The 71,117-nt window shown below is 45.5% G+C and overlaps 1 protein-coding gene, 2 long non-coding RNA genes and 2 pseudogenes across 3 annotated transcripts; 2 read left to right on the top strand and 3 right to left on the bottom strand.

Moving 5' to 3' along the window:
* Positions 1–14,820: 14,820 nt before the first annotated feature.
* Positions 14,821–14,959, bottom strand: LOC123183815 (uncharacterized; annotated as a pseudogene).
* Positions 14,960–19,657: 4,698 nt separating this feature from the next.
* Positions 19,658–21,777, bottom strand: LOC123182537 (uncharacterized). Its single transcript, XR_006492199.1, has 3 exons — positions 21,434–21,777; positions 20,337–20,568; positions 19,658–20,216 (listed from the first exon to the last, which is right to left on the bottom strand). It is a non-coding gene; the product is annotated as an uncharacterized lncRNA (long non-coding RNA).
* Positions 21,778–32,813: 11,036 nt separating this feature from the next.
* On the bottom strand, positions 32,814–34,536 carry LOC123159914 (disease resistance protein RGA2-like; annotated as a pseudogene).
* Positions 34,537–38,750: 4,214 nt separating this feature from the next.
* Positions 38,751–40,413, top strand: LOC123182536 (uncharacterized). Its single transcript, XR_006492198.1, has 2 exons — positions 38,751–39,357; positions 39,938–40,413. It is a non-coding gene; the product is annotated as an uncharacterized lncRNA (long non-coding RNA).
* A 2,147-nt stretch (positions 40,414–42,560) lies between these two features.
* LOC123182535 (uncharacterized) lies at positions 42,561–46,567 on the top strand. The gene is made up of 3 exons (XM_044595143.1): positions 42,561–43,703; positions 44,202–44,279; positions 44,709–46,567. Exons 1-3 carry the CDS (start codon positions 42,612–42,614, stop codon positions 46,266–46,268), a joined length of 2,730 nt encoding a protein of 909 aa, XP_044451078.1. The 5' UTR covers positions 42,561–42,611; the 3' UTR covers positions 46,269–46,567.
* The last annotated feature ends 24,550 nt before the right edge of the window (positions 46,568–71,117 follow it).

The following is a 71,117-nucleotide window of genomic DNA, read 5'->3' as shown; positions in this document are numbered from 1 at the left end:
TCCTTGTACTCTACCTAGTTGTTTTTAGGGTATATACCCAGAAATTATGTGAGGATAATATGTATTTTTTGGTATCATTCATCAGTATCATCACATTTGATACATGTCTATCGTGGTATGTTGTATAGGTATTCATTTATATGAACATAGCATATCATTTGTCGAGGTATTTAGTTTACGTATTTGTATCCACTTATAAAATGGTAATGACATTTACGAGTATGTACCAATAAATTTCACGTCGAGGTATTCACACAAAAATGTTGAGATGCACTGTTATTTTAAAAAAACTTAAGTATCCACTTACAAATATATCGAACTACATATGTAGGTTTCTAATACATAGAATAAATTATAGGGTATATACGTGCATGCAAATTATTTGGAATAAATTATAGGGTATATATATCTGCATGTATCTAATACCTAGAATAAATCATAGGATATATACGTGCATGCAAATTATTTGGAATAAATTGTAGGGTATATAAAAATACCTTCAATGAATCGTAGGGTATGTACATTTGTAGGTATATGTTCCAATATGTAGAATAAATCATGCAGGAATCATCTACAATTAATGATCATGGAGGATACAAGTGCATGCACATAGAAAAGGAAAGCAAATTATTTGGAAGGGTAGTAGTGATTATTTCTAAGCAGGAAATGCATTAGCGGGTTGGACCCGAACAAGGTGCCCAGGCACCTAGGTGCCCCAAACATTTTACCTATATATATATACATCAGTGAGATCCATAGATTAGCTAGGTAAGTACAAAGATACGAATTTTCATGTAGCTCTGTGAGTTTGTGATGTTTTCCATATGTATTTCCTTAAGACAACAAAAGCATCCTACTTTTCAATCTAGAAGTTAGTTTATGAGTTGATCCAGTGCCAAACACAGTTCAGTTGAACATGTTTGTTACAACATTTTTACGAGATAAGCGTGAATTTTGAAGAATTAATTGCCGGGGTAGATCGAAATATTATAGTATGTCTTTTAAAAAACGTTTCTTGAAATTCAGAATAATTCTTTGAATGATCAATTTTTTGACAACCAAGATATTTTAAAAAAAATGTGAACATTGCTTCAGTTTGTGAATAAATTTGAAAAAGGGTACATTTTCTTGCATTTGTAAATAAATTTAAAAAAAATATGAGATGAGATGTGAACAAAATGTGGTCATAACCATTGGAGAATAAGATTTTTTTTCTCCCGTTGCAACGCACGGGCCCTTTTGCTAGTAATAATAAAGCACGGATTGACTTTGTCGGGTTCACCGTCACAATACGCTTCTTCCCGTGATTTTACTCTTTCAGTTTGAATTTAAAACATATTCTGAGGTGGTACTAAATTTTGTCTGTGCAATATTAATGGATGTTTCTTACGTTCGCTGGAGTTTCAAGGCTTTCTACAGGTACGTCCTTTCTCCTAGATGGGCCTCGGTGCACCACATGGCCCAACGAAACCGAGCTGGGCCTGGTGAAAAATAAACGGCAGTCTCCTCCCCTCACTTGATCGATCGCTCCCTCTGTTCTCACGCGCACCAGCCGCCGGGGCCGACCTGGTCTCATAAACACCGCCGCAGGCGTCTCTGACACGGACTCCATTGCCCGTTCTGAACTTATAAAAAGGCCTTGGGTCCCAAGTTTAGTGCGTCCAATCTCGCCGTTCCGCTCGACATTGCCGCACCGAAGCGTTCAATCTCATCCGCTGGCTGCTGGGTGCCCGCGCTGCTCCAAATATCCGGCGATCCATAGCTGCCCCTCCCGGACCTGGATCGGCTCCACACCGCCACCTGCGACCCATGGCTTCGATGAATGACAACCCACGGTTGCTCCTTCCTATCTCCGGCAACCCACTACTTCGTCCCTGCTTCGACGACCAACGAGCTTGACGACCACCCACGGATGCAATTCCCTTCTCTGCCGGTGCAGGAAGCGGCTCCTCCATCCTTCAGATCCAGCAAGATCCCAGCAATGCCAGGTGTAGAAACATTATAGCCATGAGATCACCAGAGCCGCCGTCTCTGAATTCTGTTCGGAGTCAATACAAAGGAGAAGATGTTTCAGTTTTTTCCTGATGAAGAGGCTAGCTACTTGCCCCAAAGTTTGGTCTAAACTGCTGATGCTAGCTACTTCATATTGAAGAGAGGTTTTGAAGCAGAAGGTCCCTTTGGATAGTGGATTTTTTTACTCGCAGAGGATCTGGTAGAGATTGGCTGTGGCCTATGGAGATGAGATTCTACGTGCATTAAGAACCTTTGAATTTCGTCAACCGTCATATATCCTTTTGTTTTTCTCTTTAGCCCTGAAAAAGATTGTGAATTGTCAGCTTAATATCCAGGAAAGTTGCATATCACTTGTTAACTTAGTGTCCATAAATGGTGCATATCACTTTGTCTTCAGTAAAAGACTCTTAGTATCTTAGTCCATTCATAATTACTGGATTCTTGCGTCTATGCATATATAAGTCTAAACGTGGTTTTATTAACTGGCATGTAAAACCGTCTTTGGCTATGCCACGTGGTCCTGTCTTGGGGTGGAGGGGTTGCATATTATTGCTGATCAAATTGGGTCTGGCAGGACATTGACGTGTCTTCTCTCTATAGTTCAAAGAAACAAGCTATGGGGATCCACAGGAACCCACGACTCATAAATTGACACCTACTGCAGAACTTTCATCTCAAGTATTTCTTGCTGATGTTGTTAGTGGTTTATGATAATTTTTGTGTCATTTAACTCGGGAATAACCTGTTGAGCTCATTTTTCTTAATACAGGTCCTTCAGAACTGCAACTCGATCTTTCAAAAAAAGAATTGCAATTCAATATCAATGTTGGTTTTCTTGTTGATGCATCAAAAGGGTTTATAATATCTAAGAGGTAAATTTGCTGAAATTTCCTTGCAGCTGCTCTGTACATGCATCCGTGAACAATGTGTTTTTGTTTTTCATTTCCATGCAGATTATTGTACTTGCAAAATTTATCTATTAAGATTACACATTTTTCTCGCTCAATATATTATTTGAGTTCTTCCATGCGTGAATTATTGCGTACCAGATCGGTAAATGTATTTTTCTTGGTTGTTAGTATTGTCTCCTAGGTCCTAGCCCCTTTTAGAGGTCTATTAAACATTCTTGTGTGTAGTTTGAATCTTCCTGTTGCATCCATAAATATACGTTCAGGCAGCAGTAGTTTGTTTGACCTTGAAGTTTGAGCAGTTTATGCCGCATTAACCCTTTCAAAAATCGTGCGAACGGTGAAAATGGCTCAGCCATTAAAAGGAACAAACATAGAGTTTCAGAAAGAATAATTATTGTTCTTGCATTCTCCATGAATAGGTATTTCCGCATAGCATAATAGGAATAGAACCAATATGTTCCTTGTCTTTTGTTATCTTCACTTGAAAGATCTTCACAATGGTCCTTTTGGGGCCCAGCCACAACTTATAGCAAATTATACAACACTATGATCATTAGCTTTAGGTTGTCCACCTATAATTTGTATGTCATGTGGTTTTTATGTCATTGTAAATTTAAAATGTATATTCAGGTTTTAGTGGTTACAATAATGTAATCAGTTTCTATCATAATTATTTTGGCAGGGAAGTTTCTATCATGAACATATTATATATTTCTTTGTGAGCGAGTTCGCATGCATTCGTAGTATAATTTTTTGTTCAGTCGGCCTTGCAATCAAGAAGGGTTTTTTTCAGTCCTGCACGTAGATACCTCAAGATTTTCTTTAAGACATTGTGGCCGCCGTCGGTGTTGTTGAGGTTTGTAAGAAGGCTACCAAAACTAATCATAAATTATTTTATAGGTTTGTGAGAAAATATTTATTTATTTTATATCCATTGCAGCGCCCAAAGTCTTATCTACATATTTAATCTACATGCAATTGATGTCATGTTTGATCAAAAAATTAAATTCTTGGATTAATGCTTATTCAATGCATTTTCATTTATTATTGAATATTTAACATTGCTTTAAATCAATTTATTGAGCTAGGTACATGAAAAAAAAATTCTCTCAGTTGCAATCGCATAGGCACAATATCAAATCATATAATATCCTGGCTCTCGGGCAAAAAAGAATCATGGCACTCGGACCGAAAACAATCATGACACTCAGGCATACAGGAGGAATCGTACCACATACGGTGTCGTACGGGTGGGAAGTTGTAGTACAATCAAAGTCGCTCACATACACTCACCCCTACGAACGCATGCACGTACACCCTACCCCTATGAGCACCTTCGAGAGACTGAGCCGACACGTCATCTTGAGATTGTGAAGTCGCCACAGACGCCTTCGTAGTCAACGGAAACGTCTACTCCCACTAAATGCACATCTCCAAAAGGTCTAAAATAAATCCAGAAAATGCGAGCACCAATGTCAAGTCTAGCACTTGAACTCTGGTGAGCTGCGGATACCACTGTCCTCCCATCCATCCAACCATAGATTGGTTCGTATATGTGTGTGTCTTGAGCCATGCTTATATTAGGCTATGGAGGTGTTATTGCTATTTACCGTTGCAACGCACGGGCATGTGTGCTAATTTTTTTATAATAATAAAGCACGGATTGACTTTGTCGGGTTCACCGTCGTAATACGCTTCTTTCCGTGAGTTTACGCTTTCAGTTTGAATTTAAAACATATACGCGAGGTGGTACTAATTCGTGGTTAAAACCGAATCTGATCGACGGTCCGTCGTTAGATTTTCGTCCGTACATCTCGCTCGTGGGCCGGCCCATTGATGATGCATCGCTCAAATCAGCCAAAAAACAATGTGGTGCAGTCGTATCAAACCCGCGCCTCCAGTTTTCGCAGGTAAGTAAGGTACCAGCTCGCCTATTCGCTCGTATTAATCAATAGTACCACATCGCTGCTTTACATGAAATTACACCAATTTATATATGTCCGCAAGTACACAAGGAACAAGCTTGGCAAGAAAGGAAATAAAAGAGATGTCTGAATAAGGATGGAATGTGTTGCGCTATAATAGGAATAAAGAGGGGACCTTGTGGCAAGGAGATCCAATTAATTCGGGAATAATGGTTGATTGTGTTGCCCGAATAAAAGATGGAATGTGTTGTTCTATATAAAAAAGAGAGGACGCCGGGGCAAGGTAGGAGATCCGATAAATATGGGATGTAAATAAATAAGGACATGCAGGGCAAGAAATAATGGTTGATTGTGTTGCCCGAATAAAAGATGGAATGTGTTGTTCTATATAAAAAAGAGAGGACGCCGGGGCAAGGTAGGAGATCCGATAAATATGGGATGGTAAATAAATAAGGACATGCAGGGCAAGAAATAGGCCTAAAGATGGGATGTTGGTATTCTATAAAAGAATGGCAAGAAAATCCGAGGTGATCCGATAAATGTCCAATAAAGAGGGATGTATAGTTTGACACTAAAAAAATGTTGTTTACGTTTTTTTTAAATCTTCACGTCTTTAATTAATATGCATGTTGAATTTTTTTCAAGAGTTGCAAGAAAAATATTTGCACATAAAAAATAAACGTGATAGAGGATGCATGAAGAATTTCATAGCGATGTTTCACGTCAGAGGGAAACAAGGACGAGCTCGGCGCGGCGGCGCGAGGATAAGCTTGAGGTCGTGGAGCAAAGCCAAGAGCTGGAAGGAATGATGTTCAACATGCCCTAAGTTGGTTACGCTTAACCACCCATGATGCATTTATGTCTCCGTAGTGTGCAAATGTATAATGTTTATTTTTATCGTTTTCTTTTACCCATGACAACACCCCATAACACGCACGTCATGAACAAATCTAAGAACAACTTTGTTTCGGCCGCAACTACATATTCTCAAATTCTAAACCACCATTTATAGACTATAAGAACATGTGACCTTTTTTCTCCCGTTGCAATGCACGTATTGACTTTGTCGGGTTCACCGTCACAATACGCTTCTTCTCGTGAATTTACGCTTTCAGTTTGAAGTTATTTTCTTCCGCTCCTTTTCGAGGTGGTACTAAAATTCCCGTCCACTTTTTCCTATCCCCGTATTGGGCTGCCGCAGCAGTACATGTGTTCCGGCCTCGGCCCGCTCTGTTGCAAAAGGATTCATGTTTTATTTTTACCTGGAGTGGGCTACCCAACGACAGTGCGTGCGATTGACTCGCCTATACAAAAGCCACATGTTCTCCTTTCAGTTAATAATCCCACATTGCTCTTTTACATCTAATCTCATAGGTTTATATATGCATGCCCTGGTGATCGAAACAAGCGGCCATGAAAATTGATAAGCAGAGATGAAGAGGATGATGCAAAAGAATTATCTCCACAAGAAAAGGGAAAGTAGGAAGGGCGAAGGAAGGAAGAACACAGCGGAGGACCGTCGTCGGCAATATGCCCAGGCTGATGCGAACAGATGGGGCGCCGGTTACGAGGGCGAGTTTGAGCGCGGAGGCAAGCTGGTCGGCCGCGAGCTGATACGGCAGAGGACCGAGGCGCAGCGATGGAGGTCTCGATGGGGCCGTCGCCGGCAGAGGACCCCGAGGCGCAGCGGGAACACGCTCGATGGCAACAGAAGGGGGCGGGGCTAGAGATTCACCAGCAGGTCGGACAGCAAGACCGGCGTCGCCTTTCTGAAGCAAGATTTGACATCAGAATGCCCCAAGCGAGGCGTACATGTGATGGGGCTGTGTACATGGCGGCCGCTCGACCTCCGATTTAATAATTAATGAATGATGGGTACAGGCCGGCGGAGAAGTTTACTCACGGGAAAGATAGAAAAGTTTTCTTATTGAGAATTGGCACGGGAAGATGTGTGCTGTGTGCATGCAGTTTTTGTACTATCTGTTTTAGACAAAGAGCATATATGTTGTCTACATGAAAAGTTTGTGTTCAGATGAATGGTTGGATGGTTAGATGGACAATGGTATTTCCAGCTCATTAGGGTTCAAATCCTGATACTCGCATTATTTTTAGATTTATTTTAGGATTTCCGGTGATGCGCTTTTAGTGGGAGAGACGTTCCCATTGAAAACGAGACACCTATGGTGACTTCGTAAATCTCAAGATGCTCATAGGGGTAGGTGTGCATATGTATGTTCATAGGGGTGAGTGTATACGCGCATGTATGAGCGCTCCGTCTGTATTGTGTTCAAAAATAGTGCAACAAGAAGCAATATGATCTTGTAAACCAAACAACTAACATTCTCCTAACAAAATTAAGATAGTAAAAACACACTCACTTTCGAATATAAAAAAATTATAGAAATAATCCCACTTGGATCCATCACAACTCTTTCAGCTAATATAAAAAAATTGAGGACACTGAGAATCATACCATCATGAACGGAGGTGGTGAACATGAAAATCGTCGGTGGCGGCGAACATGAAAAGTGGCAACATGTGAGTAGACGGATTTTATCCCAGTGCTACGCACGAGCACATTAAGTTAATCCATGCAAAGGTGTAAGTGGAACTTTTTTTTAAAAAAGACACATCATAGACACCGACGCTCACAAATACGTACATACACTCGGCCGTATAAAAGTACACACGCATATCATACCTCTATAAGCACCAAGAGATTAAACCGGTAGGTTTTGAAACTGATGAAGTCACAACAAGCACCTCACTATATACGAGAATGTCGGTTCCAACCGAACCAGTTGGATTGCATGAGGGAAGGGTCTCGCTTCAATTGCTTCAGGGTAGCAGTACATTTTTTTTTGCATCGAAGCGTAGTACATGGAGTTAAACATGTCTAGAACTGAACTTTAGTAGCAGGGACAACAACATTATCTGAAAATACTGTCTAGATGGTCATAGAATGCCAAACAGTAAGAGAAACTGTAAAGAAAAGTGAACCAAAAGGAAGGGGCAAATTGTTTTGTAATGTGAGAGGTCCGATTGAACTCTGTAGTGGTTATCTTATTTCTATTGATTATGTGCTAACTTTGCTTATGTATGTAAGTTACTCTGAAGCAACACCATAAACAAGGTACATTCATTTTGGTCATGAAAATAAGGTCTACCTATAGCATAATCTAATTTGTGTATCTTATTCCCTACATTCATATTTAGTTTGGTCCATAAGTTTTCAGAGATCTTCTATTTGAAACAACCAACCCGTTCTTCTTTCAAGAATGTAGAATTTGTACAAGTATACTTATTTTCAATATATGTTGAAGAATTTGGTACCAACAGAATTTTTCGCAACTAACAGGTGCACATTTGTCATGGTTGAATGTCTTTTATTATTGAAAACCTAATATTAGAAGTGTATACCGAGAGTCGTGGTTAGAAGTTGAATGCTAAGGGATGAAATAATTGATTTTGGGTCATAATAAATCAAATCAAATGTGATGATTTTTTTCTCCCGTTGCAACGCACGGGCTCTTTTGCTAGTTAATAATAAAGCACGGATTGACTTTGTCGGGTTCACCGTTACAATATGCTTTCTTTTTATATAATACGCTTTTACAATTTGTAGAGAGAGATATGCGAGGTGGTATTAATCCGCGGTCTGTTTTTGAAACGACTCGCTGCAACGTTAATTGGGCCTCGGCCTGGAGGAGAAACGCACGGGTTGGGTTGTGACCTTATATAAAAAGGAAAGACATGAGTCTCGACGCTTACAGCACCCACTGGGCTGACCTTATATTAATCTCTCCCTAATAATAAAGCACGGATTAATTTTGTCGGGTTCACCGTCACAATACGCTTCTTCCCGTAAGTTTACGCTTTCACTTTGAATTAAAAACATATACACGAGGTAGTACTAAAACCGCTTGAGATTTTTTAATATCCGATGTGATACTAATTCGCTGATCATCAATAGATTTTAAGGGTGACGCGTCTGGCTCGGCTGGGCCAAATTCGACCGCGTCCTGTTCGTAAAAGTGTGGATTTTTTGTCTATCATCGAACTGACGGAAGCCTCGGCAGCCAACAAAAGACTCCCGGCCCAAACCGTGTCCCTCTCCCAAGTGCCAACATGTCGCCCAATCATCCTCCGATTGCTGCCTCCGCGTGCGCTCCAGGCGATGCAGGCCGAGGCAGCCGTCGCCTCCTTCATGCTCCCCTCCGGCCCACGCCCGCTCCTCACTCCGGCGAGTACTCCTCAGCCCCCGTTCCCCCGCCACCTCGCCATCCAGGTTTCCGAGATCGAGGCGACCGTGGTGTCCCGTGCCGCCAAGTCCGAGTTGATCTCTGACCGGGAGTCGGAGACCTCCGTGCTCCGGGATAAGGTTGCCGCCCTCGAGGCCATGCTTAGCGGTTCTTCCTTGCCGAGCTGCCGGAAGCTTTGACGGATGCTGCAGTTGCTGCCACTGGCTGGTCACGTCTCCAACACCGCTACCGTGGCATATCCCGAGATTCCCGATGAATAGGACTTGGCGAAAGTCCTGGCCTGGGGTCGGTGACTCGCTGGTACTTGGCACAAGGTCGAGGGCCCGTGGCCGTGGAGCAGCAAGGGGGCTTCGGTGGACTTGAAGGTTTTGCTAGAAGGCACAGCACGCGGGCAGCCGAGGTCATGGTGATGGCCGGAGCAGCAGCAAGGTGGAGGGAAGCAGCTGACAAAGGTGGCAGGGGACTCATGGCAGAGGCTGGTCGCAGTGGAGGCCTCTAGCAGGAAGACTCAAGGCGAGCTCGGGCGTGGCAATAGAAAAAGGACCAGCGTCCATGGTGGACACAGGAGCAGGGAGGAAGGAGGAGGCTCGTCGGATTGAGGCCGGGGTCCACGGCAAGGTGCAGGCTACGGCGTGGGGCTCGACAGCTGCAGCCATGGTCGACAGCCATGGTCCAGGCTCGGGAGCAAGGGCAGCGACGACGCGTCTGGGCATGGCGCAGGCGAGGAGAGAAGGATGGAGAGGAGCCTTCAGTGTTCATCTGAATCATCTCGGCAGCAAAGCTCACATGGCGACGGAGGCGCACGTGGTGTTTGCATGTTGCTCATCCCATGGCCTCCCTCCAGGCATATGCTCTCGTGGCCACATGAGCCCCTGGGCGGCGTAAATACACGGCGTGCGTGCATGGAGTATGCACCAAGTACAAGTTTGATGGAGTAGCAGCTCCTTGACTAATCTTTGTCCAAAGTTTCAAAGCAATGATCGGTACGGCATATAAAATTTGAAGCACAATGCTAAAGTTTCAAATTTTCAATGATCAGTATGGTAGGCGGACAGGCTTTATGAGTGCAAGTGGGCTGGAAAAACACAAAACGGTGTGCTAAATATAGTCCCGTGGAGCAGATGAATATTTTGCATCCCATGGTTTGCCTCCTAGCTACATCATGTGCGACGCACCCATCCCCGCGTCGCCAACCCTAGGCGACACGGAGGGCGACCACGCCGCCGGCCCTAGGCCCCCTCCCCTTGCCTCCTCCGTCCTGCCGCCGCCCGAGGTCTCACCGACGAAGCCTGGCCTATGATGGCGGCGGCGGGGCCTTATCCCTCGTGCGGTGGTCGTGTTTTTTCCGGGCGGCGGCGGCACATCGTTCGACGCAGATCCGGCGGCAAGGAGCGGCGGGATCCCTAGGGCATGCGTGACGGCGGAGTCAGCGGAGGCGCAACCTCCCCGCGGCGGAGTCACCCCTGTGGCGGCGGCCAAGATTGCCAATCTGGTCTTGCCCAGATGGGCTTGGGCGGGCCGGCGGTTCCGGTGTGCATCTACAGGCGAGCACGGTGGGCCTGATGGCGCCGGCTGTAAGCACCGTGGTGGTGCCATGGCCGGTCAGGCAGCGGCGGCCTGGATCCCTTTCGTCCGGTCCCCGGCAGAGATGGCGGCAGTCCGTGCACGACATGCTTGAGGGAGGATCTTCGAACCGATCTGGGTGAAAACCTGCTCTCGGCTAGCTGTAAGGCCGGCGGTGGCGGCGCTGTCTGCGCCATTCCCTTCTTGAAGGCATCGCCATGGAGAAATTCAAGGCCACTCTATGCTACCTCTGGGGAAACTCTAGATCAGTAGATCAGATGATGGCGGTGCTATGGTGTCGTTTCCCTCTTGGGGGCGTCATTCGTGGAGGTGTACACGGACCGAGGGACCAGTGGAAGGCTTTTTGGTGGAGCGGTGCTTCAACTTACACATTGGTGGCAGGTGGCTGTGGCGGCCTCATACCCGGCAGGCGTCCTGGTTGAGAAGTGCGCCGGACTGGTGGGTGCCCCATACCTTGCAGGCGTCCTGGTTGGGACCTCAGGTCTTAGATGGTAGGTTTGGCTGCGAGGTCTGTTTTGGTATTAGGCCTAGACTATTAGCATCCCTTCATCAACTAAATAGAAGTAGCAACAAATGTTGCCTAGACGGTGGCTTTAGTCTGACTGTTGTATTACTTTGTAAGGTCTTGTGTGAATAATTAATAAAGTGGCTGCATGCATCGTCCAGATGCAGAGGCCGGGGGTCCTCCTCCATTTCTAAAAAAAAATGTGCGATGCGTGCTGCTTGCTATGGAGGGTCCCTAACATCTGCCACATGTGGTAATTTTAAAGCAGTTGATATTTTTCTACTTCATTCTTCCTACACTATTTTTTCCCATATAATCCTCTATTTTTGGTCATGATATGGTAGCATAAAATGAAGCTATTTCGATGTGCTCGGGTTAACATCTTGGTTGGTCATCACATAGACATGCATATTTAATAATTTAATTGATGACCTGAAAAATAAGTACAATTTACAATATATTTGGAGTGGTCTCTGATGTCCAATTTGATGTGTTAATGTTTTAATAGGATATTGCAAACAGATAATGCTTTATAGGGAACATATTTGGAGTTGATATTGCTAATCAACAAAGAAAGTGCAGCTTGTGATAGTGGTATGTGTGCACAGCAATTTTGCATTAAAATAAAGATATGGAAAGGTAGAAGCATGCGAATTGGAAGCTACAACTCAACAATGCATTATGAAAGATAAACTCTCAAATACCACACAAACCCTTAAATCTATATCTTATACCCGTTGCAACGCACGGGCCTTTTTGCTAGTAGATATAGATATAGATATAGATATATATAGATATAGATAGATATAGATATAGATATAGATAGACAGATAGATATAGATAGATAGATTGTAGTAGTTTCATATCATGTTTAGCAGTTGCTTTCATATCATAGTAGTTGTTAATTAACCTGTTAACTGCTTTGTTGTTGTCTTGCCTTAATGATTTTGGTTGTTGTGAGCTTGCAAGTACATTCAATGTACTGACCTGGCGTGTCATGCCAGATTGCAGGTGATGCCGTGATTGATTGATTGCTTGTCGAGATTACCGTTCGTGCGAGCTAGATCGTGTCCCAGCCAGAGTCCCTATGGAGTGGAGTTCACCACCTTCGTCGTTGTTCCGCTGCTAGAAGTATTCCGCTGCTACGAGTTGTTCCGCTGCTAGCATAGAGCAAGTGTAGTATCGCAGGCATAGTGTCGCCGTGCTAATGTGCTTCTTTGCAACATCAGACCCTTGTATTATTATCCTTTGTAATAAGAGCTAATTTGTTCTATGTCAAGCAGCGCCGTATTCTATAGACTTCTCCTGGCTAGAATACGGGGCTTCCAGTTCCTCTGAGCCGGGGTGCCACACCGTGTACTCGGGCGATCAAAATTTGCGGCCACAGACGATCCCGCCGCTGCAGAGGATCCTTCTCCTCGTACCGCCGCCAACCGTGCGGCCAAAGGACGACCTCCCTCGACTGCCGCGTGATCAGGCGTGGGATCCTCTGCGACAGGGCCGGCTGGCGTACATGCAACACACGCCCTGGGGACCACGTGCCAGTGTCATCATCACACGGGGAACTGGACGCGGGCGCGGCGGGGCACCGGGCCCGGACCCGCCCGACCGCTCGATGGGGTTACGCCGCGTGTCGCACGCTGACGGGCCACCCGCGGACCCAGTGGTGGATGGAGTCGGTGGATCCTCCTGGGGCTCTGCGCGCGTGACATCCGCGCCAGAGCCTGCGCCACCTACGCCAGATCGCCGTCGGATCTCTCGGGATCAGTGCCTGCAGCGGGATCATCATCGTGTCTTGTGCCAGACTCCTTTGGCATTATATGTTGCATAAAATCATGCTGCCCAACTGCATTTTCTGCTGCAATTTTCTTAATCCGTTCAGCACCATTATCAGGATCAGGATTAGTAGTACTATTAACCAAATGATCAACAACTTTTTCGCCCCCTTGATCAGTAGGATTCAGGAGCTCCGGATGTAACAAAATAATTTCAGCACGTAGCCTAGCACCTGCATTTGGATGCAGTTCAGAGAAGGAAAAGCTGGTTTCGTCAAACACCACGTCCGGTGGAGATGTCCAAGCACTTGTAGCCTTTGTGAAGGTTGCTATATCCAAGAAATGCACACTGTTTGGAACGAAGTTGAAGTTTATGTGTATTTATGGTCGTAGGTTGGGCCAAAACAAGAGCATCCAAAGATACGAAGTGATGAGTAGTTTGGGGTTTCAACAAAGAGTCTGGTGAGAGGTGTTTCAAAATGTATGACTTTGCTTGGCATCCTGTTGATTAGATAGGTTGCAGCTATGAGAGCTTCATCCGAAAATTTTAAGGGCATAGAAGCTTGAGCAAGTAGGGACAGACCAACTTCAACTATGTGTCTGTGTTTTCGTTCGGCCGAGCCATTTTGCTGGTGGGCATGAGGGTATGAGATGTGGTGAGACATGCCAATTTTGGTGAAGAAAGATTTCAACTTTATGTACTCTCCTCCCCAATCAGTTTTAAGGGCGAGGATCTTTCGATCAAACTGTCTTTCGACAAGTTTTTGGAAGTCATAATTTTTTTGAAAAACTTCAGACTTGTGTTTTATGAGGTAGATTCATGTAAACTTGCTGAAGTCATCTATGAAACTAACGTAGTATTTTTTTTTTGTCCTACGATTTCAATAGCAGGACCCCAAACATCAGAGAAAATAAGTTCCAAAGCAAATTTTGATTCACTCGCAGATTGAGGGTAAGGTAACTGGTGACTTTTGCCTTTTTGGCAGGCGTCACATACAAGTTTATTATCATCACTACTAGCACACGGGAGTTTATTTTCACTAATGATCTTCCTAACAAGAGTGGAAGATGGATGACCAAAACGTCGATGCCACCAATCCAAAGATGGTTTGGTGACACTTAACACTTGCTTCTTGACGTTTGTCCCGACGTGCTTGACAGGGTAGAGACCCCTCCTACCCTTGCCTCGAAGAAGAACCCTCCTCGTTTCCAGATCCTCTACAAGAAAAAAGTGAGGGTGAATTTCAACAAAAGTATTATTATCAAGGGCAAGTTTGCTTGCTGAGATTAGATTTTTTGTAGCCTCCGGGACATGAAGAACATAGTTTAGATATAGATCACGATCTGGGGTTGAAATAGTTGCATGACCAATATGATTAATAGTCATACCTGATCCATTGGCCGTGTGAATCTGCTCATTGCCCGTGTACCTCTCCCGCACGGTGAGCTTCTCTAGATCACCGGTGATATGGTCAGTGGCACCACTGTCCATGTCCTAGTTGGTGTCTACCCCATACTGTGGTGCGGTCATGTTTGCAGAGCGCTCTTCTCCTCCTTGATAAGAGGAGCCGTAGCGTTTCCAGCACTTCCAGGCTGGATGGCCGAGCTTGCCGCAGATCTGGCACGTCAGCTTGGTGGTGGGATTGTTGTTGTAGTTCACACCGCCGCCGCTGCTGCCTCCATGGTTGGGATGCCTGGAGGAGTTGCCGCGGCAGCGATCACCGCCACCGCCTTGCTTGCCACGGCCGCGGTCACCACCGCCGCCGCCATTTTTGTTGTTGAAGCGCCCACGCTCGACTGCTTTTGCAGACGACTGGGAGGACCCACCACGAAGATTCATGCGGGTTTCGAAGCTCAGGAGCTGCAAGTACATCTCCGGAACCTTGACTAGCTCGACCCGAGAGCACATGGCCGAGATCACGGGATCAAACTCCTCGTCGAGTCCAGCCAGGATGTGGGACACGACATCTTCTTCATCCACCTTCTTCCTGAAGCAACGAGTTCATCACAAAGAGTTCTGACCTTACCAACATATTCAGTGATCGTGGAGTTGCCCTTCTGAAGATTGGCGAGGGCGATCCTGACGTTGAAGGTCTGTGCACGGGTCTGCGACGTGAGCATCCCCTGCACGGTGTTTCATAGCTCCGCTGCGGTGTGGCAGGTAGCCACTTGGACAGCCATCTCACGCGGTAGCGTGGTCAACAGATACGAGAAGACTTGCTGATCGCGCGCATACCACACGCCAAACTCCGAGTTGGGAGCCTGGGACTTGGTCTTGCCGTTGTCGCCGGTGACTTCAATGGTCATGGGTGGCACCGGTTGCTCGACGTCGAGGAACGCCGCCATCTGTCCTCCCCTACACGGTGTTTCAATCGAGGAACGTCGTTTAACAGGTTCTCGTATTCTATGTGAGATGAAGGAGCTGAATGTTCTCTTCCCGGGATTGAAGCTCGGGTGTTCTGGTCGCTAAACGAATTTGGCGGCACATCGGCTTGCAAAGGAAGCTTTATCTTTAGATGTTTCTGTTTTGAATTTTGATGTAATCCCTGGCTGGCTGGCTGATATTGTACAGACAGACATGCTTTGTCCTACTGAATAAAGTGCCTGAACGCGATTAGCTTAAAGAAAAGAAGTATGAGTCTCATCCGTAGCAACTAGTGTGGCACTGTACGTTGTGCAAGGGCATATTGCCGCACGACACCAACCGGCACACAGCTAGCACATGTATCCAAGTGCAGAAAGAAGAGCATATGTTGCGTGTACACTTGTGGTTGATCTTCGACTCGAATTCCCCGTGCATCATATTCCTATTGCTGATGAATCGCCCTTATAGTCCGGTGCCACTTTAAGTTATATCACCATTGATCTCGCAGCCAACCATCGAGTTCTCCATACATATTCTTACATTAACACTCTACGATTCCATGTAGTGTTGATTTACATGGACAAAAGCTAGCTAGTAATTTGTAGATGAACCATCGGCCCTCGACCACACAAGCATATATATAGAGATATATGGCTCAACCACTCAAGACTTTGGACTTTAATCAATCAGCTATTGTGGTATTTATTGTCTGAAAATTATTATTTTATATGACGCATCCAAATATCTTGTCGTCGCCTCCCTTCATAAAATTCTCCCGTACCCGCACTTGAGGGGCCAATGTCCAAGTGTGTCACCATTGATCTGATCCTTATACCTGCACCGATGGGGCACTAGGCCCCACTGCCAAAGTGTCGAAGGTGTCTTCTTGGGGAGCAGGAGTGTGATTCTCTTCTAGGGCAGTGGTGGCAACCCAGTTGTCTCGAGAGGCGGCGGGGCAGGGCTTTCCTCTAGCACAGGTGGTTGTAGCGGTGGCTCCCTCTACCGTGTGAGGCTCTATGTGGCGATGCAACAATGAGGCTTTAAATCGATACCGCAGGCATGCAACGATGTGCCCACAAGTGAATCCAGATTAGTCGATCTTGGTGTTTACTCATGGCATCGACCTCTCCCATTCATCAACGAGTGAAGGTTTGAGGACTATTTGATCAGGACCTGCCAGTCAATGCACGATCAAGAGGAGTTCCGGTGGTAGCCTGTGGTGACTATCTAGGAGGACGGCAGGACGCCATGGTGGTTTCAAATGAAGTAATGGGTAGCTCAGCTCTTCGGAGGTACCCTCAAAATTATGGCCCAAACAGCCTCGAGATTCATATATGTTTCGCTTCTTCCCAAGGCCCTCGACAATCATCTTGATTGACGGTTTTGAGTTTTTACCATTGTTGGCAAATTGTTCATGATTTGGTCCCTCTGTTGTGTCGAACACTATTCATCATCGGCACTCTTGCTTGGATATATTTTGCACTGAAGTTATTTTGAGTCCGCAAACAATAATTTCTTCCCTCGAGAGGTTTAAGTTAATGGACAGTCCCACAATTCAAACATCTTACACACGAAAAATACTTTTCATAAATGCATGCCTTCCAAAAAAAGGCTTGTATTCAACATTTTCTAACTTTGACTACAGATATGTACCCTAAAAAAAGACTACAGATATGTACAAAATGAAATTTTCAATTTTTTCACAATATAAAATTCCAAGATGAAAGATAAAGGTTAAAGATACATATGGGAGACTCTGTCAATATCTAAATTCTATTCAACTATGAACTGGGGAGTACTAGAGATTCCAACTCTACAGAATCCCTGTAAAAATCATTCTAATCAGAAGGCCTTACAAAGCAACTGCTGGACGCTTCCTCCCAGACAGGGGAGGACTCTGTTTTGCCAAACCTGGAGCACCATTTCTATTTGGAACGAAATGAACAAATGAGGTGAAAGGAGGCAACCTTGATTCCCAGGAAACCACATTGAAATCCCCTTGCGGTCGGACTCCAGGATCCATCACAAGATCTCCAAGCCTCACCCTTGGCAGCGATGCCCTCTCCGCTGTAACCTCAGTGCGGCTGCTGCCACTGGTGCAGGAAGGCACGATGCGGAGCGGAGAAGCAGCCGGATGCAAGACGAAGTCCGTAACGTCTATCTGATGGCGTCTCTCGACGAGCAACCTCGGGTGTTCCCCAAACATGGAGACGTTCCTCTCAGCAAATCTCCTCAGCCTGCTCAGCATGCCGAACCAGAAATGGACGTTCAGATTCCTCCTCATCACATCCGCAAATATGTTTGTGCCGACGAGCGAACATTCCGTCCGGAACTCCTCGGCCAATTCGTCTGCAATCCGTGCCAGCTGCGGGTGATGCGCCGGGTTTGCGCTCCCGAATGCGAGTGTCTTGAAGAGGTAGCTGAACTCCTCGTATGACAGGGTGTCGAGGAAGATCGGCCGCACTGTCCCGAATCGCTCTGTACTTCTAAGCCGGCTGATGATGATCACTTTGCTTCCACTGTCCATGCTTGCCAATGTTGAGCAGAACTCGGCCCAATCCTTCTCGTCGACGTCTGCGACAAGCTCAACAACGACCAGTATCTTCCCTCGCAAGAAGCTCCGATCACGGTCTGCGATTCGGCAGAAGGAGTCTCCATTCAAGTGCAGAATCGAAGAGAAGTATGAGCTGATCCTCTCGTCCTTGCATACATGGGCCACTAGAGTCCTCTTCCCGACCGCAGGACCACCGATGATCGGGAGAACAGCCGGCGTACCACCAGGCGAGCTTGAACTGTGCTGCAGCATGAAGTTCAGGAGCTTTTGCTTCTCGGTGTGGCGTCCGAACATGATGGTGTCATTGTAAAGATATGCATCGTATGGTCGACGCAGCATACAGTCGCATCCACCCAAAAGAACCACAAACTCCGTCAAGCCAGCGACGACGTCCTCCAAGCTCTCAACCACACTTTGCAGGTCGGCAAAGTACATGGCCTTGTTCTTCCTAGCACTGCCATGAACCGTGCAAAGACGTTTGCGGGGAGATGAGCTGCTAACCTCCATGGGACTAGTCTCTGTCTCTTCAAGGGACATGTACCCAAAGGCCCCTAGCGCCCAGTAGCCTCGGTACATGCCGTCCGCGAGCATGGTGAGCTGCGCCAGCATCCCAGAGTTGGTGATGTACCGCCCGTCCGCCTCCTCGACAACCGTGCGGGCTCTCAGGAGCAGCTGCTGCAGCCTCTTCAGCTGCTTCTCTCCCGACTGTGTGCAGCGGCTCGAGCGGTACTTGTCGGCGAGGTAGGAGACGAATCGGCTCACAAATTCACCTGCTACTGCAGATATGGCGAGCTCCATCTTGAGTTCCTGCAAGCGAAGAGTGCTAACTAACCAGGAATCCAACAGAGCAGAGGGCAGGAGGCTGGTGGAAATTGCAGACTGCTGGTGTTTGCTGTCCCGGACGTCAATATCCGGACGTTGCAAAGAGTGATTTTGTATTGCCAACAGGAAAGGGACACGTGCTGAAACTTATCTATCACCAGTTGCGTTGTGAACCACTCCACCTCCAGCCTCCAGCCTGTGAAAGAATGTCCTGGAAGGGCAGCTCAGCTGTTCTTTTCATGCACCGTGGAAAGATGATGGTGACTTGGGAGTCATTTGCTTTGCTCAGCAACTTTCCTTGACCATGCTCTTCTCTTTTCAGGAAGGCTTCTTGTGGCAAAATTGCGAGCTAATCAGGATATGTGCTAACCAAATCAGGCAGCAACTACCAGCTTCTAGACGTACTACTATGTAACAAGAGAGAACCAACGTGAGCATTCAAAATTAGTGGCAGCAGTCTTAGGAGACCAGGGACAGCACAACACGCTGACCTGATTGGTGCGGGCTCGCTCACACCCGAGGACCCTCACGGCCATTTCGTCGAACATCATCCGGGCACCAGCGCGGCGCCGCGTACACCCCGTCATGCCGCCTTCGTGGAGACGGAGTGAGTGACGCACAATCGTCGGGGAAGAGGAGAGAGTTGCCATGGCGAAGCTTTGAGCGAGAGCTCGACCTGCGGCGCGCTGCATCATGAGAATCGCCGTGAGGCGATGTTCTTCCTGGATAGAGGTGCGGCGCGAGGAGAGTCACTTGTAGCAAACTAGTGGTTGGGCCCACCGTTGCGGGCCTCTTGAGAGGAAGTTGGGGTGGTGCCAGGTAGGGACACGCCCCTTCTACTTTCTTGTCTGTATCACCGGTGTTACCATAAGAGCGAACACCCTATTAAACTGGGGTGTAAGAAGGGCACACTCTAGTAGTTACCATAGTAGGGTGTTATCTCTGAAATATTGAAGATGAAAGGATAGCAAATAAAGAATGATCAAGTAAAGGAGAACTCAACATGATCTACAGATTATAAATCTCTAGCATACCATCATGACGCCTTCCGATTGAAGTAATCTGCGGCATGTACAGCTGGGTTGGCAGAGAACTTCTACAACCAACGCTTGAGACCGACCAGCACAGACACACACGCCAGGTTGGCGGAGAACTTCTACAGCCAGAGAACTTCTACAACCAACGCTTGAGACCGACCAGCACAGACACACACGCCAGGTTGGCGGAGAACTTCTACAGCCAGAGAACTTCTACAACCAACGCTTGAGACCGACCAGCACAGACACACACGCCAGGTTGGCGGAGAACTTCTACAGCCAACGCTTGAGACTGACGGAGTGCGGGCTAGTGGTGCGCCTACATAATTCGCGCCACCTGGTGTCTAGCACACAAGTCTTCAGGGCATCTTCGGGCGAAAGAAGGGACAACACATGCCGGAGGAGGTTGTTAGTGAGGTCACCGAGGCGGTCCTTGCCACCCTCTGCGGCCATCACAAGCTTTCTGTCGAACATGTAACGGGTGTTGCAGGAGCAAGCCAAAAAAATCAGTAGAAGCACGAGAAAGCACAAAGTCGATCAAGGTGATAGGGTCTCAAGAAAATGGAAGAGAATGCAGCATCACCTGAGCAGGAAGCTCTCGCCGCCGGCAGCAGCGGGAACGAACAGGGAGAGCAAGACGCCTCCTCCCATTCCTCCGGTATTTAAACCACAAGGGAGAGCAGACGATGCGGTGCCGTCCCTTGATTACCCTGTGTGCCATTATTGTCGTGATCATCTCTTTGAAATCATACTATGCTCCGCTAATAATTGCCGTGATCGAGAAAATTCCTATGAGACGTGATATGGCTTCTTCCCTACATGCACAACGCATTAGTTATTTTTCTCCAATAATTTGTTATTGGCATCATCATCAGGTCATCGGAGCCATGCACCCGCATAGCCATTGCCTGTCTCTTTGGCGAATTTATACAAAATTCATACAATCGGAAAGCTATTGCTAGAACCTAAGCAATACAAACTGAATTTACATAAATTCACGGCAGCACAATTTATGATGTCCTAAAAATGTACTCATATCTTGCACAGACAACTAACATAGAAAATTTATATATTTTCAATCACTTTGATCATATTTTGCATATACTGCAATCAATTATAGAGAAAACTTGATAACGTTGTTGCCGGGCTTGAAGGAAATCACTTGAGTATTCGCTTGGGGAAAATTGTTCACATATGAATTAAGACTAATTAAGAGAGATGAACCTACATCCTTTTAATACATCTAATGCTTAACAATGCCAAAACATTTTTTAAAATTGCATTTCAGTTTGTTCAGAATTATGGGCACGACTGCCCGGCTATTTTTGGTATTCTGGGCTAATCTCAGCAAGCGCAGGGAAATCCTAGAAGCTCTGTTTGGCTAAATACAACACCTAGTTCTTGCTGCAACTAACATTGAAAGATGAGAGGGAGAGCACGAAGCAGTAGTCGATACCAGCCAGCTCCGCAACGGTGCATCCTGCACCATATATATAGTGGCATGGCGAGCACTGGAACAGGAAGTATGCTATTTGATCACTTGAAACAAGTTGTATGGAAAAATTGCAAACATAAATCATGAATTCCAGTCAGACTTGGGACAGGCATTTAGAACTCATCACCATAAGTCACGGGCTGCGTATAGAAGGCGATGGAAAGGAACACAAAACGCGGGCATACTCGACGATGTCAATGACGATGCACAGGCTCTGGTCCTCCTCCATCCCGCCCATCTTCTCCTCGGCCGCGTCGTCTCCCCTGCTCCCCCGTCGCACATCCACTGCTCATCAAAGTGATGGCACAGCCGTGGCCAACGCTCGCGAAGGAAGACGGATGGGGTCCACACACGGACACCGATGATGGTGGAGAGTGGGGACCAGATCCGTCGTGGCGGCGTCCTTCGATTGGTCCTCGTGAGCACGGCAACGACAGAGCGGGTGCACGGTGACGACTAGCCCTGCTCTTCTCACTGGATCCGCGCGCAAGCGTCCGCGGTCGGGGCATGGCCCGACGGCGACGCAGAGCACGGGAGGGGGGGGGGGGGGGGGGGGGGCTGAGGCTCTGCAAGAGAGCGAGAGCGAGGTGGAGGAAGACGTGCCTTGCCTTCACAGAGAAGGAAACGAACTTGTATTTTTTTTTTCGTTCTGTCTTTTTTTCTCCTCGACTCAATTGGCCACGGCAAACAGTAACCATGTGCCAACGTGGACACCACCCGCACCTTGTGCATAGCTATGTGTTCAATGACGGTATAACGGAGTGAATATTAGTTGCAGCTGCCAAAATTGGGGGCGACTATATTTAGTCACACGACTGAAATATTTAGCCGGTTCAGTCATTTTCTTTTCTTTTCGATCGGATTAGCATCCAACCGTGGGACCAAACTCCAGTTTAATAAACTATACCTAATTTTAGTAAACTATAAACCATAAACAAAACAAGAACTAGAATAAAATAATAAAATAAATAAATAAATAAAGGCATAAACCTTTTTGCAAAACTCCATATTTCAACCCTAAACTACCCGGTCCTTTAATTTGCAACCCTGAACTTTGAAACCTCATTTTGGTTGTTCCTCAGTCAACCGGTTTTGACCACGGTCAATGCTGACCGAGCATGCCACCTCAGCAGCCAAATCCACCCAGTATAGGGCTTTGAGGACTAAAAAAAGGGGGTCATTGTTTCTCTCACTCAGCCTGACCCCGACCCCCTTCTCCTCCCTTGACTGGAGTCGCCGCTGTCGTGATTGCCCCCACCACCACACCTGACACCAGCCGGCTCACCCCTTCCCAATGCGGCGTCCTTCCATTGTGCTGCCATGGGTGGCTCGGCCAAGCCCGCCCCCTCTCCCTTGCAATTCTTGCCGCCATGGGCACCGTGGTCAAAAGGTGAGGTGGCAGTGCCTAAGTCAGCAGTCAAAACCGCTCGATCGAGTAAAAACTGCGAGGAGGGTTGATCTCTAAACTGTGTGGCTAGTTCGAGTATAGGTTGATCGGTTTTGAAATTCAAAGTTAAAAATTAAACAGGGTGATTTGTTCAGGATTGTAATGTGGACTTTTCTCAAGCAATAACCACCTAAGATCTAGAGGACGCTTCCACAACAGAGTAGGTGCAGTGTTGGAGGCTGTCACGAGGGCACCACTAACCAGGATGCAGACAACACAAAGGACACACCCAGGCAAGGGCCTAGTTTTTATTTTGCGGGTTAGGGGTCTAGGTACTTGATGAGGCACCAGCCCCAGGTGTCCATGCCTCTTTTAGAGCAAGTCTAACAAGATACGGTTTGCAGACTGTAAGGATTAAACTATTATATTTATGCTGAGTTGGATGAGAGAAAAGAGGAGAGAGAAGGAAAATTGTTTGTAGATTAGCAGCCGGTAGTAGCACGGGTTTCAAGAAACATTATGAGACATGTTGGCTACCTACTATACATGTGATATTTCTTTGTAACTAGCTACTATACATGTTGGCATGTTGGCTATTAGGTTGACTATAGGTGACGTGGCAAATTCAAATAGCTTGTTGTTGGGTATAGTATTAACAATGCTCTCATGGACGCACACGACACCTTAGCACCAACAAGGTGCATGCATAGATGTTGAGGGGCACCCCTGACAACCGTGCCGCCGAAGTTCGATGGAAGGTCGTCGACATGGCGAGGCGATATTTGCGAGGGCACTACTATGTGTAGCAGTCGCGAGCCGCGAAGGCCACCAAGTGTTGGGGGGGACATGATGAGAAAGTGGGGCACGAATCTAGTAGACATCAAGCACTGGCGGGGACAACCGTTGAGCCACACAATGGAAGGAATGTGTTTGTGGCAAGTGAACTACGAACGGCTAGGGTCGGGGATGGAGAGAGAAAGGAGGAGAGATGGAGAGAGAGAGAGTATGCGTGTGGTGGGCACGCCCCACCGTTGCTGCCCCTTGTGGACCGGCCTTCTCTAGCGACGACAATAGGATTTGGTGGCCGTGCGGGAACTTTTTTAGGCGGCGATGGTGCCTCTGCAATTGCCCGAGAGGCGGCTAGGATTTTCACTAAGTTGTGCAAATTCGATAACGATTCAGTTTCAAAGAATTTAACGCAATTATATACTCCATCTAATGAATATGCATCCATTACTTATCCTAACAGACAGATATAGATTTTTAGTTTGAAAATAATAAGTGAAAGCTCGACAATGACATAACTAGTAGAATGTAAAATGGCGAACCGGGCGTGGCTCAAATGAGTGTGGTGAAACTGTACCTGAATGAGTATTGTGTTAATGAAACCCTCCACCCCATATTAATTATCGTTTAAACGAATGTATCTATGTCTATATCAGTTTTAGCAACAATTAATGCTCGACGAAACGACTAGAATGTAGTAAAATGTGGCAATAATTTTGTTTAAATGCTCGACAAGACGACTAGAATGTAAAATGTGGCAATAATTTTGTTTAAATGACAGAGAAAAAGGTTAAAAAAACTGTCACAAGGTCACGACAAGTGGTAAAAAGAGGAATTTACTAAAAAAAAATAGAACTGAAGAAAGTAAGACATTAGTTTACGCATCGATCTGCAGAGAAATTGATAAAACACTTGATGACAAGAATATGTTAGACATGAGTTCACTTTTTTTTTTTTTGACGGATAGACATGAGTTCACTTTCTCTGCCGACCCTTCACGAAAGTAAGACTCCTAGCGAAGATCGAAGATCGTCCAACAGGGCGAACGCCGGTGCGGAGAAGGAGCAGATCATCGGCGTCGCGGCGAGAGAGCGTACTACAAGATTGAGGCGTCCGGACCGGTACACCTTCATTCTATCTTCATCAAGGCAGGATGCTGGGCGGAAGGTGGCGCCGCTCTGGTCTGGTGCTCGGATGGTGTTCGATGAAATGACCCTGAGGCCAGAGCCGACGCTGTGAGCCTGCTGGCCTGCAGCGCCACCGAGGTCCGCGTACGGTACGGTTCCCTAAGAATGCTGCAGCTAATTTTGTGTTCTTGCATTGGTTCTCTCTGCTGATTAGATACGGCTAGAAACTGGCAAGTAGCAACGTACGACATACAACTTCTGTTGCCTGACTTGGTTAGTACATATGCTCTCACTTGGTTAGTTGGTAATTAGTGGCATTTGGTTGGCTGAACTAACCATTTTCTGATGGACTTCTATGCACTGGCATTTTCATTTCTTATACCCATTTTATTCAGGCCATATATTGGCGTAACAAGCCTTCCTGAAGAGAGACCAACGCGTTCTGATGGTCTAGACAAATTAAAAATTCCATATTTTCATTTCTTACGCTCGCATCCGCCCAAAAGAAGGAGAAACTCCACCATGTTAGTAACACCAGCCTCAAAGTCTTGCAGTGCCCTTTCTAGTTCCAGGTTGAAAACCTTGTGTGCTGCACTAGCAAGGATTGTGCGAGAACGTTTGTTAGGAGTGAAAACAGATAGTGTGGACGAGTCACATAGCAATTCCTTATGTTTCCTGTACTTGATTGTGTCAAGCACATGGTCACCCTGGTACATGGCTGCCGCCAGCATCTTCAGCTGTATGGGCATACAAGACTTGGTGATGTACCGGGAGTCTGCCTCCTCATGACCATGCCAACTCTCGGCAAGAGCTGTTGCAGCCTCTCTGTCTTCTCCTCCAAGAACGCGTGATCTGCGTACTTGTCATCAGGAAAGAGATGAGTCGGTTAGCGAGACCACCCGCGATAGCCGATATGGCAAGGTCGATCTTGAGATGCAGTGGCATTGATATACTCTGTATGCCACTGATATTCGAGACAATAAACTCCCCTGGTTAGCTACGATGTCTCACGTTCACAGAACCTCTTTTGTAGTGACAGGTGAGCGGATATTTTTCCTGTTGTGTGAACAAAGGATCATAGTTAAAAGAACGACTATGACATGCGAAGATTTTTTTTCCCTGTCCTGTATTAGAAGAACGAGTATGACAGGAACCAGATATTCTTCTTGCTGTGTGAACAGGGGAACCTGTATTGAAACTTTAAAAGTTTGCTGGACAAGGAGTTCCCCAGTTCGTCTCTACTACAGAGTACAGAGACTTGTGGAGCAAAGCGAAGACTCAAATTAATTCACCACGATTTTTCCGTGGCGCATGAAAAGATCAGATGAGGCGCCCTTCTAGGAGTCAGGATTAGTCTCTATCCCTGTGTAATTGTATGCACAATCTATAGGTGGAGTAATTCACACCACAACTGGCGTGCCCTTTCCCTGTCGGCAATGAAAAGTCACTCCGTGTGCAACATCCGGCCATTGACGTGCAGGGCAGCACATAACCAGCACTTTGCAATGTCCACCGCCTCCTGCCCTCTCTTGGACTCCCTAGCTATTAGCACCCTTTCGATCTGAGGAACTGAAGATGGAGCTTGCCATGTCTGCAGTAGCAGGTGAACTCGTGAGCCGATTCGTCTCCTTCGTCGCAGACAGGTACCTCCACTCTAGCCGCTCGGCACAGTCGGAAGAGAAGCAGGTGAAGAAGCTGCAGCGGCTACTCCTGCGAGCCTGCACGGTCGTCCAGGAGGCAGATGGGCGATACATCACCAACCCCGGGATGCTGGCGCAGCTCAGCATGCTCACGGACGCCATGTACCGAGGCTACTGGGCACTAGGGGCCTTCGGCTACATGTCACTCGAAGAGACAGAGACTACTCCCATGGAGGAGGGGGGAGTTCGCAACTCATCTCCTCCCAAATGTCTCCGCACGGTTCATGGCAGCGCTAAGAAGAACAAGTCGATGTACCTTGTCGACTTGCAAGGTGAGGTGGAGAGCTTGGAGGATGTCATCGCCAGCATGGTGGAGTTTGTTGTTCTCTTGGGCGGATGCGATCGTATGCTGCGTAGGCCTTACGACTCGTACCTTTACAGCGACAACATCATGTTCGGCCGCTACGCCGAGAAGCAGAAGCTCCTGAACTTTGTGCTGCAGCACCACGGCTCTCCTGGCGGCTCTCCGGCTGTTCTCCCGGTCATCGGTGGTCCAGTGGTCGGGAAGAGGACCCTGGTCGCCCATGTATGCAAGGATGAGAGGGTCAGCTCACACTTCTCTTCGATTCTGCACCTGAATGGAGATTCCTTCTGTAGAATCGCAGACCATGGTGGTATCATGTCAGGAAAGATACTGGCGGTTGTCGAGCTTGTTGCAGACGTTGACGAGGAGGATTGGGCTAAATTCCGTTCAACTGTAGCAACAAGCATGGACGATGGAAGCAAGGTGATCATTATCAGCCGGCTTAAAAGTTCGGAGCGACTTGGAACCGTTGAGCCAATCTTCCTCAACAGCCTATCGTGCGAGGAGTTCAGCTACCTCTTCAAGACACTCACGTTTGGGAGCGCGGACCCAGCGCAGCACCCGCGTCTAGCACGGATAGCAGACGAATTTTCCAGAGAGTTGCGGTCGGAGTGGTCGCTCGTCGCCACGAATATCTTGGCGGACGTGATGAGGAGGAACCTGAGCGTCCATTTCTGGCTCTGTGTGCTGAGCAGGCTGAGAAGGCTAGTCGAGAGGAACTTCTCCATGTTCGGGGAGCACCCGAAGGACCTTCTCCAGAGACGCCACCTGGTAGATGTGACCGACTTCATCTTGCATCCTGCTGCTCCTCCGCTCCGCATCGTGCCTTCCCGTGCTCGTGGCAGTAGTCGCACTGAGGATGCGGCGGAGAGGGAAGCACTGCCAAGGGTGAGGCTTGGGGATCTGGTGATGAATCCCGGGGTTCGGCCACAAGGGGATTTTATTGTGGTTTCATGGGAATCAAGGATGCCGCCTTACACTTCATTTGTTCATTTCGTTCCAAATGGAGATGGTGCTCCACCTGTGGTGGAACAGAGTACTCTTTTGTCTGGGAAGAAGCGTCCAACATTGTATTTGTAAGGCCTTTTGATTTCTACATAGATTTTGTAGAGTTGGAAGCTCTAGTACTCCCTCAGTTCATAAATGCATAGTAAAATTTAGATATTGATAAGGGCATTTGGTTGGATGAGGCAAACCTTTGCAGATGGAGTTTTCTGCCCTTGTATTTCCATTTGTTATAACCGAAGTTCGCAAGAGGCACGGTCCTGGGGATGGTCTGTGCGTCTTATGTGGTCTTGCGGAAGCTAGAGATCACATTTTTTTTTCTCGTGTATACCGGCTCGGTTCATTTGGAGTTGTATACGGGCTCTTTATGGTCGCACAAGGGTACCGGCATAGTTTCCTCAATTCCGCACCCTCACGAGTAGGCTGTCTGGAACTACACGCCACATCGCTTGGATCACCTTTGCCATGTTAGCGTGGGCTCTTTGGCATGTGCATAACAAAGCCCTTATTGAAGGGCACTTTATCCAGCAAACAGAAGACTGTGTACCCAAGACCCATCAGCCCTTGAAGATGTCATCCACCGCCTGTGCCATCATGCTGGTACTCTTCAAGCTGTGCAAGCTGGAGCCGGTAGTTGAGGCGCGTCCGGCTCAAATCTGTGCCGGGCAGCGAGTGTTATTTCTTTGGTCTCTGTTCGGCTTTTGAGCCTTAAGCCCCATGTTGGGGCTTGTATCATGTGCATGTGTTCATGTGGCTGTTGAGCCGGATCCTTTTTATTTCTTCTCTCTTGAACTTGCAAAACCTAAATGAGTTCAGTTTGCTAAAGCCGAGCATATGCCTCTTTTTCTACAAGAATACATTTTCTATGGTACAAGGAAAGATCAACGTGGAATTGGAGGGATCGTTAGAGCGTCTTCAAAAGAAAGTCAAATGTATTGATTCATTCTATTTTGGAAAAACTTCTGTTTGAATTAATTAATTTATTTGATTTTATTATGTTTCTGTTTTGCTTTACAGAAAATTAGGTTGGGTTTGAGCAAGCAGGAGTTTGTTTCCACCGTTGGATGCTAATCCGATGGAGAAGGAAAAAAAGTGTCTGAACCGGCTTACAGTCGTCCGAGGCATAGTCGCCTCGCCCCTAATTTTCGCAGCTGCAAGTAATCTCCAGCGGCTCTGTTTTGTCTCTGTGCCACGCCATCATTGCTACACCTCTCTGTCAGGAAGAACATCGCCACACCGCGATTCTCACTATACAGTGCGTCACAGGTCAAGCCCTCGCTAAAATTTCGTCATTGCTACTCTCTCCTGTCCTCTGACGTTTGTCACTTATTCCGTCTCTCCACGAGGCCACCATGCTGGGCAGAAGGTTGCGCCGCACTGGTGCCCGGAAATTGTTCGATGAAATGGCTGTGAGGCCAACACGGGTACCGAGCCTGGGTGTTGTTCGACGAAATGGCCGCGAGGCCAAGACTGGTTCTCGGAACAGCTAGCTGACGATGTGATCAAGCCTAGCCAGCCTCCCGCGCCAATCAGGTCAGGTCAGCATTGCTGTTCCCCGTCTTGGAAAAATGCTGCAAGAAATTTCAATGCTTGCGTTGGTTCTCCCTTTTGATTTTTCCGTTGGTTCCCGCGCCAATCAGGAACCTGTTCTATAGTGACAGGTGAGCGGATATTTTCCTGCTGTGTGGACAAATTTTCTAGTCAACCTTCTGAGCCTACGGCTGCTGCTCCATCACAGTTAAAAGAACGACTATGGCATGGGAGGAAACTTTCTAGTCAACCTTCTGAGCTTTCAGCCAGCTGGATGCAATCCGTCAAGGTCCTGTCCAAACTGCGGTCTGCCTTTTGAAGGTAATATATTCAATTGTTGCCATCTTTATTTCCAGCTTGCTTAGTTCCTTTTGAAGGCGCGTCGAGAAATAATAGAGTAATCTCCACTTCCTTTTATTTCTGAACTTTGCTATACACACAACGTCCTCTGCGCGATTTATGCACGATACTGTTAATCAAGCCGTTGGTGTCATCAAGCTCTCTGCAGGACATCGTTCGATTGCGCATCGTGCATAAATCGTCCATGCACCAGTCGTGCGCAAAGTAGTTCCGTTTATTTCCAGCTTACTTAGTTTCTTGCCCTTTCTTACCACTAGCTATTAGCAAAGGCAATACAAAATTTGTTGCCTGACTTTAGTTTGCTGGTAATTAAGGGCATTTGGTTGACTGAGGCAACCTTTGGGGATATGGACTTTTGTGCCCTTGTATTTTCATTTCTTACACCTATTTTATTTAATCCAAATTACCATAACGAGCCTTCCTGAAGAGAGAAGAACATGGCTTGCACAAGTATGACTCTCCTCACTATGCTCATCAATCACAAAAGTTTGCTGGACAAGGATTTCCCCAGTTCATCAACACTACAGACTTGCTGAGCAAATGAAAACTCGAATTCACCATCATCTTTCCGGGGCGCATGAAAGGTGCCCTTCCAGGAGTCAGGACTAGTCTATATCCACGTGGAATCGTATCCACAAGTTATGGGTGGACTAATTCACACCACAAATGGCAATGAAAAGTCTCTCTATGTGTCCTAAAAAAATGTCTCTCTATAGGTGCAACACCCCCAGCCATTGATGTGCAGGGCAATTTATACCCAGGAGTCTGCAATTTCCACCTGCTTCCTGCCCTCTCTTGCCCCCCCCCCCCCCCCCCCCCTCTCCTTGTTAATTAGCAACTTTCATTGGAGGATTTGAAGATGGAGCTTGCCATATCCGCAGCAGCAGGTGAACTCATGAGCCGATTCATCTCCTTCCTTGCCAACAAGTACCACTCGAGCCATGAATACTCGGAAGAGAAGGAGCTGAAGAGGCTGCAGCAGCTGCTCCTGAGAGCTCGCACGGTCATCGAGGAGGCAGACGGGCGGTACATCACCAACTCTGCGATGCTGGTGCAGCTCAGTATGCTTGCGGACGCCATGTACCGAGGCTACTGGGCACTAGGTGCATCCAGGTACATCTCACTTGAAGATTCCATGGAGGAGGGGGAGGTTCGCAATCCATCTGCTCCCAAACGTTTTCGCATGGTTCTTTGCAGTGCTAGAAAGAACAAGGCCACATACCCCGTCGACTTGCAGGGCGCGTTGGAGAGCTTGGAGGATGTAGTCGCTGGCATGACGGAGTTTGTTGTTCTTTTGGGTGGATGCGACCGTATGCTGCGTCGACCATACGATGCGTATCTATACAATGACAACATCATGTTTGGACGACACGCTGAGAAGCAAAAGCTCCTGAACTTCATGTTGCAGCACGGCTCTTCCGGTGGTGTTCCGGCTGTTCTCCCGATCATCGGTGGTCCACTGGTCGGGAAGAGGACTCTGCTCGCCCATGTATGCAAGGACGAGAGAGTCCGCTCACACTTCTCTTCGATTCTGCAGCTGAATGGAGATTCCTTTTGTAGAATTGCAGACCATGGTGGTCTTATGTCAGGGAAGATACTGGTGGTTGTCGAGCTTGTCTCAGATGTCAAGGAGGAGGATTGGGCCAAGTTCTGCTCATTCGTGGTGAGCATGGACAGTGGAAGCAAGGTGATCATCATCAGCTGGCTTAAAAGTACAGAGCAACTTGGAACAGTGGAGCCAATCTTCCTCAACACCCTGTCATACGAGGAGTTCAGCTATCTCTTCAAGACACTCGCATTCGGGAGCGCGAACCCGGCGCAGCACCCACGGTTAGCGCGGATAGCAGACGAGCTGGCCAGGGAATTCCAATCCGAATGGTCAATCGGCACTGCAAATCCGTTTGCGGACATCATGAGGAGGAACCTCAGCGTCCATTTCTGGCTCTGCATCTTGAGCGGGCTGAGAAGGGTAGTCGAGAGGAACTTATCCCTGTTTGGGGAGCACCCGAAGCTCCTCGCCCGGAGACGCCAGCAGATAGACGTTACTGACTTGGTCTTGCATCCCATGGATTCTCCACTCCGGGTCGTGTATTCCTGTACCAGTGGCAGCAGCCGCACTGAAGTTACGGCGGAAAGGGAATTGCTACCGAGTGTGAGGTTTGGGGATCTGGTGATGGATCCTGGATTTAGACCACAAGGGGATTTCAATGTGGTTTCTTGGGAATCAAGGTTGCTGCCTTACACCTCGTTTGTTCATTTTGTTCCAAATGGAAATGGTGCTCCAGGTGTGGCGGAACAGAGTACTCCCCTGTCTGGGAGGAAGCGTAGAGCAGTGCCTTTGTAAGGCCTTTTGATTCGGACAATTTCTACGGGGATTTTGTAGAGTTGGAATCTCAAGTATTCGCTCAGTTTATAAAGAGATAATTCAAATATTGACATGGTCTCCAATACATATCTTTTGATCATGGAATGTTATATTTTTAATTTTTTGAAAGTTTTAATGATGCCATTTTCATTCAATCAATATAAATAATTTTGGATATATATTTGCAGTGGAAGTTAGAAAATATTGAATGCGAGCCTTCTTGGAAGTCATGTATTTTGTGTGTGTGTGTCTGTGTGTGTGTGCGCGCGCGCGCGTGTGTGTGTACGATGTTTGGTTTATAGGATATTATCTCATAGGAATTTTATCCAAAGAACCATTTGTATTGCATTTCATACAAACTTTTTCATTAAAGTAAACCTCTTGGAAAAAAAATACCTTTTTTGGTGCACTCGGTTTTTCATTAACCATCTTTATTGTGTGTCACTTCCTCTGTCTTCAATAAGGCAGGGTGCGGGGGAAGTCAGCGCCGCTCTGGTGCCCGGATGGTGTTCCATGTATGACCATGAAGCCACCAACACCTTGTCTGAAGAGCTGACGATGTGAGATTGCTGGTCTGCCACGCCACCAAGGTCAGCGCACGGTTCCCCATCTTATTAGACTTGCGAGTAATTTAAGGTTCTTGCATTGGTTCTCACTTGTTAGATACGACTAGAAACTGGCAAGTAGCAACGCCATACAAAGTTTGTTGCCTGATTTGGTTAGCACATGTGCTCTCTCACTTGGTTAGTTGGTGGGTATTTAGTTGGCTGAACTAACCTTTTTCAGATGGACTTCTATGCACTAGTATTTTGATCTCTTATACCAATTTTATGTTGGCCATATTGCCATAACAATTAACAACCCTTCCTCAAGAGACATTAACACGGTCTGATGGTCTAGACAAATTAAAATTATGACCCGCCTTCAATTGGCATGCTTCACTGGATGCACAACTCCTAAGGTCTCACAAAATACTACTCAAATACATCATTACATAAAAGTTAGGCAAATAAACCCGGACGCTTCTTCCCTGACAAGGGTGTTACAGTTTTATCATTGCGGCAGCTTGGAACAGAGTGCACCAAGTGAATAAATTATGTGTAAGGCGGTAGCCTTGATTCCCATGAAATTAGCCTAAAATCTCCTTTGGGTAAGACAAGGTGACCTGCTGCTGATATTAAGTCCCCAAACATAATCCTAGGTAGACCATCTTCCGGCGCATTAGCCATACCGATAGCACAGTCTACAACGCGCGATGGAGCTGCAGGAGACAAAATGTTGCCGCCGATTAGGTGCACTGGGTGACCTTGATTCAGAAGCATCTGTGGATGGGCGCCAAAACAAGAAATGTTCGCCTTGACCATATCTCTGACCGCGTTCAACCTGTACATCCAGAAACGGGCACCTAGATTTTTCCTCAGTGCATCTGCAAGCACATTTGCTAAGATGAGTGACCCTCCCAACACCATGACAAACTCTTCGACCATCGCGACTAATCGCGGATAATCTGTTGGGTTCGCACTTCCGAATGCGAGTGTCTTGAACAGGTACCTGAACTCTTCTAATGCCAAACATTTCAGGGATATAGGTTTAACTGTTCCAAACTTCTCTAGCTCTGCGGATCGACCTAAGATCATCACCTTGCTTCCCCTGTCCATGTTCATAACAAAATGATAGAATATTGTCCAGTCATCTTCATCTATATATGAAACAAACTCAATAACTACCAATATCCTCCCTGACAATCTTTCATGGTCTGTCATTCTGAAAAGGTGATCTCCATTCAGGTGCAAAATCACAGAAAAGTGAGAACGCACCCTCTCATCGTCGCATACATGGGCGACAAGAGTTTTCTTCCCAACTCCAGCACCACCAATGATTGGAAGCACGGCCGGAGCTGTGTTTTGATTTTCGGCCGAAAAAAGTGGATTTCGGCCGAATTTCGGCCATCTCGGCCTGGGGCGAAAAGTGTATTTAGACCGAAATTGTTCAAATTTAGCAAATTTTGGTCAAATTTAAGTCAAATTGCAGTCAAAATTTGGCCAAATTTCAGCCGAAATTTTTGAAAATGGCCGAAATTCGGCCATCTCGGCCTAGGGCGAAAAAAAGCTCAAACCGAAAATCAAAACACAGGGCCGGAGAACCAGGGGTGTTGTGGTGCAGCAAGAACCTGATGATCTGCTGCTTCTCGACATGGCGACCAAACATGAAGTTATCGATGTAAAGATATGCATCATAGGGTCTACGGGAGATGCGCTCGCATCCCCCCAAAAGCACGACAAACTCCGCCATGTTAGCAACACTAGCCTCTAGGTTCTGCAGCGCGCTTTGCAACTCTGGTTCGAGAACCCTGTTTGTTGCACGATTACCGAATGTGCGAGAACGTTTGCAAGGAGTGGAGACAGATAAGGCGAATGCGTCACATACCAATTCCTCTGCAACATCCTTCTGTTTCCCATACTTGATGGTGTCGAGTGCATGGTGGCCTTGGTACATGGCTGCCGCCAGGGTCTTCAGCTGTATGAGCATACAAGAGTTGGTGATGTACCGCGAGTCTGCCTCCTCAACAACCATGCCAACTCTCAGCAAGAGCTGTTGCAGCCTCTCCACCTTGTCCTCCAAGCACGCGTGATCTGCGTACTTGTTCATCAGGAAAGAGATGAAATGGTTCGAGAGATCACCTGCGACAGCGGCTATGACAAGATCCATCTTGAGATGTGCTAAGGTAGGTGGTGTATGAGAGCACGGTATAAGTCATTGATATACTCTGTATGTATATATATGCGACCCGATATTCCGGTCAATAAAAACTCCCTTGGTCAGGTACTATGTCTGCGTTCACAGTTGATGTCCTGGAACCTGTTTTATTTATATATAGTGACAGGTGAGCGGCTATTTTCCTGCTGTTGCGAGGCTGGTGAGATGGACAGAATTTCTAGTCAACCTTCTGAGCCTACGGCTGCTGCTCCATCACAGGAAAAAGAAAGACTATGGCATGGGAGCAAACTTCTGAGCTTTCAGCAAGCTAGATGCAATTCATCAAGGTCTTGTCCAAACTGCGGTCTGCCTTTTGAAGGTAATACATTCAAGTCGCTATTTTTATTTCCAACTTACTTAGTTTCTTTTGAAGGCGCGTTTGAGAAAAAAAAAAGAGTAATCTTCACTTCCTTTCATTTCCAACTTACTTAGTTTCTTGCCCTTTCCTACCGCTAGTAGTCTAGTAGTACTCTACTACTATTAGTAAAGACAATGATTTTTTTCCCTGACTTAGTTAGCTGGTAATTAAGGGCATTTGGTTGGCTGAGGCAACCCTTTCTGATGGACTTTTGTGCCCTTGTATCGCATTTCTTACACCTATTTTATGTAGGCCATATTGCCAAAACAACCCTTTCTGAAGTATGACTGTATGACCCTCCTCACCATGCTCATCGATGGCAGCTGTTGCATCAGAAAAGTTTGCTGGACAAGGAATTCCCCGGTTCGTCCATACTACAGACTGGCTCTTCCAGGAGTCAGGACTCAGGACTAGTCTATATCCACGTGAAACACCCCAAGTTATGAGTGGATTAATTCACACCACAAATGGCAATGAAAAGTCTCTATGTGCAACACCTCAGCAATTGGCGTGCAGGGCAATTCATACCCAGGACCAGGAGTCTGCAATTTCCACCTGTTTCCTGCCATCTCTTGGACAGCGAGAGCTATGTCTCGCTTATAGCGAGACAATAGCTGCTCTTGCCTGAAGGAATTTTGCTCTTGTGAATGAATCGGACCAAACCATTTTCATCTCCTCCCTCGCACTATCGCTGCTCGTTGGATTTGTCAATACTCACTCGCTCGTTCGGTATGTTATTTATTTATTTTTATTTTCTTTTTCATTACTTTTTTGGGAGATTTACATCTTTGACTGGACGGAAAATGTACGGAAGGGCATTTCTATAAGCGCATCTAACGGAAGAAGGGTAAAGTTGAGCACTATTTTTATTTAGGGGTAAAGATGAGGTCGGGACAAAGTTAGGGGGAAAAATGGAATTGGCCCTACTTTTTTTGGTATTCTGTTTTTTATTGTTTTTAATTTTTTTTTACATGGTTCTTACCAGTTTTCTTTGCTTCTCCATGGATTTCTTTGTTATTCATCGATTTTCTTTATATATTTCCTTGTTTTCACCAGGTTTTTCTTTTCTCCAGTTTTTTTCTTTATCATTCTCCTCGGTTTTTCTTGTTTATATGATTCCTTTTTCACTTTTGCACTGGTTTTTTTTCTGTGTTTTCCTGTTTTCTTTTTTGTTTTTCTTTGTTTCCTCGTGAATTTTCACGGTTTTCTTCGGGTTTCCGTTTTTCTACGTTTCTGAGGTGTTTCTTTTAGTTTCTTTGGTTTTCACCGCTTTTTCTTCAGTTTTCTTTATTTCGTTTTTCATCGGTTTTTTTTGTTTTCTCTCAGTATTTACTGTTTTTCTATACAGACTTTTGGTATATATCTAATACCATTTTCTAATACTAGTCATTTCAAAAATAAAGGATCAGAAAAATTGAATACATGGTCAACATTTTTTCTATACAGATTCAACATTTTTCCAATGCTAGATTAACATTTTCATAATACATGGTCAACATTTTTTATACACATTTTTAATATTTTTCAAATACAATATTACAAAATTTAGAATACATGGTCAACATTTTTTCTATGTATATTTAAACATTTTCAAATGCTTGATTTTAATTTTTTTAATACAAGATTAATAATGTTTAATACATAGTCTACATTTTTTCTCTACATATTTAACATTTTCAGATAAAAATAATATTCTTTTAATATACATGGGTAACATATTTTCTATACACGTTTAACTTTTCTTAAATGCTTGATTAATATTTTTCAAATAGTTTCTTTTTTTTCAAATGCTTGATTAACATTTTGAAATAAATGATCAAATTTTTTCACACGAAAAGAGAAAAAAAAATACATAGCGCGCCTGGGCCAGCCCATTTAAGGGAAGACGTATCTGGTGCAACGGAGGTTCTTGTGCTACCGGGCTCCAATGTCAAAAACTTAGGCAAAAACTTTCCAAAACTTCTGAAAATAAATGAGTACACAAACACAATATGTCATAGAATTTTAGCTAAAAACTCAGCTCGTGCCTCGAGACACAAAAAGCAAAAATCATGACATTTCGAAAAGTGGAACTCAATACAAATTTTCTAGAAAGTGGAACACATTTTGAAACTTTGGAAAAATTTAAAAAAGATTTCAAATTGTGACTTTTTTGAAAACACAAAAAATTTGAAACTCTAAACTTTTTTGGAAACGCGACCATTTTTTTAAATTTTTTGACCTATTTTGAAAATATGGATAAATAAGTATGTTGACATCTTTTGAACTTAGCTATTTTGAAGAAAAAAGAAACAGAAATAAAAAGAAAAAACAATTCATGAATCTTCTACAAGGTACCCAAACCTGTAAAATTCGGCCTGGACCCATCTATAAGGTGTGACGCCCCGTTACGTCCGACAGGGTCAGGCGTAACGGAAGCCGTCACTTCAGAGTTGCGCCAGGATCAGTTAAGGAGAACAGTATCATGTACAAGACGGTGCAGCTGCCATGAGTAGGCAAGCTTTTATTACATTGACACCTCAAGTGTCGACTAAGCCTAAGCGACCATGACGATAGATCGTCATCCACTTCTAGTTACGTGCCTTCTAAACCAACCATGGAGGGCATCTACTCTTCATAGCCTTGATTGTCGACTTCCTCATAAACATACTCCACTTCAGAATAACCGAAGTCATTAAGATGACCAGATTCATCATAAGTACCATTCTCTATCACCTCAGAGTTCTCATAACTCTCTTGTTCTGAAAAACAACATAAGTGCAGCTGAGTACGTATAAAATACGTACTCCGCAAGTCGCCGGGAAAAGTGGATGCAAGAGTCTTTAAAGAGGAATAACTTTACCGGCCACGGCTACAACCACCGAGCCATTAGCTCAAAATACTTTGTAGGTAAAAATATTTTCCCTTAACCCATTTTGTTGAAAACCAAATTTTATTTATAAAATCTACTGGCGACAGAGCGACGTGGGATCTTACATCCTGTGTCAGAGGAAAACCCACACGACGCACTTCCAAACCCGGAAGCTGGGAGTGATATCACATTTACTCTGATCAGAGGTGTACTGCTTTACCCATAGCATCACTTGGTCCAAGTCGTCCATGCGCTACCCGTGCACACGACTAGACCAAGGAACCAGAACCTTTAACCAGCCCGTACACTACCTCTGCTTTTCCACCTTGCCTTACTAAAGGCCCGCGGGTCGAGACCCCTGACCGGCGGTCCCGCCCTAGGGTGACTGTACCTACCCGGCTACAGCCACCTTCTCACCCATGCAGAGGCAGCTACTTGGCATGGGTAGTTGGTTCAGCCCGTCCCATTCCAGGTCTATGGTCAGTACGGTTTGCGCCGCTTTTGAAGTAAGCGCCAGTTGGTTGTGTCCTAATGTGATACCCTATGTAGAGGAGCCCGCCATCCAAGCCGACCCTCCCTGGGTTGCTTTCACCAACATGAGCTCCCCTACCCACCAAATATTTATTTATATTGTAACCCTACCCGGGTCACAACTACTTAATACAGATGCTTCACCTGATCTGGTCCAATTGCCAAATCAGTGGATCCACCTGATCCAAATTTCATTTTATTTATGAAAAATATTTATTTTAAAATCTTATGCAAAATTTTGGAAATGACCCATAGCCCGGAAAACATTTATCAAGACATGGTCAAGGAGATGACGACTTGCCGGATAGTGCTTCGACCAACTCGGAACCACCGGGCGTGGCTCCTACGGATCCGAGATCGGCTCCTGATAATTATTTCACAACCATGTTTATATTTCCTAATTTAAAATCTAAAGATCCAGCAACACGGCCATGTTGGGCAAGCCATAATTAATTAACTAGGTTGTGATACGTCCTAGTGTTTCATTGAGAGATAAAATGCATCAAACCATCCAAATCAGAGTAGCATGCACGTATGCCATCCAGTCTAGAGAGTAAAAAAAATGATAAGTAAAAAGGAAACAGTAGCCTGCACTACTAGTACTTTACTCGTTGAACCCAGCTCGTTCCTCTCCTCGTCTTCTCTGCTATCCCAAGAACAGAACCAGCCACCCACCTCTCTCTCTCTCCCCAAGAACAGAGCATGGCCGCCGCCGCCTCGATCTGCCCCGTCCGGGCATCTCCGGCGACACGGTGGACACCTACAGATTCTCCTCGTCTCCCTCTACCATTTCCCCCTATTTATTTTATCCGCCGGCGCCAAAAACGTCGCCACCACTCAATCCTAGCGCCGCCTGATTCAGGTCCGGTGGGCTTGCCACCGGCTGCAGCGGCAACGACGTCTCCATGCCTACATCCTCCCCCAGCGCAGCCACACACACGAGGCGTGCAGCCACGGGCGTCGGGCGTGTGCGGCTTCACCGGCGCTGCTCGGTCGCATGGCTCTGCTGCTAACGGTGTGGACTAGCCACATCCTACTGCTACTACTGGTAAGTACTAATTCTGATTCCTTCTCCATAAGTGTTCCAAATTTCACATCGAGTGCCTGCTAGATGTCAACGTGGGTGCGCATATAGTGTTCATTTTATCTCAGGCCCTACTATTGCCCACTCAGCCATATTGCCTTCTTTCTCTTTGTTTATCTCAAGGCCATGAGATTAATCAAGATTTAATCTATGGCGTGGTCATGGTATTGCTACTGATTAGATCTAAATGCTGTTCCTAACTAGTGCTACTCATCCTTGAACACCATATAGAAGCAAATAGTGGCAGTGAAACTCCAAAATTAATTACTTGTGAGTAGATTATAAACATCAATCACTCAATTTTTGCTACAGATTGGCAGGGATTAATAATTAGAACAAGGTAGTATACACAGGAAGATTGATCTTTTGGATACACACATACATGTCTTAGCAAGTTACTAGTACTTAGGATTTGATTCTTGGCATGTTAGATCTAGTACAAGCCATAGATGTCATTCACAGAAACTTTTACAAGCTTTTGCAATTGATCTAATTAGTTTTGATTAACTTGGGTGTTTACGCAAACATTTTGTTCTTTTTACAGCAAGATAAATAGATCAAGGTGAATAGATGCTCATGGACTGATTCAAACCGAGGTGAAGATAGACAAGAAGTCAAGCAAGAAGGGCTAACACAACAAGGTACTTGATTAGTACCTGATGGCGCATGCGACCCAAAGGGCTTCACCGCAGTGAAGGACAGCAGTGTGGCAGAAGGTGAAAAGGCAAGTGGTGGTGGTACTCCAGTGTATGTGTGTGTGTGAGGTGGAATGGACCACAGTGAAAGGAATGGCTCCTATTTATAGTGGGGTTAGTAGCTATATCGGTTTGGAGAGGCATTACATCTGGCATGCATGCGTGGTTAGGCTTGCATGCATGCCTCCACTTGTGTCTCTTGTAGGCTGTACTAGGGACAAGTGTAATTTGCTTGACTGGCCATTAGTTGGCATTTACTTTATGTGGAAAAAAATGAGACCAAGATCTGATTATAAATTTGTAGAATACATGGAGGTTTGGAAAATATTTTGTTGTGCATGGTCAAATGCTATTTGCTATAATAAAAATTAAATGTCAGGTGTTTCTATTATTTTAATTAATGTTTGGGCAACGCCGTTGAAATTATTGTTATCTAATTTTGACGGTTCTTACATAAGGTTCCCAAAGTCGATACGGTTAAGATAAGCTGGCACATGCTTACTCGTATCGATCGGGTCGCACAACATACATATAACTATTATTTTAAAATTTTAACATAACTAATAACTAACTATGGGAAAATCCTATGTGACGCTCTCTACGTCGTAATGTCGACCGCATGCACAGGACAAACCTCCCAACACGAGAAATGGGCCGGCCCACTACACCACAACAAGGCAAAAGCGGTTTTTTCTTTTACTGTTTTCTTGGGTTTTCATTTTCCCGTTTCTGTTCCTTTTTATTTTATTTTTATTTTCCATTTTTTTTTCTTCAAGATTTTTTTGTTTTAAAAAACTATTGACATTTTTTTAATTTTCAAACAAATATTCTCGCTTAAAAAATCAAAATGTCAGAAAAGTTTGTTTTTTCAAAAGTTGTTGATAACTTCAACAAACTTTTGTCTTCTACAAAAGTTGTTCATGTTTTCAAAGATTTCACGAAAACAAAAAAGGTGTTCATCCTTTTCAAAAATTGTTCAGAATTTCCAAAAATTGTTTGCATTATCAAAAAGATCATGAATAAAAAAATGTTTGGGAATTTAGTATTGTGGCTACAGCTCCCGCTTTGCCTGCTATATTGCGGCTACACCTTTCGCTTCAGGAATTTTTCTATGGCAGCATCCTCCCTCGCTCGCAACATTGGCCGTTGCTAATTCCAGCTTCTGGGCTTGCCCACCGCCGCAAGTCCCGAGTAACATCTATGCCCTGTGTCGGTCGCATCTTTTGGGCTCTTCAGTCACAACATCGTCCACCGCCAGTCACATCTTACTGGCTCGCCCCTAGCCGCCACTTCCAGGGTTGTTGGTTGTATCACAGCCAATCACATCTTCTTGGCTCACCCCTAACTACATCTTCCAGTGTCGCCGTTCGCAGCCATCCTAGGCACAGATTGCAGTTAGCCCATGCGTCGGTCGCAACTTCCACCATAAAGTCGTTGAACGCCACGACGACGAAGCATACACCCAGGTCGCAACACCACATCCGACTGGTTCCAGCATGTGGTGGCTGCAGTCGCAGCATCATAGCCGTCTGGTTCCAGCATTCGGCAATCGTAGTTGGAACACGCGGTTCCCCCCATTGCAACCCCCCGTCAACACCGTACTAACGTTCCCCATCACTGCCGTTGTAGCTCATGTGTGCCGGAGGGGGGAAATGAGGGGTTGATTGTTGTCGTATTTGCCGCCTGCGGTGGCTCGTCCCCTAGTTGCAGGCCGCAGTGCCTCGCTACCCCAGAGGTGGCTTGCCCTAGCAGTAGGGCCTCATCACGCCGCTCATCGCCATGCAGCAACATTCAACAATGAAGAAGACGAGATGCGACAAAGATCAAGGAAAAGGAGCGACAGATAAAATGAGTGGAGGAGACAGGCCGCGAAGGAATAATGTAGGAGAGGGTCGAGCGTGCATGAACCCCACAAGGGGAAACTGCGCGTGGGCTACATAGATGCATGTCGCACAGCGCATAGACCGGCGTGATGCCAGGCGGTCGGCCCGTTACAAACATTTACTCCCTCTGGTCCTTTTACTGAGCATATAAGATTTACCTCAAGTCAAACTTAGTAAAATTTGACCAACTTTAAAAAAAACATGAACAATCATAATATGAAACCAATATCATTATATGCGTAATGAATTCAAATTTCACATCGTATAACTTTAATATTTGTAGATGTTTATATTTTTTAATTTAAATATGGTCAGACAAATTTTAAAAGGACAGAAGGGGTACCTCCGAGAACCCGAGCGCTGAGATTCGTGCCGGGCGGAGGACCTGCCGATGTGCGTCTCCTGAGCCCTGATTCGCGGACGGAGACACCCTCCCCAGCCCTGCCCACCGCGCGAGAACACCACAGAGCAGAGCAAGCAGCCGTTCCCCACCCTCCTCCCCTCCCCGCACCCCGCGCCGCGCAGCCAGCCGCCGCGGCCTAAAACCCTAAACCCCCCGACCGCCAGAGATAAAATCAACCACCCATGGCGCCGCCTCTCCGAAACCCCACCCCCACCCCCACCCCCACCCCCACCACACATGGCGCGGCATCCTAGGCCCCCGTCTCCCTCCCCCTCCCCGCCGCCCGCGCCCCCCTCCGACCCGGCCGCCGCCGCCGCCTTCGACCCCGTCGAGGAGTGGCTCCTCGACGACTTCGATTTCGACCAGGCCATGGCGAGCGAGCTGGCCAAGAGCTTCGGCCTCGGCGAGGCGGCCGCTGGTCCGGGTGGGATTGATTTTGCGTCCGGCAGCGGCGGGTTGGGCTTGGACCAAATCGTCAAGTTGGGGGAGGGGGAGGTCGCGGCGGAGGAGAAGGGCGGGCCGCCCGGCCTGCTCGACGCTCCTCGCGGCGTCCTGTTGGAGGTCAAGAAGGAGGCCGTGATGCTGCTGGGAGGTGGATTGGGCGGGGAGCTTGGCCCGGGCCAGGCTCCTGTGTTGGGGATTGGCGATTTCGTTGCAGAAGGGGATAGTTTGGAGGCAGCGATTGATGCCGATATGTGTACCATAGCTGCTGGTGATGCTGATGCTAGTACCGTAGCTGCCGTTCATGCTGCGGTTAGCACCGTTGCTCCTGTTGATGCTGAGATGAGTGCAGTAGCTGCTGTTGCTGCTGACAATAGTACCATGTCTGCTGTTGACGCTGACACTAGTGCCGTAGCTGCTGTTCATGCCGAGACTAGTACCGGGGCTTCTGTTGACGCTGAGATGAGCGCCGTAGGTGCTGTTGATGCTGATACTAGTACCGTAGCTGCTGTTGATGCTGATACTAGTACCATTGCTTCTGTTGATGCTGAGATGAGTTCTGGGACCATGGTAAATGAGGAGGTGGAGCGTGGAGGAGGCAAGTGGGAGGAGGAAAGCAAGGACAAAGAGTCGGAGAGCAGCGAGGATGAGGAATTAAGTGAAGCCTCATCGAGCAGTGATGATGATGAGGAGGAGCCGGCCAAAAATGATGAGGAGTCAAGTGAAGCCTCGTTGAGCAGTGATGACGAAGTGCCGGTGGCCAAAAAGCATAGTGGTCCCAGTGACATGGAGGCCCTCCTTGAAGAGGGTGAGCTGATGGTTGGAGTCGACGATGGGGATGATGACGAAACACCAAAGGGTCCTATCAAGTCCAAACATGAAGTAGAGGTATTAAGTTTATCTCACGATGTGCACCTCTCTTGCGTCTAGTATAATATGAATCACTTGCTATCATGTTAGAATTTGGTTCTAGTTAGATGCAGCCGACTTGTATCAATATTTGTTTCATGGTCAAATTTTATTCATTTGATAGGCCAGTAGAAGTTAAATGCTTAGTTATCCATTTGTTCCTCTGAAAATCCTGCACTTTCTGTAGCTACCATAGCGACAAATTATTTTCTATTACTATGTAGTTGCTACATGAACACACTTGGGCTCAGTTGCCAAAAACCAAAGTTAAAAAAAGCACTAGGCGTTAATTGTGTGTTTGCCACTGCCTTGTGCTTTTCTCACCAAAGCGCACACTTAAGCACTTGACGTTTTGCTATCGCATAGAGCTAGGCGCGCCTCTTTTAACTATGCCAAAACCACACATATAACTGTTAAAATATCATTGTTCCTTGATTGTATCTCTATTCTAAAGTAGATGTACCATATACCTTGCAGGTACTTCCTCCAGTTCCAAACATTGAAGTGCAGTTGGAACCGCATCATAAGGCACTTCCAGTGGGAACAATTACAGCTGTAAGTCTTGAATTTAACTTTTACTTCAGCTAGATTTTTGTTTGCATTTGTTGGAAACAAAAACTTTATTTTTCCAGCACTTTATAGGTACCTGTTCTTTCTATGTAATGTGATGATGATTTAATCAGTCACCATTATCTGTATGTGTTAAAACCAGTAGCTAATTGTAATGTAAGAACCAGAGATCTATGGTACTCACTGATGTATGTTTCTACTGTATTAGTAGTGCATTCTGGAATTTGTAAGTGTTTGGATGATGGTGTCTATACATTTCATTAATGCAGCTATTATTTTGAATAGCATATTTTTCCAGTGTGTTGTTAGATATTTTTGTAGACAGATAGGGGTTCTTGTTTAGACTGTTGAGATACTAGTATATTTCCTATGAGATCCATATACTGACTGGTTGTCTGTTTGCTGGTCATCCAGATCATGGGGGAGAGAGTGATTGTTGAAGGATCAGTGGAACACAGTCCCCTGACTGAGGGTTCTATACTCTGGATAACTGAGAGCAGGACACCACTTGGCATTGTTGATGAAATATTTGGACCTGTAAAAAACCCTTACTATCTTGTGCGGTATAATTCCGCGGAAGAAGTGCCTGCTGGGATCAGTGCAGGAACTACTGTCTGTTTTGTTGCGGAGTTTGCAGATCATATCCTAAATATGAAAGAGCTATATGCCAAAGGCTATGATGAATCTGCTGACCATGATGAGGAGGCAGATGAACCTGAATTCTCTGATGATGAGCAGGAGGCTGAGTACAAAAGATCACTACGACTGGTAAAAAGGCAGACTGATAGGCCGCATGATTCTAAGAAACCTTCTGGTGACAAGAAGAGGGTGCAGACCAGGGGTGCTGGATTTCGAAATGACATGCCACCGAGGACCCACGATACACCGACATCTGGTCACCAGTCACAGCGTCGTTTCCACCGCTCGGATATGGCTGACAGTGTGACACATCAGTTGGGTCAACAAAATTATCCGATGAGTACACCAAGGGACATGTCACCTAGAATCCATGATGCATCAACACCAGATCGCCGACCACAGCCTCGATTTCACCGGTCTGATATGGCAACTGCTGTTGCTGACAGCACAACGCGACAAACGGGTCCTCAAAACTTTCCTATGAGTGCACCAACAATGCTGCCGTCAATCTCAATGAATCATGCTATGCCATCACCTGTTCAACTTGCAAATCAGATGGGCAGTTGCTTCATCAACCCACAGCAGTTCTCTCAGCAGCCAAATATGGTTTGGCCTGGCGGGCTTCCACCTCCAGGGCAGCCAAACATGGGAGTTGATGGAGCTGCTCTTGCAGCTAATATTATGCAGAATATACTTATGGGAGCCAACCAGTTCCAGCAGTATTTACAGAATCAGAACTTTGGTGGCTTCCCAAATGGAATGCCCATGGCCCAACAACAATTTATGCCAGGGAGCACAATGAGTGCAAACATGATGCCATTTGGTGGACCGCCAGTAAATCATCCTTTTGGCCAGGCATCTCAATTTCCTATGGGGCAAGGCAACTTTGGTCAGTTTCCACACATGGCTAACCAAGGGCCGCCTGCTGGATTTCCCAACACCCAAGGATTTGGGCGCTTCCCATCACAACATGAAGATGGAGATCAGCCTCCTGGAAATGCAAACATGCAAGGACATGGGCGCCTCCCATCACCACACGGAGATGGAGGCCAGCCTCCTATGCAGTTCAATTCCCTACCATCACCGCACGGAGATGGAGGCCAGCCTCCTATGCAGTTCAATTCCCTACCATCACCCCATGGAGATGGAGGTCAGCCTCCTATGCAGTTCAATTCGCTACCTTCACCTCGTGGAGATGGAGGTCAGCCTCCTATGCAATTCAATTCTGGGCACTTTAATCAGGGGAACTCATCTTTCCGTGGTAGAAGACCACAACAACGTGGAGGCCGACATTCACCAGGGAGAGGTGGTGGTAGCGGACGGCATCGCAAGTAGTTAGCCAGCGGTGGTACTTCCACCCCTGGTGTAATTTTGACTCGTGTTGGATGAATTTGGGTTAAATTCACAAGTATGCTGCTCCCATGTACTCGCAAAGGAGCAGCGTTCCCGGTTTCATGTAGTACACAAGTTGTTGCTTGTTGTAATGCCCATTCATCCATGATAGCTACTGAGGTGTCCTGTGCGTGCTCCTACGTGGCATTTGATACATTTCTTATTTAATGGCTGTATCTTTCAGTTTCTTGATGTATCCAGTTGTTTGGAGGGAAATGATTATTACGAGGTTTTGCAGCGTTTTTGTAGGCATGCTGTTATCTTTGATATATTTAGTTCTAGTCTTTATCAACTGTCTACCAGTTTTTTTTGTTTTCGAAACAGAGGTAAAAGATTTGCCTCATATATTAAACACAATAAAGATTTGGCTCATATATTAAATACTTTCTGAATTCAATGGTACTATATGCTGTACTTTCATGCAAACACTGGGATGCTGATGGTTTTCTTATTGCACATATGTATTCAACCTATTACTCCCCAGGTTATTTTGACCTGATATATGCTATACCTTTCATTATTTTTTTCCGAGTTCATCATGTGAGATTTGTCTCCAGTAAGTCAATGTGAGCCCGGAACTCAAAAGAGCATTTTATTTCTCTAAAATACCTGACTGTATAAACAGAGTTCAGTTTTGTTATCGCTCTTCCTGCTGTATGGGCGGTTTGACTTCAGTTTCTCCATGTAATGCGATAAACACATTGTAAGAAATACACACAGGTTCACAATAAAAGGAACAAATCGGATTTATGTGCAGCCATCACCAATAATCTTACAAAATATGAGATATCTTTAATTTTCAGGGGCAAATGGAACCACGAAATAAAGTACTGCATATTGAAAACAGAGTACATAGAGTATTTCTTCAGTAGCTGAGGAAGACCACGTAGCTCGAGTCATCAGTTCATTTTGTGATTTCATTTCAAGGAACCTTACATGAATGTATGAAGATCTTCCATGTCGGGCGATCCGTGCAAACACTCAAGTTTGTACCTCTTGAGTGGTTGAACCGTGCAACTATAGCTATGGATCTTGTCTATAAAACACAGTTGGTGGAGAAGAAAGCAGAGAGCGACAGAACAAGTGGCATCACGAAGGGGCGGGAGTGACAAAACAAAGCACTTATAGATGAACCGTCTGGGAATGAGATGCATTAGGAATTCGAGTTGGAGAAGAAAGCCCGAGCGTTGCCATGTGAGCTAGATCGAACTGTGCAACAGGTCCATGTCAGCTTCTCTGTTGAAGTTTGCTGGTCTCTCACGCACAACCCAAGTGGCGGAGTAGCTTGCTTCCATCTCGCTGAATCCCATTCCCAGCTATCATCGCTGCTTTCGCCTCCAGTTTGTAGGCAAGTTGTTGCTTGTTGTAATGCCCGCTCATCCATGGTATCTACTGAGGTGTCCTGTGCCCGCGCGTGCTCCAGCAACACAGGATCCTGTTGCCTATGTGGAATTTGATGCATTTCTTTTTTTGGCTGTATCTTTCAGTTCCTTGATTGATGTATCCAGTTGTTTGGATGGAAGTAGTTATTTTTGAGGTCTTACAACATTTTGGCAGGCTTGGTGTTACCTTTTCTTTCATGTCACAGTGGGATGCAGTATGTTGATGGTTTTCTTATTGCACATATACACTCCGGATACTCGATTTGGCTCTGTGCCCATCAACCTATTAGTCCCCAGGTTTTTTTGACCTGACATATGCTATACCTTTCGAATTTTTTTCTAGTTCATCATGTGAGATTTGCCTCCAGGTAAGTCTACACAGTTTACGATGCTGTGAGCCCAGGAACTCAAAAGAGCATTTTTTTTGCTTTCGCACCCTTGCCGGTTGTCACAAGTAGTTCGCCATTGGCGGTACTTTTACCCCCTTCGAAATTTAGACTCGTGTTGAATGTTTTTTGATTAAATTCGAGTATGTTGCTCCCACAGAAACGAGAGATGTAACCAGCTTCCTGTAATATGCAAAGTTCTTGCTTGTTTTAAAGCCTATTCATCCATGATACCATTATTGTGTTGTACTAGTATCTACGGGGATACCCTATGTGTGCTGCTACAACACAGGATCCTGATTTCTGATTCTGTACTCAGGTGAGACTGAATTCTTCATGCTTCTTGCTTATGCAGAATTTGATGATATTTTTGGCTGTACCTTTCGTTTCTTGATGTATCTTTGTTGTTTAAAGTGGGAGGGGAACAATTATTTATGGGATCTTGCAACATTTTTTGCACGGATGCTATTAAAATTTGCTTGTTGTAATGCCCATTCATCCATGATATCTACTGAGGTGTATGAAGATCTTTACAAGGAACTTGATGCATTACTTTTTAGCTATATATCTTTCAGTTCTTGGTGTATCCCGTTGTTTGGAGTTTGAGGGGAATGGTTATTTCTGAAATCTTGCAGCGCTTTTGCAGGCAGGCTGTTATCTTTGATATACTCCCTCCGTCCTAAAATTCTTGTCTTGGATTTGTCTAGATACGGATGTATCTAATACTAAAACGTGACTTGATACATCCGTATCTAGACAAATCTAAGACAAGAATTTTGGGACGGAGGGAGTAGTTATAGTCTTTGTTAACTGTCTAGTGTGTACCAGTTTCTTTCTGAATTCAACTGTTCTATGTTTAGTTGTTCTCACTGTATTTATCTGTTCTTTCATGCAAACAGTGGGATGCTGATGGTTTTCCTATTGGACATGTATGCATTCAACCTTTTTTTTGCGGAAATTGTATAAATTCAACCTATTACTCCCCATGTTATTTTGACCTGACATATGCTATATTTTTCACCCTTTTCCAGTCATAACATGTGAGATTTGTCTCTAGGTAAGTCCACAGTTTACGCATTTGTAACTTATTATCCTAAAATTCTAGACTGTACAAACACACAGAGTTCAGTTTTGTTGATTGCTCTTCCAGCTGTACGGGGAGTTTAACTGAATGAGATAATATACAAGTGATTTAGTTTTCTCCGTGTAATGTGATAAACACATTGTAAAATTACACGCAGATTCACAATAAAAGGAACAATTGGTCATTGATGCGTAGCCATCACCAACAATCTTATCAAATTTGTGATATCTTCAATAGTCAGCGGTAAATGGAACCACAAAATGAAGTGCTGCATATTGAAAAACATAGCACATAGAGTATTCCTTTAGTATTTGAGGAAGACAAACTAGCTTGACGCATCAGTTCATTTTTTGTGATATCTTTACAAGGTACTTTACATAATGTATGAAGATCTTCCACACCGGGCGATCCGTGGAAACACTTAAGTTTGTACCTCTTGAGTGGTTGAACCATGCATTTGTTGCTATGGATCTTGGCTATAAATCACAGTTGGTGGAGAAGAGAGGGAGTGACTGGTGGGAAAGACATGAACAAGGCTGCGAAGGGTGAGAGTGACCTATAGATAATCCACTGTGAATTGGATGGCATGTATCAATCTTTAGTGTTGCCCTTCGCAGCCTTGTTCATGTCTTGACTACTGCCTTTGTGTCCTGCAAAACTGTGAACCTTGTTCGAACCCTGTAAGGACCTCATTTTAAGATCGGGCATATGCCTCCGTTCTAAAAAAAGGGCGAGTGACAAAACAAGTGGCGTTGGAGCCACCTATAGATAATCCACTGGGAATGGGATGCATTAGGAGTTCGAGTTGGAGACCAAGCCTAGATCTTTGGAATTCAGTCGCAGAAGTTTGGCTGCTGCCACCAGTACTCGAGGTTCAGAATACAGGACATGAATGGCTGTTGCATCTGGTTGGTGATCTTCCTGAATTTTTAAGGCTGCATCTGCTTATGCTCTTATGGAGGATTTGTCTTGTCTGTAATGAAATTATCCATTATAAACCTGCACCTCCTACTGATGTGTCCAAGCGGTTCTTGTGTAGTTATGTTCAGTCCATCCTTGCTATCCAAGATGATCCACTCTTCGACCCAGTAAAAGGCAAGGCACCGGTTTCTGAACCTTCTGCAAATCTGAAGATACGTGATGGACATGCTGGCGTTGGTGGCATACGTTGGAAGCTCCTTGAGCCTGGGTGGGTCAAGTTAAATACTGATGGATCTTTTGTTCAAGCAGATATGGATCGGCAGGAAGTGGTATGATCCTTAGGGACCAAGTAGGAGACATTCTTTTCTCTTCATGCAGATGCTTACACTATTGTTCTAAAGCTTTGGAAGCGGAGCTCTCGGCGATCAAGGAAGGTTTGGCTTTGGCCTTGCAATGGAGCCAGATGCCAATTCACATTGAGACAGACTCAGTTTATGCAGTAAATTTGTTAAAGAAGAATGGTATGGATAGATCTCGTTTTGGCTTCATGGTGAATGAGATTAGATTACTCATGTCATACTCATATTCGACGAAACCAGAATTTGGTGAGTCATGTATTAGCTAGCTATGGGCGGACCAGTGGTAGAACTGCAGTTTGGCTTACCTCTGGTCCTGTTAATATTGTGGAACTCTGTAATTCTGAAGTAGCTGATGCCACATGAGTGATGCAAGTTATTTCCCGCAAAAAAAAGAAAGGTAGATTGAGGTCCGTGTTGGCTGCTCAGTTGAGGTTTGCCTGTGTGTCCGTCACAATCAGAGTGGCGCAACAAATTGCTTCCATCTTGTTGGTTGCCAAGCTCAGTTACCGACGGCGAGTTCGCTTCTGGTCACATAGATACAGTGAAAACACAACACACTATCACCGGGGCCACCCTACGCGGCCAACCTCGAGGAAGGTATAGAGTGCAAACTACCGTTGAGCTGGAGCACATAAATGACACACTAAGCATACTGATAGCAAGGGGTAGCAGGTGGCGAGATGAATGGCACAATGGTTGCAGGCTTTGGAGATTCTAATTCTAAAGTTGTTTAACTGCTTTTCAAAATTGTGCTGGTTCTCCTTATGGCAATTGCTTGTGCCCAGGGAGTATCTAGGGGTAAATGTCCTAGGAAGCGATTGAGCATGTGAAATCGTTCCCTCACGCCCTATTCTGACTTAGTCGTCGAACGTGGCCTGGCTTGGGCCGATGTAGCAGTATTGGCCCGGTCTATCTGTGAGTCTGTATCTTCCCTGGTCAATAATGCCACACCTACGAACGAGCTTACGAAGACTTACGTAACTTTCCCTCAATAACTCTCTCGCCCCCCTGATTTTAACTGGGTGGGCCCCAGCCACTAATCCTAATCCAATTAACTACCACCAAGTCAGCCTTTACGTAAAAATCTCACGTAACTTTACGTGGGTCTAGCATCGCTCCTTCCCTGGTAAAAGGGAAGGAAGTCCACATAACCCCTCAGGGTTGCACCAACCGGCCACTTCATCCCCTGACATCTAGAACCAGTTACTTAACCCCCTAACCTTCCCAATACCATTTAAATGACCTCCTAAACAAGATCAGAGCGGTATTAGCAGGCTGTTTCGGCACGCTGCCCTGGGTGTCACTAGTTGCCGAGTAAATGACCCCCTCGATAGATAATGCTGAATCATCAGATCACTTTTAGTCTGAAAGCAGAGTACATCCGGCCTGAAAACATAGTATATTCAGTCTAGAAACGGAGTACATTCAGTCTGAACTTTGCTTTCCCAAGTGAAGAACACCAACTGACAAGTCAAGTGTTTCAACCTTTTCCTATACGTCAGAAACGGGGATAGTATTAGCATCCTTCGCTGGAGCATCTTGCTGCTACTTTTTCTCCGTTAGCCCAGTCTTGTGTCTGTTGTCCGATCGCTCATCAACGGCCTGTATGCAACACTACAATAACAACTCACGACAGAATTACCTCTTGCCTCATCTTTATATATAGTCTTTCTACATAGAAGTTGTTGGTAACCACGAGTTTGAGCTCCTTCGGTGTGCCACGACAGCGGCGATCCTGGGCGTTGAACTGGAACCTCGTGACGAGCTTCAGATGCTCCGACGAGCCATGGCAGCCTGCGGTCCTCTGCGCCTCCTGGTGGCTTGAGAGTGTGCGAGAAATGAGGGTGTGGTTGTGGGAAAACTTCGAGAGCCAGTACCTTGTACCCAGTATCCACCTATTCCAAAGGCCTGGCGCCATCCACCAAGAAAGGAGGGCCAATTTGGGGAGGTGGTGTAGAACAGAGCTATCCGAAATTGAAGTGTCAAGGATGGCTTTTGGTATTTGTATCTTGCCATATAAAACATGATATTTCCTTCTATGCTCTGCCCCCAAGAATCAAGAATCTTCATTTTTCGAAAAGGAGGATGACCCCGCCTCTGCACCAGGGCGATGCATACAACCATTTTATTAATTATTCACTTTAAGACCTTACAAAATAATACATCAATAAATCTCAAGCCATCATCTTGCAACATCTGTCGCGACTTCTATCAATTTGAAGAAGGGGTGCGCATTGTTGAGTCTGCCTGCCCAGACCTCACACCAAAGCCCAACATCTAAAACCGGAGGTCTCAACCAAGCCACAATCGCCGGGTCCGGAGTCCGGAGCACACACCGGTCCAGCGCACTCTCAGCGGGCACCGCATGCGCACGTTGCAGAGGCCGCTGCCACCGTCTTCCACCGATCCATCTTCAGAGTAGGTATTGACACATTGACCTTGCCAGGCCTGTCGTCGACGCCACCATGACACCAGACAACATCACCTTCCTACGCGCGTCCACCATCACGCATCTGCTGCCGAGACCCTGAAGCGCCACGCCGCCGAGACTCCACGTCGTCGATGCGTCACAAGAAACGCCGCTCCATCGCTGAAACCGTCCACTGGTCCCTCGAGCCAATGCACACCTCCAAGAATGACGCCCCCAAGGGGGGAACGACACAAGAGCGCCACCGTCATCCGATTCACTAATCTAGGGTTCCCCCCAGAGGTAGTGGATAGAGGTATGAAACTTCTCCACGACGATGTCTTCAAGAAGGGGATGACACAGAAGAGCGCCGTCATCGCCGGCCTTGGCAACTAGCTGGGAGCAAGGTTTTTACCTGGACTGCTCGCTGAACCTCCATCCAGCATCATGCACAGGGGACCACTATCGATCTCTACCACCCCGCAGCAAGCAGGCCGCTGCCAGATCTGATTTGACCGGAGCCCAGACCACGCATGCAGCAGACCCGTCCACCAGGCCCTTGATACGTCTCCAACGTATCTATAATTTTTGATTGCTCCATGCTATATTATCTTCTGTTTTGGACATTATTGGGCTTTATTATTCACTTTTATATTATTTTTGGGACTAACCTATTAACCGGAGGCCCAGCCCAGAATTGCTGTTTTTTGCCTATTTCAGAGTTCCGCAGAAAAAGAATATCAAACGGATTCCAAATGGAATGAAACCTTCGGGAACGTGATTTTCAGAACGAACATGATCTAGAGGACTTGGACCCTACGTCAAGAAAGCCACCAGAAAGCCACGAGGTAGGGGGCGCGCCTACCCCCCCAGGCGCGCCCTCCACCCTCGTGGGCCCCACGTTGCTCCACCGACGTACTCCTTCCTCCTATATATACCTACGCACCCCAAACGATCAGATACGGAGCCAAAAACCTAATTCCACCGCCGCAACCTTCTGTACCCGTGAGATCCCATCTTGGGGCCTGTTCCGGAGCTCCGCCGGAGGGGGCATCGATCACGGAGGGCTTCGACATCAACACCATAGCCTCTCCGATGAAGTGTGAGTAGTTTACCTCAGACCTTCGGGTCCATAGTTATTTGCTAGATGGCTTCCTCTCTCTTTTTGGATCTCAATACAATGTTCTCCCCCTCTCTCGTGGAGATCTATTTGATGTAATCTTCTTTTGCGGTGTGTTTGTTGAGACCCATGAATTGTGGGTTTATGATCAAGTTTATCTATGAACAATATTTGAATCTTCTGAATTCTTTTATGTATGATTGGTTATCTTTGCAAGTCTCTTCGAATTATCAGTTTGGTTTGGCCTACTAGATTGATCTTTCTTGCAATGGGAGAAGTGCTTAGCTTTGGGTTCAATCTTGTGGTGTCCTTTCCCAGTGAGAGTAGGGGCATCAAGGCACGTATTGTATTGTTGGCATCGAGGATAACAAGATGGTTTTTTTTATCATATTGCATGAATTTATCCCTCTACATCATGTCATCTTGCTTAAAGCGTTACTCTGTTCTTATGAACTTAATACTCTAGATGCATGCTGGATAGAGGTCGGTGTGTGGAGTAATAGTAGTAGATGCAGGCAGGAGTCGGTCTACTTGTCTCGGACGTGATGCCTATATGCATGATCATACCTAGATATTCTCATAACTATGCTCAATTCTGTCAATTTCTCAACAGTAATTTGTTCACCCACCATAAAATACTTATGCTCTTGAGAGAAGCCACTAGTGAAACCTATGGCCCCCGGGTCTATTTTCCATCATATTAATTTTCCAACACTTAGTTATTTCCGTTGCCTTTTATTTTACTTTGCATCTTTATCATAAAAATACCAAAAATATTATCTTATCATATCTATTAGATCTCACTCTCGTAAGTGACCGTGTAGGGATTGACAACCCCTTATCGCGTTGGTTGCGAGGATTTATTTGTTTGTGTAGGTGCGAGGGACTCGCGCGTAGCCTCCTACTGGATTGATACCTTGGTTCTCAAAAACTGAGGGAAATACTTGCGCTACTTTGTTGCATCACCCTTTCCTCTTCAAGGGAAAACCAACGCAGTGCTCAAGAGGTAGCAAGAAGGATTTCTGGCACCGTTGCCGGGGAGGGCTACACAAAAGTCAACATACCAAGTACCCATCACAAACCCTTATCTCCCGCATAAAATTATTTGCCATTTGCCTCTCATTTTCCTCTCCCCCACTTCACCCTTGCCGTTTTATTCGCCCTCTCTTTTTCGTTCGCCTCTTTTTCGCTTGCTTCTCGTTTGCTCGTGTGTTGGAGTGCTTGTTTGTCACGATGGCTCTACCGAGATTCGGTGATCTTCATCTTAAAAGGTTAGAAGAAATCGAAAGCAACGTCAGGAGTTTTATGGTTTTGCAATTTGAGCATAATAATTTCTTTAGAAACGAGCTTAAGGAACAAAAAAGCTTTATGAGTTATATGAATAAAGAGCTCGATGATATGTCTAAAGAATTTGATGGTTTGAGATCCCAAATTGCTCGTCTTGAGAAGTCGATAGCTGAAATATCGGATAAACAGGCTACCTTAGTTAATAAGATGGCCGCTAAACCGGAGAACTTTGAAAATAAAGATGAAGATCTAAAAGTTATTGATGTGTCCCCTATTAAATCTTTGTTTTGCAATATGAATCTTGATAATGATGGGACTGAATATGATCCACCTTTACCTAGAAGGCGTTCCAAAAATTCGGATTTTTTAGATCTTGATGCTAAAATTGATAAAAGTGGGATTGAAGAGATCAAAACTCTAGATGTTAATGAACCCACTATTTTGGATTTCAAGGAATTTAATTATTATAATTGCTCTTTGATAGATTGTATTTCCTTGTTGCAATCCGTGCTAAATTCTCCTCATGCTTATAGTCAAAATAAAGCCTTTACCAAACATATCGTTGATGCTTTGATGCAATCTTATGAAGAAAAGCTTGAGTTGGAAGTTTCTATCCCTAGAAAACTTTATGATGAGTGGGAACCTACTATTAAAATTAAGATTAAAGATCATGAATGCTATGCTTTGTGTGATTTGGGTGCTAGTGTTTCCACGATTCCAAAAACTTTGTGCGATTTGCTAGGTTTCCGTGATTTTGATGATTGCTCTTTAAACTTGCACCTTGTGGATTCCACTATTAAGAAACCTATGGGAAGAATTAATGATGTTCTTATTGTTGCAAATAGGAACTATGTGCCCGTAGAGTTTATTGTTCTTGATATAGATTGCAATCCTTCATGTCCTATTATTCTTGGTAGACCTTTCCTTAGAACGATTGGTGCAATTATTGATATGAAGGAAGGGAATATTAGATTCCAATTTCCATTAAAGAAAGGCATGGAACACTTCCCTAGAAAGAAAATAAAACTACCATATGAATCTATTATGAGAGCCACTTATGGATTGCCCACCAAAGATGGCAATATCTACATCTATCATTGCTTTTATGCCTAGCTAGGGGCGTTAAACGATAGCACTTGTTGGGAGGCAACCCAATTTTATTTTTAGTTTTTTGCTTTTTGCTTCTGTTTAGGAATAAATATTTGATCTAGCCTCTGGTTAGATGTGTTTTTATGTTTTAATTAGTGTTTGTGCCAAGTTAAACCTATAGGATCTTCTTGGGTGATAGTTATTTGATCTTGCTGTAATTTCCAGAAACTTTCTGTTCACGAAAATAATTGTTAAAAATCACAAGAACGTGATAAAATATTGATTCCAATTGCTGCTGATCAATAAACAAATTGTATAGGTCTTCCTATTTTGGCTGAATTTTTGGAGTTCCAGAAGTTTGCGTCAGCTACAGATTACTACAGACTGTTCTGTTTTCAACAGATTCTATTTTGTGTGTGTTGTTTGCTTATTTTGATGAATCTATGGCTAGTAAAATAGTTTATAAACCATAGAGAAGTTGGAATACAGTAGGTTTAACACCAATATAAATAAAGAATGAGTTCATTACAGTACCTTGAAGTGGTCTTTTGTTTTCTTTCGCTAATGGAGCTCACGAGATTTTCTGCTGAGTTTTGTGTTGTGAAGTTTTTAAGTTTTGGGTGAAAGATTTGATGGATTGTGGAACAAGGAGTGGCAAGAGCCTAAGATTGGGGATGCCCATGGCACCCCCAAGATAATCTAAGGACACCAAAAAGCCAAAGCTTGGGGATGCCCCGGAAGGCATCCCCTCTTTCGTCTACTTCCATCGGTAACTTTACTTGGAGCCATATTTTTATTCACCACATGATATGTTTTTTGCTTGGAGCGTCTTGTATGATTTGAGTCTTTGCTTTTAGTTTACCACAATCATCCTTGCTGTACACACCTTTTGAGAGAGACACACATGATTCGGAAATTATTAGAATACTCTATGTGCTTCACTTATATCTTTTGAGTTATATAGTTTTTGCTCTAGTACTTCACTTATATATTTTAGAGCACGGTGGTGGATTTGTTTTATAGAAACTATTGACCTCTCATGCTTCACTTAGATTATTTTGAGAGTCTTAAATAGCATGGTAATTTTCTTAAATAATCCTAATATGCTAGGTATTCAAGATTAGTAAAAACTTTCTTATGAGTGTGTTGAATACTAAGAGAAGTTTGATGCTTGATGATTGTTTTGAGACATGGAGGTAGTGATATCAAAGTTGTGCTAGTTGAGTAGTTGTGAATCTGAGAAATACTTGTGTTGAAGTTTGGAAGTCCCGTAGCATGCACGCATGGTAAACGTTATGTAACAAATTTCAAACATGAGGTGTTCTTTGATTGTCCTCCTTATGAGTGGCGGTCGGGGACGAGCGATGGTCTTTTCCTACCAATCTACCCCCTAGGAGCATGCGCGTAGTGCTTGGTTTTTGATGACTTGTAGATTTTTGCAATAAGTATGTGAGTTCTTTATGACTAATGTTGAGTTCATGGATTATACACACTCTCACCTTTCCATCATTGCTAGCCTCTTCGGTACCGTGCATTGCCCTTTCTCACATTGAGAATTGGTGCAAACTTTGCCGGTGCATCCAAACCCCGTGATATGATACGCTCTTTCACATATAAACCTCCTTATATCTTCCTCAAAACAGCCACCATACCTACCTATTATGGCATTTCCATAGCCATTCCGAGATATATTGCCATGCAACTTTCCACCATTCCGTTTATCATGACACGTTCATCATTGTCATATTGCTTTGCATGATCATGTAGTTGACATAGTATTTGTGGCAAAGCCACCGTTCATAATTCTTTCATACATGTCACTCTTGGTTCATTGCATATCCCGGTACACCGCCGGAGGCATTCATATAGAGTCATACTTTGTTCTAGTATCGAGTTGTAATCATTGAGTTGTAAATAAATAGAAGTGTGATGATCATCATTTTCTAGAGCATTGTCCCAAGTGAGGAATAAAAAAAAGAGAGAGAAAGGCCATAAAAAAAGAAGGCCCAAAAAAATGAGAGAAAAAGAGAGAAGGGACAATGTTACTATCCTCTTACCACACTTGTGCTTCAAAGTAGCACCATAATCTTCATGATAGAGAGTCTCTTGTTTTGTCACTTTCATATACTAGTTGGAATTTTTCATTATAGAACTTGGCTTGTATATTCCAACAATGGGCCTCCTCAAGTGCCCTAGGTCTTCGTGATCAAGCAAGTTGGATGCACACCCACTTAGTTTCTTTTGTTGAGCTTTCATATATTTATAGCTCTAGTGCATCCGTTGCATGGCAATCCCTACTCCTTGCATTAACATCAATCGATGGGCATCTCCATAGCTCATTGATTAGCCTCGTTGATGTGAGACTTTATCCTTTTTTGTCTTCTCCACATAACCCCCATCATCATATTCTATTCCACCCATAGTGCTATATCCATGGCTCACGCTCATGTATTGCGTGAAGTTTGAAAAAGTTTGAGATTACTAAAGTATGAAACAATTGCTTGGCTTGTCATCAGGGTTGTACATGATGAGAGCATTCTTGTGTGACGAAAATGGAGCATGACTAAACTATATGATTTTGTAGGGATGAACTTTCTTTGGCCATGTTATTTTGAGAGGACATAATTGCTTAGTTAGTATGCTTGAAGTATTATTATTTTTATGTCAATATTGAACTTTTATCTTGAATCTTTCGGATCTGAATATTCATACCACAATTAATACGAATTACATTGAAATTATGCCAAGTAGCATTCCACATCAAAAATTCTGTTTTTATCATTTACCTACTCGAGGACGAGCATGAATTAAGCTTGGGGATGCTTGATATGTCTCCAACGTATCTATAATTTTTGATTGCTCCATGCTATATTATCTTCTGTTTTGGACATTATTGGGCTTTATTATTCACTTTTATATTATTTTTTGGACTAACCTATTAACCGGAGGCCCAGCCCAGAATTGCTGTTTTTTGCCTATTTCAGAGTTTCGCAGAAAAAGAATATCAAACGGAGTCCAAACGGAATGAAACCTTCGGGAACGTGATTTTCGGAACGAACATGATCCAGAGGACTTGGACCCTACATCAAGAAAGCCACCAGGAAGCCACGAGGTAGGGGGGCGCGCCTACCCCCCAAGCGCGCCTTCCATCCTCGTGGGCCCCACGTTGCTCTACCGACGTACTCCTTCCTCCTATATATACCTACGTACCCCCAAACGATCAGATACGGAGCCAAAAACCTAATTCCACCACCGCAACCTTCTGTACCCGTGAGATCCCATCTTGGGGCCTGTTCCGGAGCTCCGCCGGAGGGGGCATCGATCACGGAGGGCTTCGACATCAACACCATAGCCTCTCCGATGAAGTGTGAGTAGTTTACCTCAGACCTTCGGGTCCATAGTTATTTGCTAGATGGCTTCCTCTCTCTTTTTGGATCTCAATACAATGTTCTCCCCCTCTCTCGTGGAGATCTATTTGATGTAATCTTCTTTTGCGGTGTGTTTGTTGAGACCGATGAATTGTGGGTTTATGATCAAGTTTATCTATGAACAATATTTGAATCTTCTGAATTCTTTTATGTATGATTGGTTATCTTTGCAAGTCTCTTCGAATTATCAGTTTGGTTTGGCCTACTAGATTGATCTTTCTTGCAATGGGAGAAGTGCTTAGCTTTGGGTTCAATCTTGCGGTGTCCTTTCCCAGTGAGAGTAGGGGCAGCAAGGCACGTATTGTATTGTTGCCATCGAGGATAACAAGATGGGGTTTATATCATATTGCATGAATTTATCCCTCTACATCATGTCATCTTGCTTAAAGTGTTACTCTGTTCTTATGAACTTAATACTCTAGATGCATGCTGGATAGCGGTCGATGTGTGGAGTAATAGTAGTGGATGCAGGCAGGAGTCGGTCTACTTGTCTCGGACGTGATGCCTATATACATGATCATACCTAGATATTCTCATAACTATGCTCAATTCTGTCAATTTCTCACAGTAATTTGTTCACCCACCGTAAAATACTTATGCTCTTGAGAGAAGCCACTAGTGAAACCTATGGCCCCGGGTCTATTTTCCATCATATTAATCTTCCAACACTTAGTTATTTCCGTTGCCTTTTATTTTACTTTGCATCTTTATCATAAAAATACCAAAAAAATTATCTTATCATATCTATCAGATCTCACTCTCGTAAGTGACCGTGTAGGGATTGACAACCCCTTATCGCGTTGGTTGCGAGGATTAATTTGTTTGTGTAGGTGCGAGGGACTCGCGCATAACCTCCTACTGGATTGATACCTTGGTTCTCAAAAACTGAGGGAAATACTTACGCTACTTTGCTCCATCACCCTTTCCTCTTCAAGGAAAAACCAACGCAGTGCTCAAGAGGTAGCAGCCCTCCATGCTGTCGCCGCCGATCAAAGGTCAGATGGCCCACCGCAGCTCGAAGCAGGGCTGGCCATCGCGCCGCCAAGACCCGAACGGCCGCGCCTCCTCATGCCGAGGGCCCCCGCACAACCCCCATGTTGAGGGAGAGAGGTAGACCTCCGCCACCGTCGTCAGCCCCTGGGCTTAGCTCGACGGCGTCCCCCGGCGGCGACGGAGGGAGGGGAGGAAGGAGGTAAAGCCCCCGACGGCTAGGGTTGAGGCACCACCTGAGTCGCCAGAACGGAGTCGATGTGGGGGCCAGGATGGGATGAAGAGAGGATGGTGAGAGGGTTCCGAATCTGCTCTCTGTTGTGGAGGTGGCCGGAGAGGGAGATCGAGCGGCGGCGGCGGAGCTCCCTCCTGCCCGCTCAGGAGGGTTGGGCTCGACAGTGACTGCAAAATAAACTTTATATGAAATAGCCTCTTTTAGTTGCTGCACTCTTATGTTAGCACCAATTTAAGATTGTGCAGCAGGTGCATTTGTGTCAGCCCCAACCCTAACAAGGACATCATAAATATAGAAAGCCAAAGGGCACCATAAATATAACTCTAACAATGACATCCCCCACCTGTCAGTGCAGGAGGCACGAGAGTGAATTCGCATCACCATGGAGATGGAGTACCTCCCAGCAAAGGGGCATCTTGCGGATGAGGCGGCAGACACGCTGCCGTTATCACCGACCCGACATGGTCGCGGAGAACCACACCATCCTTGAGTCCATTGAGGATGAGCAGGTGGTGGCGGCGAATTGCTGGTTGTAGCTCTTTCTATTCTGACAAAAGTTGGTCTTACTAGCCAATGGTGGTACTTTCACCCTGGTGTAATTCTGACTCGTGTTGGATGAATTTGGATTAAATTCACAAGTGTGCTACTCTCATGTACTCGCAAACGAGCGGTGTAACCGGTTTCATGTAAGTACACAAGGTGTTGCGTGTTGTAATGCCCATTCATCCTCATCCATGATATATATTGAGGTGTCATGTGCGACTGTACGTGCACCAGCAACACAGGATCCCTGTTGCCTATGTGGAATTTGGTAAAATTATTTTTGGCTGTATCTTTCAGTTTTTGACGTATCCTGTTGTTTGCAGGGGAATGGTTATTTCTGAGATCTTGCAGCGTCTTTGCAGGCATGCTGTTATCTTTGATATAGTTATTGCGCCCTTTCTGAATTCAACTGTACTATGTGCTGTTTTTTCATGCAAACAGTGGGATACTGATGGTTTTCTTATTGCACATAGGCATTCGACCTATTACCCCCCAGGTTATTTTGACCTGACATATGCTATATCTTACCTTGAGACCAGAAACTTAAAGATCATTTTATTTCTGTAAAATTTCTAGACTGTATATAAACACATAGCTCAGTTTTGTTGATCGCTCGTCCAGCTATACGGGGAGCTTAACTGAACGAGATACAAGCATTCAGTTTTCTTCGTGTAATGTGGTAAGCAGATGGTAAAACTGCATGCAGGTTCACAATAGAAGGAATGCATGGGTCATTGATGTGTAGCCATCACCAGCAACCTTATCAAATTTGTGGTATCTTTAATAGTCAAGGGTAAATGCAACCATGAAATGAAGTACTGCATATTGAAAACAGAGTACATAGAGTATCCATTCGGTAGCTGAAGAAGACTACCTAGCATTTTGTGACATCGTTACAAGGAACCTTACATGATGTACGAACATCTTCCACGCCGGCTGATCCGTGGAACACTTAAGTTTGTACCTCAATAGTGGTTGAGCCGTTCACCTATTAAACCAATTAAGCGTCGCGTGAAGGGCGGCCAACCAGCTATGCCACGTGGTGCAAGCTGGTTGGCCGCGGTAAGAAATCTTTTAGAATTTTTTTAGATGAAGGTGAGGATTATTTTCTAAATGTATTTTTTTAGATGGAGGTGAGGACCTCTGGTATTTTCTAAATGGAGGATTATACAAAGTGGCATTCGCGGGTAGGCCATGATGGTATTTTTTTCTTTTACTTCTTTTTTTAGATGAAGTTGAGGATTTTTTTCTGAGATGTTTTTTTAACGGGGGTGAGGAATCCATGTATTTTTTTTAAAATGGAAACGTGCACACACCTTCTTATCAAGCGGCGCCACAGGGTGGCACCCCAACCACTAGTAGCTATGTATCTTGTCTATAAAACACAATTGGTGGAGAAGAGAGGGAGTGATTGGCAGGGAAGAAAGTGTGTGTAGTGACAGAACAAGTGGCATCAGGAAAGCTGAGAGTGACAAAACAAGTGGCCTTGGAGCCACCTATAGATAATCCACTGGGAATGGGATGCATTGGGAATTGGAGTTGGAGAACAAGCCTGGGGTACCGTCTCCTGTTATAAAAACAAGTAAATCTTGTTAGGTAAATTGACTTGTGCAACAAGTCTGTGTCGGCTGTTCAGTCAAGGTTTGCCCGTGAGTCCATCACAAGCAGAGTGGCGCATCAGCTTGCTTCCATCTCGCTGTTTGGCAAGCTTAGTTACTGATGCCGAGTTCACTTCCGGCCACATAGATACAGTGACGACACAACATACTATCATCGGGGCCACCCTACGCGGCCAACCGTGAGGAAGGTCGAAAGTGCAAACCGCCGTTGAGCTGGAGGAGGCAAAGGACACACTAAGCGTACTGAAAGCGAGGGATAGTAGGCAGCGAGATGAAGGGCACAATGGTTGCAGGCTTTGGAGATTCTAATTCTGATCAGAATAGTTGATAAGATTATTTTTGGCTGTATCTTTCAGTTTCTTGATGTATCTTGTTGTTTGCAGGGGAGTGGTTATTTATGAGATCTTGTAGCGTTTTTGCAGGCATGCTGTTATCTTTGATATAGTTACTGCTTCCTTTCTGAAATGAAGTGTACTATATGTCGGGTGGTAGGTGCGACATATGCCAACGGATGGCTTATCATTGTGGGTGCCAATAAGACGTCGCCGGTGCCTGGAAACGGGATGAGGCTAAGACATGCACGCCGGCGGATCTTACCCAGGTTCGGGGCTCTCCGAGGAGATAACACCCCTAGTCCTGCTCTGCGGGGTCTCCGCATGATCACTAGATCAGGAAAAGTAGCTACAATCGCTCCTAGAGCTGTTGGGTTCAAGGGAGAAGAAGAACAAGGCTAGCTCTTGCTTCTCTCTCTTTCTATGGTGTGTGTGCTATGCTCAGAAGCCAACCCTTTGCATGGGTGCCCCGGGGGGTTTATATAGGCCTACGCCCCGGGGGTACAATTGTAATCCGGCTGGGCACTGGTCCCAGCCGTCAGTGTCTATGCTCGCCGGCTTCTCCGCCGGCTGTTGGGGCCCGCCGACTGGTGGGCCCCGCCGGCTGCCGGCCTCTTGGTCGACAGGCCGGCCCCACCGCCTAGGGTCTTGTCGGCGGCTGCTTACTGTTGCTTCGCCCCTGATGACGAGGGCTTCGTCGAGGTAAGCGTGGCTACAGTGGGCCGCCTCGAGGGCTCTCACTGTTGCCTTACCTCGTCTTATCTCCTTAATGTGGCACTTGCTTCGAGGGAGGGGGTAGCCGACTTCTGGGAGCCGGCTACGCCCTTGGCCGACTGGGGGAGGCCGGCCGCCTCCGCGTCTCTCTCTGGCTGAAGGGGCCCGCCGCCCGTGGGCCGTACTGGCGTCAGCCGTGGGTGACGTCGAGGCTAGCATGGCTACAGTGCCGAGCCGGACGGGAGATGGCCGTCCCGTACGGCGTCCTGTGGCCATGCCTGCCTCGGGTTTCGGGGGTAGTAGGCCACACTGTGGCCACAACCCGTCTTGTCGCTGTTATGTGGCGTAGCTTTGGTAGTTGCGGTCTTGGCCGGCTTCTTGGAGTCGGCGCTCCTCGAGGCCGGCTTCCTGGAGTCGGCCACCCCGTGGTTATCCTGGGGGGGAGGTTCGCTGAGGCCGGGCCGCCTTCCATGAGTCGGCTTCAGAGGTAGCCGGCCAGGGGAGGTGGTCCAATGCGTGGAGTGCTTAAAGGCCCAAAGGCCTGATAATTTTTTAGAAGAGCCAGGGGCAGTCGGTCAGGCTACCCGTCGCACGCTCCTCCTCCTTCCACCATCTTCTTTCTCTCGCCGTTTCTTGCAACAGCGCCCCGCCGCCGCGCTCTTCCACTACTTGTTCCTCCGCCGCCGCGCTCGTGTTCGCCATGCCTCCCGCCACGGAACAATATGGCGGGGATTGGGATGGCTCCAACGTCCACGAAGATCACATCGAATTCCTCCGCAAGACGCGGCGGCTGCCCAGCGCGGACAAGGTGGAGGTCCGTCTCGCGCCGGCGAAGGAGCTTACGCCGGTGCCGTGGGAGGGCGAGCGGGTGGTCTTCCGCTCGCATTTCTTGCGCGGAATTGGCCTGCCTGTGAGCGCCTTTTTCCGCTCTTGGCTCGAGTTCTACCAGCTCCAGCCGCACCACCTCACCCCGAACGCGGTGGTGCTGCTGTCTGCCTTCGTCACCCTGTGCGAAGGCTACCTCGGCGTCCTCCCCACCCTCGAGCTCTGGGGGGAGTTCTTCCAGTCCAAGCTGGGCACACGCTCCCAGGGCGTGCCGGCTCAGACTGGCGCCTTCATCGCGGGGCGGAGGGTGGTTGCCGACAACCCCTTCCCCTGAAGGAAATATGCCCTAGAGGCAATAATAAAGTATTATATATTTCCTTATATCATGATAAATGTTTATTATTCATGCTAGAATTGTATTAACCGGAAACATAATACATGTGTGAATACATAGACAAACAGAGTGTCACTAGTATGCCTCTACTTGACTAGCTCGTTAATCAAAGATGGTTATGTTTCCTAGCCATAGACATAAGTTGTCATTTGATTAACGAGATCACCTCATTAGGAGAATGACGTGATTGACTTGACCCATTCCGTTAGCTTAGCACTCGATCGTTTAGTATGTTGCTATTGCTTTCTTCATGACTTATACATGTTCCTATGACTATGAGATTATGCAACTCCCGTTTACCGGAGGAACACTTTGTGTGCTACCAAACGTCACAACGTAAATGGGTGATTATAAAGGTGCTCTACAGGTGTCTCCAAAGGTACTTGTTGGGTTGGCGTATTTCGAGATTAGGATTTGTCACTCCAATTGTCGGAGAGGTATCTCTGGGCCCACTCGGTAATGCACATCACTATAAGCCTTGCAAGCATTGTGACTAATGAGTTAGTTGTGGGATGATGTGTTACGGAACGAGTAAAGAGACTTGCCGGTAACGAGATTGAACTAGGTATCGAGATACCGACGATCAAATCTCGGGCAAGTAACATACCGATGACAAAGGGAACAACGTATGTTGTTATGCGGTCTGACCGATAAAGATCTTTGTAGAATATGTGGGAGTCAATATGGGCATCCAGGTCCCGCTATTGGTTATTGACCGGAGACGTGTCTCGGTCATGTCTATATAGTTCTCGAACCCGTAGGGTCCGCACGCTTAACGTTACGATGACAGTTTTATTGAGTTTTGATGTACCGAAGGAGTTCGGAGTCCCGGATGAGGTCGGGGATATGACGAGGAGTCTCGAAATGGTCGAGACGTAAAAATCGATATATTGGACGACTATATTCGGACTTCGTAAAGGTTCCGAGTGATTCGGGTATTTTTCGGAGTACCGGAGAGTTACGGGAATTCGTATTGGGCCTTAATGGGCCATACGGGAAAGGAGAGAAAGGCCTCAAAAGGTGGCCGCACCCCTCCCCATGGTTTGGTCCGAATTGGACTAGGGAAGGGGGGTGCACCCTTCCTTCTTTCTCCTTCCCCCTTCCCTTCTCCTACTCCCACAAGGAAAGGAGGAGTCCTACTCCCGGTGGGAGTAGGACTCCCCCCTATGGCGCGCCTCTCCTGTTGGCCGGCTGCCTCCCCCTTGCTCCTTTATATACGGGGGCCGGGGGGCACCCCAGAGACACAACAATTGATCCTTGAGATCTCTTAGCCGTGTGCGATGCCCCCCTCCACCATATTACACCTCCATAATACCATTGCGGAGCTTAGGCGAAGCCCTGCGTCGGTGGAACATCATCGTCGTCACCACGCCGTCGTGCTGACGAAACTCTCCCTCAACACTCGGCTGGATCGGAGTTCGAGGGACGTCATCGAGCTGAACGTGTGTAGAACTCGGAGGTGCCGTACGTTCGGTACTTGATCGGTCGGATCGTGAAGACGTACGACTACATCAACCGCGTTGTGATAACGCTTCCGCTGTCGGTCTACGAGGATACGTGGACAACACTCTCCCCTCTCGTTGCTATGCATCACCATGATCTTGCATGTGCGTAGGAATTTTTTTGAAATTACTACGTTCCCCAACAGTGGCATCCGAGCCTGGTTTTATGCGTTGATGCTATGCACGAGTAGAACTCAAGTGAGTTGTGGGCGATATAAGTCATACTGCTTACCAGCATGTCATACTTTGGATCAGCGGTATTGTGAGATGAAGCGGCCCGGACCGACATTACGCGTACGCTTACGCGAGACTGGTTTCACCGTTGCGAGCACTCGTTGCTTAAAGGTGACCGGCGGGTGTCTGTCTCTCTCACTTTAGTTGAACCGAGTGTGGCTACGCCCGGTCCTTGCGAAGGTTAAAACAACACCAACTTGACAAACTATCGTTGTGGTTTTGATGCGTAGGTAAGAACGGTTCTTGCAAAGCCCGTAGCAGCCACGTAAAATATGCAACAACAAAGTAGAGGACGTCTAACTTGTTTTTGCAGGGCATGTTGTGATGTGATATGGTCAAGACATGATGTGATATAATGTGTTGTATGAGATGATCATGTTTTGTAACCGAGTTATCGGCAACTGGCAGGAGCCATATGGTTGTCGCTTTATTGTATGAGATGCAATCGCCATGTAATAGTTTTACTTTATCACTAAGCGGTAGCGATAGTCGTAAAAGCAATAAGTTGGCGAGACGACAACGATGCTACGATGGAGATCAAGGTGTCGCGCCGGTGACGATGGTGATCATGACGGTGCTTCGGTGATGGAGATCACAAGCACGGTGCTTCGGAGATGGAGATCACAAGCACAAGATGATGATGGCCATATCATATCACTTATATTGATTGCATATGATGTTAATCCTTTATGCATCTTATCTTGCTTTGTTTGACGGTAGAATTATAAGATGATCCTTCACTAAATTATCAAAGTATAAGTGTTCTCCCTGAGTATGCACCGTTGCGAAAGTTCTTCGTGCTGAGACACCACGTGATGATCGGGTGTGATAGGCTCTACGTTCAAATACAACGGGTGCAAAACATTTGCACACGCAGAATACTCAGGTTAAACTTGACGAGCCTAGCATATAACAGATATGGCCTCGGAACACGGAGACCGAAAGGTCGAGCGTGAATCATATAGTAGATATGATCAACATAGTAATGTTCACCATTGAAACTACTCCATCTCACGTGATGATCGGACATGGTTTAGTTGATATGGATCACGTGATCACTTAGAGGATTAGAGGGATGTCTATCTAAGTGGGAGTTCTTAAGTAATATGATTAATTGAACTTAAATTTATCATGAACTTAGTCCTGATAGTATTTTGCAAATTATGTTGTAGATCAATAGCTCGCGTTGTTGCTTCCTTGTTTATTTTTGATATGTTCCTAGAGAAAAATTATGTTGAAAGATGTTAGTAGCAAAGATGCGGATTGGATCCGTGATATGAGGATTATCCTCATTGCTGCGCAGAAAAATTATGTCCTTGATGCACCGCTAGGTGACAGACCTATTGCAGGAGCAGATGCAGACGTTATGAACGTTTGGCTAGCTCAATATGATGACTACTTGATAGTTTAGTGCACCATGCTTAACGGCTTAGAATCGGGACTTCAAAGACGTTTTGAACGTCATGGACCATATGAGATGTTCCAGGAGTTGAAGTTAATATTTCAAGCAAATACCCGAGTTGAGAGATATGAAGTCTCCAACAAGTTCTATAGCTAAAAGATGGAGGAGAATCGCTCAACTAGTGAGCATGTGCTCAGATTGTCTGGGTACTACAATCGCTTGAATCAAGTGGGAGTTTATCTTCCAGATAAAATAGTGATTGACAGAATTCTCTAGTCACCATCACCAAGTTAGTAGAACTTCGTGATGAACTACAGTATGCAAGGGATGACGAAAGTAATTCCCGAGCTCTTCGTGATGCTGAAGTCGACGAAGGTAGAAATCAAGAAAAACATCAAGTGTTGATGGTTGACGAGACCACTAGTTTCAAGAAAAGGGCAAAGGGAAGAAGGGGAACTTCAAAAAGAACGGCAAGCAAGTTGCTACTCAAGTGAAGAAGCCCAAGTCTGTACCTAAGCCTGAGACTAAGTGCTTGAACTGCAAAGGGACTGGTCACTGGAGGCGGAACTGCCCCAAGTTTTTGGTGGATAAGAAGGATGGCAAAGTGAACAAAGGTATATTGGATATACATGTTATTGATGTGTACTTTACTAGTGTTTATAGCAACCCCTCGGTATTTGATACTGGTTCAGTTGCTAAAGAGTAGTAACTCGAAACGGGAGTTGTAGAATAAACAGAGACTAGTAAAAGGCGAGGTGACGATGTATGTTGGAAGTAGTTCCAAGATTGATATGATCATCATCGCACACTCCCTATACTTTCGAGATTAGTGTTGAAACTAAATAAGTGTTATTTGGTGTTTGCGTTGAGCTTGAATATGATTTGATCATGTTTTTTGCAATTCGGTTATTCATTTAAATTAGAGAACAATTGTTGTTCTGTTTACATGAATAAAAACCTTCTATGGTCATACACACCAACGAAAATGGTTTGTTGGATCTCGATCGTAGTGATACACATAATCATAATATTGAAGCCAAAAGATGCAAAGTTAATAATGATAGTGCAACTTATTTGTGGCACTGCCGTTTAGGTCATATTGGTGTAAAAGCGCATGAAGAAACTCCATACTGATGGTATTTTGGAATCACTTGATTATGAATCACTTGATGCTTGCGAACCGTGGCTCATGGGCAAGATGACTAAAACGCCGTTCTCCGGTACTATGGAGAGAGCAACAGATTTGTTGGAAATCATACATACAGATGTATGTGGCCCGATGAATATTGAGGCTCGTAGCAGGTATCATTATTTTCTGACCTTCATAGATGATTTGAGCAGATATGGGTATATCTATTGATGAAACATAAGTCTGAAACATTTGAAAAGTTCAAAGAATTTCAGAGTGAAGTGGAAAATCATCGTGACAAGAAAATAAAGTTTCTATGATCTGATCGTAGAGAAGAGTATTTGAGTTACGAGTTTGGCCTTCAGTTAAAACAATGTGAAATAGTTTCACTACTCACGCCACCTGGAACACCACGGTGTAATGGTGTGTCCGAACGTCGTAATCGTACTTTATTAGATATGGTGCGATATATGATGTATCTTACCGATCTACCACTATCGTTTTGGGGTTATGCATTAGAGACAGCTGCATTCACGTTAAATAGGGCACCATCAAAATCCGTTGAGACGACGCCTTATGAACTGAGGTTTAGCAAGAAACCAAAGTTGTCGTTTCTTAAAATTTTGGGGTTACGATGCTTATGTGAAAAAGTTTCATCCTGATAAGCTCAAACCAAATCCGAGAAATGTGTCTTCATAGGATACCCAAAGGAGACAGTTGGGTACACCTTCTATCACAGATCCAAAGGCAAGACATTCGTTGCTAAAAATGGATCCTTTCTAGAGAAGGAGTTTCTCTCGAAAGAAGTGAGTGGGAGGAAAGTAGAACTTGATGAGGTAACTGTACCTGCTCCCTTATTGGAAAGTAGTTCATCACAGAAATCTGTTCCTGTGACTCCTGCACCAATTATTGAGGAAGTTAATGATGATGATCATGGAACTTCAGATCAAGTTATTACTAAACCTCGTAGGTCAACCAGAGTAAGATCCGCACCAGAGTGGTACGGTAATCCTGTTCTGGAGGTTATGTTACTAGACCATGACAAACCTACGAACTATGAAGAAGTGATGGTGAGCCCAGATTCCGCAAAATGGCTAGAGGCCATGAAATCTGAGATCAGATCCATGTATGAGAACAAAGTGTGGACTTTGGTTGACTTGCCCAATGATCGGCAAGCCATTGAGATTAAATGGATCTTCAAGAGGAAGACGGACGCTGATAGTAGTGTTACTATCTACAAAGCTAGACTTGTCGAAAAAGGTTTTTGACAAAGTTCAAGGTGTTGACTATGATGAGATTTTCTCACTCGCAGCGATGCTTAAGTCTGTCCGAATCATGTTAGCAATTGCCGCATTTTATGAAATCTGGCAAATGGATAAACAAAACTGCATTCCTTAATGGATTTATTAA

The sequence above is a fragment of the Triticum aestivum genome, chromosome 1D, assembly GCF_018294505.1.
Source record: "Triticum aestivum cultivar Chinese Spring chromosome 1D, IWGSC CS RefSeq v2.1, whole genome shotgun sequence".
Classification (NCBI taxonomy): domain Eukaryota; kingdom Viridiplantae; phylum Streptophyta; class Magnoliopsida; order Poales; family Poaceae; genus Triticum; species Triticum aestivum.
Note: the sequence above shows the minus strand (reverse complement) of the source record. Positions and strands in the feature narration are given on the sequence as shown.

Coding starts and splice junctions, on each gene's coding strand:
- LOC123182535 (XM_044595143.1), top strand. CDS start 42,612: ATGGCGCGGCATCCTAGGCCCCCGTCTCCCTCCCCCTCCCCGCCGCCC. Junction 43,704..44,201: donor AGTCCAAACATGAAGTAGAG/GTATTAAGTTTA, acceptor TATACCTTGCAG/GTACTTCCTCCAGTTCCAAA. Junction 44,280..44,708: donor CAGTGGGAACAATTACAGCT/GTAAGTCTTGAA, acceptor CTGGTCATCCAG/ATCATGGGGGAGAGAGTGAT.